General features: G+C 37.1%; 6 protein-coding genes and 2 pseudogenes across 8 annotated transcripts; 4 read left to right on the top strand and 4 right to left on the bottom strand.

Annotated features, from left to right (window-relative positions):
* The first annotated feature begins 11633 nt into the window (after positions 1 to 11633).
* On the top strand, positions 11634 to 19692 carry TRO (histone H3K4 methyltransferase TRAUCO). 3 transcript variants are annotated; one of them, XR_007173630.2, is made up of 5 exons: positions 11636 to 12889; positions 14183 to 14422; positions 15057 to 15169; positions 16156 to 16236; positions 19314 to 19692. XR_007173630.2 is itself a non-coding variant. In XM_048103492.2 (4 exons), exons 1-3 carry the CDS (start codon positions 11788 to 11790, stop codon positions 15149 to 15151), a joined length of 1437 nt encoding a protein of 478 aa, XP_047959449.2. In that variant the 5' UTR covers positions 11637 to 11787; the 3' UTR covers positions 15152 to 15169; positions 16156 to 16386. The 3 variants fall into 3 exon arrangements, 1 of the variants encoding a protein (XP_047959449.2); XR_007173642.2 differs by lacking the exon at positions 19314 to 19692 and having other exon boundaries at positions 11634 to 12889; positions 14183 to 14273; positions 16156 to 16386; XM_048103492.2 differs by lacking the exon at positions 19314 to 19692 and having other exon boundaries at positions 11637 to 12889; positions 16156 to 16386.
* Positions 15902 to 15996, bottom strand: LOC125202945 (U6 spliceosomal RNA; annotated as a pseudogene).
* Positions 17721 to 24517, bottom strand: LOC125204751 (ABC transporter G family member 12-like). Its single transcript, XM_048103480.2, has 9 exons — positions 24050 to 24517; positions 22172 to 22254; positions 20388 to 20849; positions 19873 to 19995; positions 19673 to 19798; positions 19295 to 19579; positions 18625 to 18897; positions 18438 to 18545; positions 17721 to 18372 (listed from the first exon to the last, which is right to left on the bottom strand). Exons 1-9 carry the CDS (start codon positions 24261 to 24263, stop codon positions 18013 to 18015), a joined length of 2034 nt encoding a protein of 677 aa, XP_047959437.1. The 5' UTR covers positions 24264 to 24517; the 3' UTR covers positions 17721 to 18012.
* A 9744-nt stretch (positions 24518 to 34261) lies between these two features.
* Positions 34262 to 37434, top strand: LOC125218032 (uncharacterized). Its single transcript, XM_048119629.2, has 3 exons — positions 34262 to 35068; positions 36159 to 36701; positions 36981 to 37434. The coding sequence occupies exons 1-3, from the start codon at positions 34301 to 34303 to the stop codon at positions 37074 to 37076; spliced, it is 1407 nt and encodes a 468-aa protein (XP_047975586.1). The 5' UTR covers positions 34262 to 34300; the 3' UTR covers positions 37077 to 37434.
* Positions 37435 to 38574: 1140 nt separating this feature from the next.
* On the top strand, positions 38575 to 41437 carry LOC125200917 (ADP/ATP translocase 1, mitochondrial). The gene is made up of 4 exons (XM_048098747.1): positions 38575 to 38702; positions 39772 to 40275; positions 40372 to 40743; positions 40839 to 41437. The coding sequence occupies exons 2-4, from the start codon at positions 39778 to 39780 to the stop codon at positions 41133 to 41135; spliced, it is 1167 nt and encodes a 388-aa protein (XP_047954704.1). The 5' UTR covers positions 38575 to 38702; positions 39772 to 39777; the 3' UTR covers positions 41136 to 41437.
* A 2027-nt stretch (positions 41438 to 43464) lies between these two features.
* LOC125198520 (uncharacterized) lies at positions 43465 to 46218 on the bottom strand. Its single transcript, XM_089063872.1, has one exon. The coding sequence runs from the start codon at positions 46179 to 46181 to the stop codon at positions 43782 to 43784; it is 2400 nt and encodes a 799-aa protein (XP_088919998.1). The 5' UTR covers positions 46182 to 46218; the 3' UTR covers positions 43465 to 43781.
* Positions 46219 to 51800: 5582 nt separating this feature from the next.
* On the bottom strand, positions 51801 to 54113 carry LOC125204840 (uncharacterized). The gene has a single exon (XM_048103588.2). The coding sequence runs from the start codon at positions 54065 to 54067 to the stop codon at positions 52133 to 52135; it is 1935 nt and encodes a 644-aa protein (XP_047959545.2). The 5' UTR covers positions 54068 to 54113; the 3' UTR covers positions 51801 to 52132.
* An 8570-nt stretch (positions 54114 to 62683) lies between these two features.
* Positions 62684 to 65391, top strand: LOC148932773 (uncharacterized; annotated as a pseudogene).
* Positions 65392 to 71885: the final 6494 nt, after the last annotated feature.

Raw genomic sequence — 71885 nt, forward strand, 5'->3', positions numbered from 1 at the left:
AGCTTCTGCACCGGAAATGTGTTATTCGGTCGGGTTGGGAAATAGCAAACGATGTGAAAGTTCGTGGTTTTAAAAACTAATCTCATAGTTCGTGGGAAAAATCGGAATTCGGTGAAAGTTTTTGGTTTTTAAAGCCAAAAACCCTTAAAGAAAAGTGAATTTGTATGGACTTGAAGGGAGCAAAATTTCATGCCTCAGGTTAAAGAAAATGTGAATTTGAATGGACTTGAAGAAGAACAAAATTTCATGCCTCGGGTTAAAGAAAAGTGAATTTGAATGGACTTGAAGAACAAAATTTCATGCATTCAAGTAAAATAGATGAGATTATCCTGACAATAGACAAGGTCGATATTGGGAGATTTGAATCCCACGTTGCATTTAATCAGTTCAAAAATTATTTACAAGTTACTGTATAGTAAATGAAAACAGGAGCTTATTAAATGACCTATTTAATTATTCAACCAATCACCACTTATAGGGAATTTGCTGTTTGGAGTATAGTTTCCATAATACACCAGAAGTGGATCAATCCATCATTCTGTTAAAGGCATTAAATCTACCCCACCATTCTATAAAAAGTAAAAGAAGTCCCCTTAGAGCATCTCTAATAGCAATAGACTAGCCATAGGCCAGCCATAGGCTAGCCACAAACTGCTTCTATCACATCATCAGCACTAAAATTCCACCTGCCACATCATCAGGACAAGCGACTGGACAAGCAATAGGCTAGTCATAGGCTAGCCACAACAAACAAAATTTAAAAAAAAAAAAAACTAAATTGACGGAATTAAACGCAAAATACGGAATTAAACGTACGACACATATACGGGAAAATTCATTAATTTCATTTAAATAAAAAAAAGTACGTTAATTAAAAAAATTACATAATAAAAAAAATCGGGCTTCCACACACGAGCCCCCGCCTCACTCTACTCCTCGCCGCCGCTCCTCGCCGCTACCCGGGACCCCCAAACCTGGCGCATCTGAGCCCCCCGCCTCTGCCGCGGCAGCCGCCAAATCGACCCGTATACTCTCGAGGAGGTCATGAAGAAACCTCTTCTCCACGGGGTCAGTTGCCGCCCTCCATTCACCTATGAGTTTATGCATTCTCGCCTGCTGCAATTGACGTCCGATGAGGGCGATCTCGGCTGGCGACTGGCCACTGGGGGGATGCCGACTGGACCTCCTCGAACCCGCGGGCGCCTCCCCTGGCTGCTTGTTGCGCCCTCCTCTGACCAATCGGGCGAGTGCGGCGAGTGAACGATGCAGGAGTCGGGAACTCTTGAACATCGTCGGGGAGCTCATGGGAGCCACCGCTGCTGCTGTGGTCACCGGCGAGGTTCAGCCGCTGCTTCTTCGGCCAGCCAGCATCGACACCCGCCCGGAACTTCTCGGAATCCATCAGCACCAGATAGCAGTTCCAGTAGGTGAATTCCTTATACAGCCCCAGCACGAGGAATGCTCTCTCCGCTATCCTCCTGTAGTCCTCGTCAGTCTGGCCACTGGTCTTCATGCGGAGGGCGTTGATGTACAAGCCCGCAAATCGGGAGACCGCAACCCTGATTCACTCCCACCCCTTCCGGCACTCCTCCCCGCTGTATGCCTTCCCATGCGGGCAATTCCTCTTGTAGGCTGCTGTAATTTTAGCCCATATGTTGACGATCCTCTGATTGTTCGAAACGAGGGGATCATCATAAACAGACACCCAAGCCTTAGACAGCGCGATGTTCTCATCATCCGTCCACTTCCCGTACACTGTCGTCATCAGCCGGCTGCGAGGACTCGTCTACCATCTTTTTGACCTTGCCCTTCTTCTTCTTCGGTGCGCCCTGACCCCGCCCCCACCCCCGACCGACTTACCCTGAATCCCCGGGAGTGTCTTCGTATCCATCGACTTGTTCCAACAACTACTCTAGGGAGAAAGTGTCATCTCCAGTGAATTGAGTCTCTACTAGGGTCGATGCGTGGGAAGACGCAGTCAAAAAGTCAAGACTGGAGCGATAGACATTGCCCCCCTCCCCCCGGCTGCACCCCCAACATCCAGGGATGTATCCCCGGCCCCCACCCCCGCATCATCGGCCCCTGTCCGCCCGGCATCGCCTGCCCACCCGACATCCCCTGTCCGCCCGGCATCTTCTGCCATGGGTACATATTGTAGTACCCAACCATCGGTCCCCATCCACCTCCCACGGGTACGTGGGAGTTTGAGACCCGCTCGTCACTGGAGTAAACTTGTTGTTTTTATCCATTTCGCGTTATTGCTCTTGTACAGAAATTCAAAGAGAGAGAAAGCTCGTTAAAACAAGCGGTGCAAATGAAAATGACGTTTAAATTGCGTATATATAGTGTTTCGGAAATTAAATAAAAAAGAATTCGTTGGCCGATCGCTCGCCGATAGCCAGCCTACAATGGCGGCGAGCCGATTGGCGAGCGCATCGGCCAGCGCTCACCGATTTTCTAGCCGATTCCCCGCTCGCCGCTTACAATGGTTCGGTGAGCGGACCGGCCAGCCGATCGCTCGCCGACTATTGGAGATGCTCTTATTGTAAGGTTTAGCAAGTTGGTGTGTGTGTGTGTGAGTAGACAATCTATACTATCAAAAGGGCAGTTGGATGAAATCACCATTATACCTTTTTGGAGGGAAAATGAGAAGATTTGTAGATGAAGTGCAGGTGGCACTGTTTTGGCAGAAAACTATCTATTGGGCAAACAAAAAAGCAGATATCATTGGTTAAAAATTGGTCCAATGAAATGCAGAAGAAATAGCTTTTCCAAGAAGTATAAGATACTTATATAGATACGCAATTAATTGAATCTGTATTTTTTCTTGGACTGAATTTCTAATATTTTGAATTTTGAAATTTATTTCAGCATAGCAGGGAGCTTGAAATCCGGCGACAGCTCCGATGAGAGGGCGGCAAGGCTGCTGGAGACGAGGCTGGCAAGGCGGCGGCGGCTGGCTGAGAGAAAATGACGGATCCGGAGCGAAGGAGATGGGGAGGAAAGTTGAGAAGACAAAAAAGAAGAGGAAGGAGAGAGAGAACTACGACGACGGCAGATTCATTCAAAGATCCGATCTTTATCCGCTGGAGAAGAAGAAAAAGGAGAGGGAAAGAGCCGAAGTCGGCGAGAAGCTGGTGTGTTCAGCACAACTGGATGTTGAAGGGGCACAAGCTGGAGGTGCTATGCCTAGCGGCAACGTGGAGATTAGTGTTCAGCGGGTTCCACCGATTGGAGGGGAGAGTGAAGGAAATGAGGAATGGAGGAAGGTGTTGGCTTCGCCGGGGCTGGGAGGCAAGGCGGCGGCGAGGTGAGTGAGTAAAGATGTGGAGGCGCTACTTTAGGGTTAGTGTATTAGGTGTAGAAGAAAATTGTGTCAATTAGAGTGTGAGAGAACATTAATTATTAAGCTGTAAATGTAATTTAGTATTTTTTAATGCGATTGTTATAAAATATTTTTATTTTATTTTATTATAATATTTATAATAATATATGTTGTTTATTGTTATATTATTAAATAATTAGTATAACCGTAACAAATTTATAACTTTTAGTACTTTGTACTTCAAATATATTTAAACTGCTTACATGACTTAGCCATTCCTGTGAGAAACATACCAACTAATTAAATTTATATTTGTTACTTTGCCTCTTATTTGAGTCAAGATTAGAATTATGCTAATTTAGTAGGCTTTTTGAAGTATAATTTTGATTTCAAATAATGGTATTATAGTAACAATTTATAGTAGGAGTACATCTTTATTAATAGAATAGAGTTTTAATTTAAGTGTTGTACTCTATTATTATAATTTATTGAAATTTACATTTTTTGAATTATTTTTTTGAATTAAGTAAATTAAATTTTACTGTTGTGTAGATTGAATTGTTTTTTATTTTGCTCATATTTCTATTCTTTTTACTTCTCAATATTCCGAAATATATTTATATTGAATTCAAATATGGCTAAACCAAATAGTAATTATGAAACACCAATGAATAATGATTAACGGTGAAACTAAATTAATATCATTATCAAACAAAGAATAATATTGCATAACATTAATTGTTGTGGTGTATAATAATATACAATTTTATATATAATATATTAGTTTAATTAAATATGTTGAAATTATTTATAAATATATATTTATATTCAAGATATATAATTTATATATATATATAGGGGTGCGTTAAAATAATAACACTCTTAAAATGACACTGTGACACCACGCTAGACTGCAATATCCAATACACTAGACTGCAATCTATAGATTGCAGTCCAGCGTATTGGATATTGCAGGCAGGAAAAATTGCAGTCTAGCGTATTGGATATTGCAGTCCGCGAAAATTTAGCCTCGAGCAATTTTTATGATTGCCACATGGCAGCTGATTATTCGTCCACATGTATAAATGATTGGCTAGGAATGGTGGTATGGTGTTACTTTAAGAGGTGTTGTTATTTTAACACAAACCTATATATATATATATATTTATAGTTAAATTACTAGAAGTACACATAGTTATAAAATGAGATGCTCATTTAAAAAAGTTCCCAAAAACTGTTCCTTTATATATCAATAGCTTATTACATGTAGATGGTGAAAAACTGGCTTATGGAATAGATTGCGCCAGGGCAGGACGAAAAAAGTGAAGGAGATGATAACTGGTGACGAAGAAGGGCACCCAAGCTAGATGGAGGCGGATACAAGATATTGGGGGAAATGATAAGATGGAGGCGTATTGGAGGACAAAGAGAAGTCGGAGATAGAATGTTTTTTAGTCTGAATGAGTTACTACCTAATAAATTGTTTGATAGTAATACACTTTTTAATTAGTTGACCCAAATATATAGGTGAAGAGTTTACACAATTATTTTTGTATGAGACATACTACCTCTGTCCACCAAAATTTGTCCTATCTTTCCATTTCCGTCCGTCCCCCAAAATTTGTCTCATTTCACTTTTACCATTTTTAGTAATGTGCCTCATATTCCACTAACGCATTCTTACCCACATTTTATTATAAAACTAATATATAAAAGTAGGACACACAATCCACTAACTTTTTCAACTTACTTTCCATTACATTTCTTTAACCCATGACGGGTTAAAGTGGGACAAATTTTGGTGGACGGAGGTAGTATATAATATAACAAATTCTTATGGATTTATGTGATGACTTGGATTAATGTGATGAATTTATTTATTTGGTTTAATAAATTAGATTTTGGAAATTGATGAAATATGAAGGTAGATTATATTTATTTTTTATTTATTGGAGAGTTTAGTATTTTATTTTTCTATGATAAAGGGTTCAATATTTTGAACATTATAAATTGTCTATTAATAATTTCACAGTGATGGTGTTGACATTAATTTCATGCACCACTTATTCATCCATAATAAACATCTCAATTCATACATTAACCCAAAATATGACTTAAGAGTGAAGAATTTTGGGAGTACATAATTATTTAATTTTTAAATAATAGAATTAATACCTTATTTATTAAATTTAAAAAATAAAATATAAAAAATCGGGTAATTCGGGTATACCCGATCGGATATCGGATAACCCGATACCTGATAATCCAAAAATCCTATACCCGAATCCAATCCCGTTACCCGATTTTTCGGGTTTGGATATTGGGTATCCAATTCCCGATATCCATTTTGATACCCCTGCTCCCTCCGTCTAAGCGAGTCACTTTCTTTTTTGGGATGCCCCACTATAAATGAGTTATTTCCCTTTTAAGTAAAAAATCATATCTCTTACTTTATTTTTCCTTTCCTATACTATTATTTCTCTCGTTAGTTACTCAACTTTAAGTCTTTAAATATCAATTTCTTAAATCTCGTGCCAAAAGAAGTGACTCTTATAATGGGAATGATGGAGTACTAAACTAGAAAGTATAATTTTTACTATCTTTTTATTATTTCAACAAATGAAACACTGCCATTACAGTGTGTGTCATCCTTCCCCTTTTTTCTCTGTTTCTTTAATCATCCACTAGTCATGATAAATCGAGCTTACTATCCTGAATAAGGGCGGTCGCCAAATTTTGGGCTCAATTGTGGCTTGCAGCGGGTTATGAATACGATTAGTGGAGACAACATATCGTCATTTGCTATCTCAAAAGTCAAATGTGTAAATTAAAACATACTACAAGCAAATCCTGTAAACGTATAACATGACTGATGTTAAATCACTCTTGAAACAAATTAAAGCTCAAAACCCACTCGAATAAATAGAATGAACCAAGGCAAATGAGCATTTCACTTATAAGGTGCATCGTGATCATAAATGGATGTTATCTAGCAAATTAACAAGAGCGTTCTTGAATTAAAAAAAAAAATATTAAAACAGGTTGGGTTTTTTTGGAGAATGTTTACTCATCGGTTTCCCAAACATAATGTGAAATTTGAATTAAAAATAAATAAACAGAAAATGTCATCCAACTTAACGTTTAATGCAGAATATTTAATACCCATTCTAAGTTTTTTCATTAACCAACCACAATCAACAAAAAGATCAAACATAAGTAGTTCAGTTCAAAAACCGAATACAAACACAAATAGTTCAGTTCAACAAAATATCCAAGTTTTGACTAAAATAAAAAAATAAATACTTCATTCTTGTCGAGTTCTCGCATAAACAAACCACGTATCCCGCACAAGGTTGATGGAGGGTTCGAGGTATCTTGTACAACAGCGTCTCTAAGTCCAAATCAAAGGAAAATAAAAGTAAAATAGTGGCTGCAAAGGCTTGGAAGAAAGTAGGGTGGAAGCCGCCATCAGCTAGCCATTGGAAACTTAACACAGACGGGGCGGTGAAAGGGAATACACGTGTTGCATCTGCTGGTGGTATCATTCGAAATAACATGAGGAACCTGGTTTCGCGGCTATTCAGGAAGCATAGAGGATGTTACAGTATTCAAGCTGAGCTATGGGCTATTTCAGATGGACTGAAGCTTGCTTGGGACCATGGCATTTGAACATTAGACGTCGAAAGTGATAACTCAACTGTGATCCATATGCTTAACTCAGACAGATTAGAGGGTAGCAATTACAGCTTAGTGAGACACACATGGGCATTTAAGGACCGGCAATGGAAGGTGAACGTGAAGCACATTTATAGGGAAGCTAATAATGCAGCTGATTTTCTTGCTAACTGGTTGGGATGCCGCCAGAGCTACACATTTTCTATTCTCCTCCTAGAGATCTTCTCAGCATTCTTCTATTAGACAAGCCGTGAAACCTCGAGGCCTGGTTATGCCCCTATTAGTATATATTATAGTTCATCTCTATTTTCTATGTAACAAAAAAAGGCATCCCGCACTAAACTTTGAGGTGGAGTGTGGAAGTCTAGATCGGGATGTATATATCTTCACTGATGTGACTGACTGAATGACGACCTCAAACTGAATATATAGGTGAAGGTGGAGGTGGATCGTCTTCATCAAAATCATCTCCCAACCGACCATCTCTCCTTGAAGATGAGGACTTTCCATGGCTAGACTTCTTTGCACAACGTTTTTCTTTTTGCCTCAAGGGCATATCAATGCCTAGTACTAATGGTTGGGAAAGATGGATGTCCATCAAATCACTCTCTAAATATAATTCAACCCTGTTTTCAATCATCTTCGGAACAATAGCCAAATCTGAATAATTTGTCATATCTCATCCCATTATGAAGTGATGTACTTCTTGAAGAGTTTCAACCTACAATCATATAAAGTTAATCATGTTTCATCATATATACTTTCAAAAAAATAATCACTAGAATTTGTTTCATAAAAATTAATCGAAGATGATGGCAGGAGAATGGAATTGGAATGCTACCGGAATTGTTTCAAGTGATTTAGACCACATACTTGTATGACAATTCCATTTATAATTGAGGGACATAAGAGTCATTTTGCTACTCCCTCCGTCTCACTTAAGATGACACGTTTTCCTTTTTAGTTTGTCCCAACTAAGATGAAACATTTCTTCTTTTGGTAACTTTCTCTTTTCAATTAATACACTCAACCATTTTTTCTCACTCCTATTAAAATATTCATCTTTCTTTATCTCTCAACTATAATACTTACACCCACGTTCTCTCTCTCAAATTAAATACTTTAACCAATAACTCATAAAATCTCGTGCCGACTAAGCAATGTGTCATCTTAGCCGGGACGAAGGGAATATTATTTTTTATGTGTGTCTTTCCAACCACACCTCAACCAAACAATGGTTTATATTTTTTCATTCCTAAAATGACATCTACCAAACACTCTACACACTCCTCAAAGACTAAAACACATATGAGAAGAACAAATTATCTATACAACCATGAAAAGCCTAGATGTGAACCAAATATTTTCACACAACACAATTCAAACGGTAATAGCTGCATTTTAATAAAGCAGGTGGATTGCATTTTATTTTTCTTATTTATGCATTTAGAGCATGATTGGTAGGGGTTAGAATCCCATAAAAGCCCACCTTCTACAGTCTTCTCCCCCGTTTAGTACAACTCGAAATTGTCAGAGAACCCGGAAGAAAAGAACAAGATCCGGCAGAAATTTAGATTACAATTGGCGATTGAGGCAATTCCTTATCTCCAAAAATTGGTGGTATTAATTTTTCACCCAATCTCCGACAACCTTATTTGCATCTTTATACCTAATTTGCCCTCCCACTATTCCACCTCTACAAGCAGCTACCAATAACAATCCGACCAGAAGGCCCTCATTCGTGGCTCCGAATTCAGCCTTTCGACCACCACAGGTATGCCGGTACATGCGTAGCTTATATGAATCTCTCATTCTTCCATAACCTAATTGATAAGGATTCTTATGGTTGAACCCTTCCATATTCCCATATTCCCAAGATATGCCAAAAATAGTGTTTGATCCTCAATTTTTTATATAGATAAAAAGGATAGGGTGAGCCTAGCCTAAAAAACTAGGCTAAAAAAGGAATTTGGATGAAGAGAAAGAGATTGAAAGAAAGGTGTAAAGGGGGATCAATCCTCTTTGGGACCTAAGACCTCCCACAAGAAAATGAGGGTAACCCTAGGCTACTTTCACCAAAGCAAACACTCCATTGGCTTCACAATTTATGGCTACACCACCATAAATTGCATACATTAATCTAATAGACAAAATCAAGCAACTTACAGGTAGGAATTGGATAAAATCTCACAAAGGAGATTCTCCATAGGAGTCTTTTAACATTCATCAATCAACTTCTTCTAAAAGTCTTACAAATGATATTTATAGCTAGAGTTCGAATCCTAAGAAAAAGGGTCCAAAATAAGTAAAAATCGGCCAAAACAGTGCCAACACCCGATCGGGCGTTTAAGATATGCCAAATCGCCCGGGCGGGCGAACTTTATGTCTAAATTCCAAAAATTGGACAAAAACGCCCGACCGGGTGTTCTCTCAGGAGTGGTGCGCGGCTTTCGTAAATCGAGCATAACTCTCTCCACCGGATTCCGATTGAGCCGTGCAAGATACTCACGCGAACCTATTTCGAAGACGAAGACATTGGTGGTCTTTGATGAGCATTTGGACTTCATTTAAATAGGCCGATTGCTCTTGGAATCCAGCTGCGACTGAAACATTTAACGCACGGCTCCCATGATCTAGGGCTCACTGTTTTTTATCTTATACTCACTACTTACTTATTTCATTCAGGTACATATTGGCATATTTTAAAATGATTCATTAATGATGTACACATGACACATACATATTTCTCCTTTGCAAAATACACAAAAATAAAAATAGTTTTCTATATGTTATGTAAAACGAATGAACATGGTGCGATAATGTTAAAATTCGTAATGTAGTACTCCCTCCGTTATAACGGTAGTAGAGACATTTCTTTTTGACACGTGATTTAAGAAAAAAAATGTATAAAATGAGTTAAGTAAGGAAGAATAAATAGGAAATGGAAAATGCAGAGAAATGAAGATATAATAAATAGGAGAGAGTAAAGTAAGAAAAAAGAAAAAAGTGTTGACTTTTGCTAGAAAGGAAAATGACTTCATTATTGAGCAACGTATCAAAATGACTAATTTTTAATATTAATATATTTTTTTCAAAATTAATTCAATATTTTTGCTTAATAGAAAAAATAAAAATCAATTTTTATATGTTAGGTTAAAAATATAATTTTAAAAAGCATAATGTAAATACAGTCGTTTTATTCCATAATAATGCAAAGTTAAAAGAAGTACTATCTCCGTCCCAATCAAGATGACCATATTCTTGAGTGGCACGGAATTTTAGAAAATATTGTTAGGTGGAATAAAATAGAGACAAAAAAGATATTTGAATAGAGAGGAGAGAAAGAGTTATTTCTAAAATTGGAAAGTATTTCTAAATAAAAAGAGTGAACTTCAAAAATGGTCCCTGGACTATAGGTTTATCTCGAAAATGGTCCCTGGACTTTAAAAATATCACCAGTAGTCCCTGGACTAAGGGTTAATATCAAAAATGGTATTTTGAGACGAAAATGCCCTTTTGAGGGGTTTTGAGGGGTTTGGGCAATTTGGTCTTTTTATACTTTTAACATTTTAAATCTGATATTATTTTAGTTATGTACTGAATCTGATATTATTCAAAATTATCATTTTTCTTCCCTTTTGTCATCCTTCACTTTGTTTCTTTATTTCAATATTAGATTTAATTTTATAAAATTAAATTATAAATTTCAATTTTTAAATATCAATAAATTTTTTTAATTAAAACTATTAATTCATGGAAACTATAAATATTGATTAAAACTATTAATCTTTGTTATTTAATATAATATTAAGCTGAATTGAAGAAGTACAGAAAAATAATATTAATCGTGATGGAAAAATAAGAGCTATTCTATTTAGCCTTCGTTCGGTTGTTATAATTGCTTGTGATTGAATATTATGAAGTCGACTAAAAATTTTGTATATGAGTATTTTGTTGAAATTTTCTAGTCATTTTGATTGATTGTTTTCAAATTAATAAACGAAAATTATATTAGTCTTACATTAGACGCATATTTATTTCAGAATAAACCGTGTTATATTGTCTATTTATGATTAAAGCTATTAAATATTGATTAAAACTAAGACGTTGTTATATCTTATTGATTAAATATTAGACACTATCAAATATTGATTATGACTAATAATTTTTGTTATTTAATAATTTTTATAATTAAAAAAATTTATTGATATTTAAAAACTGAAATTTAAAATTTAATTTTGTAAAATTAAATCTAATATTGAAATAAAGAAACTAAGTGAAAGATGACAAAAGGGAAGAAGAATGATAATTTTGAAATAATATCAGATTTAGTACATAACTAAAATAATATCAGATTTAAAATGTTAAAAGTGTAAAAAGACCAAATTGCCCAAACCCTCAAAACCCCTCAAAAGGGCATTTTCGTCTCAAAATATCGTTTTTGATATTAACCCTTAGTCCAGGGACTACTGATGATATTTTTAAAGTCCAGGGACCATTTTCGAGATAAACCCATAGTCCAGGGACCATTTTTGAAGTTCGCTCAAATAAAAAGGAAAGGTGGTCGTTTGAATGTTTGAATGGAACGGAGTGAAGGAGTACTAGTATTCACAAAATAAAATAAACTCAGTCCTAACAAGATTCAAAACCCGATTGCGCACATCAAACGGCCCCCTTTTAAGAAATTTGCGTAGGACTATAAATTAAGTACACATCAGAGGTTTCGCACGCTCCCTCAAAATTGAGTGCACTGCTCTGATCTTATCTCTGCTTTCACTCCGATTCCAATGGATGCCCTTCAGGCCACCTACAGAGAGGATGACGACGACGCAACCAACGCCTCCCCTTCTCCACCCTCACCCGCTCCCCCCCTCGATGTAGGACCCACCACAACCCCCACCCAATTGCCTGAAAACGGAATCAAGGAGGAGCCTGACGCCGCTGCTGTAGATCCCTCCGAAGACGTTTCGTCCGAAGAAGCTTCCGTCTACGGAACTCCGCCGCAAGCCCTAGACACCGATCTCCCCGATTCGCACAATTCCCCAAATCTCCCCGCCGAATTGGAACTCCAGGGCAACGAATTGGACGAGGACGACCCTGAGCCCTCTCCTAAAAAGCAGAAGCATCTATCCGACCTGCCGGAACCCCCCGCCGCCGCGATTGAACTCGCGCAACCGCCCTCGACGGCCGACGCAGCCGCCCCTCCGGCGCAGGATGGGAAGCCCCTCGCTCCCAAATCGTCCGGCAAAAAATCGAAGAAGAAGAGCAAGGACGTGTGGACCACCACCACTAGGAAAGGTAAGAAGAAGGCAAAGCAAGCCTCCAATGGCAACCACAATTCCAAAAATCCTGTGAACGGGGCCGCCTTGGCTGAAGATAGAGTGTTCATATCTCCAATCCCTAGGTTTCCCGACAAAAACGACGATGTCCCGGAGCTCGACATCTGCCTCTCGAAGGTTTACAAGGCGGAGAAGGTTGAGCTGAGTGAGGATAGAATGAGTGCAAGCAGCACAAAGGGGTACAGGATGGTTAGGGCAACGAGGGGGGTGACGGAAGGCGCGTGGTATTTTGAGATTAGAGTTGTGCATTTGGGAGAGACAGGGCACACGAGGCTGGGGTGGTCGACCGAGAAAGGGGACCTGCAGGCTCCTGTTGGATATGATGCTAATAGCTTTGGTTATAGGGATATTGATGGAAGTAAGGTGCACAAGGCCTTGAGAGATAAGTATGCGGATGAAGGTTATAAGGAAGGTGATGTTATAGGTTTCTATATCAATTTGCCTGATGGAATGTCGTATGCGCCTGACCCTCCGCGTTTGGTTTGGCACAAGGGGCAGCGCTACATTTGTGCCCCCAATGCTAAGGAGGATGCACTAAAAGTTGTGCCTGGTTAGTACTTCATGGTTATGATTGTTGAGATGAGTGGTTTGTGTGCCATTTTACTTTAATGTGCGTAAAATTGATTAGCTTTCTGCCTGGTGTGCTGATGTAGGCTTGTACTCCAATGTGCATCTTTGATTGATTTGGTGAACATACTTAGAGGTTTAGGTGGTAATAGGATGGTGAAATTTATTGTTTACTGAATGGTTCATTCTGCTATTCGTTTAATTTTTTTTTTTTTTTTTGGGGGGGGGGGGGGGGGGTAACGTCTCATATTAGGTGTCCTATAGAATCTGGTGAACTAGGACTAGGAAATTGGTAACGATTAGAGTTTCCTATCATAGTGTTTTGCTAAATGCTGGTTGAATGAAGATATACCATTTCTTCTTTATATATCTGCATCACTCTCGGTGTGAAGTGATCCTTTTATGGAGCATAAAATTAATAATAATGGTGATAGTTGTGTGATATCAACTTCTAGTTTCATTGTTGATTTGTAGATTTCCAGGCTAAATGTATGTTAAGATAGCGATTAGGAAAGTCTAGTTATTGCATTTGATGCCTTGTTTTCAATCTGGTTCAATCACTTTGAACTTCTTCATATAACTAGTTTGTTGGAATCCAGTGTTTAAAATAATAAAATCTTATTTTGAAGCAGAAAAACCTTTAAATTGATAGTTACTTGTGTGTTCTATTTGGAGTGCAATTTAATTAGCAATAAGAAATGGAATGCCTGATGATGTGAGCCATGTCTAGAATGCCTCTCCATGAAAGGCTCAAGATACAGGGTACGGACCCTGCAAATTGGCACACATATATATGCCTCTTTTTTGGAAGTTCATATGTGTAATGAAGGGTTCTTTTGTAGAGAAATCTAGTTTGTTTCATTATGTCCCTCTTCAGAGGTGCTGGGCACATTTACAGCTTTGCTCTTTTAGTGAAAAGCCTAGAATGGTCTTTTTAGCTAGACATCAAGGCTCAAAACCATTAGAAAAAAGTGATACGTCTTGTATTGTAATTTTGTAATGCATGAGAACTATCCACTTCAAATGAATATTTGCAGTGCTGCAGTTGGAATATATGAGGTTGAAGTGCTTAAATTACAACAAAAGCCAAATATGTGTGTACTTCATTTTGTTTAATAAATCAACAATTTTCCTGGACACTTCAACTAATAATACCGTTTGGCTTAAACTGTATGCAGTACCGTGGTGTAGTCGTGGGCTGTGGCTCGAAATTTGTGTTACATTTTTGTTTGCAGTTATTCTGGTATTCATTTAAATAGTTGCATTTTATATGCAGGGAGTGAGATATCGTATTTCAAAAATGGTATATGCCAAGGGGTTGCTTTCACGGATCTCTATGGTGGCCGTTACTATCCCGCTGCTTCCATGTACACCCTCCCTAACCAACCACCTTGTGCTGTTAAGTTCAATTTTGGTCCTGACTTTGAAAAGTTTCCTGAAGACTTTGGTGACCGTCCTGGTCCGAGACCTATGGTTGAAGTTCCATATCAAAGTTTTGATGACAAAGTTGAGAATGGTGTGTCCACTGAGAAAATTATTGGATAAAAATTGGTTCCCATATTTGTCAACTGATTGGGAATGATAAGTTGATTTAGATTTTGTTGTATTTTCTTATTTCTGTTGACAACTTGACTAACAGTTTTAGTTTTGAGCTTAGCTTTCCTTATAGACAAAACTCAAAATCTTTTGCCTTTCCCATTGTGGGTGGATGAAAGGATGAAGTGGCAACCGATGGGAATGATATGCCCTTTCACCATTTTTTCATAAATTCAAAGCTTCAGCTCCTTTATTGACTACTGTGTCATCTTTATCTGTACAAAGGTGGCTTGACATATTTTATTCTTCCTAACATCTCACCTTTCAGAATATCTGCAATTCCAGTTTGATTTCTTTTACTTTGCTAGGTAGCTGCACAATTAAAGCTCATTTTGCTTTGGTGATTACATTGCCTAGATCTTAATTATCTCTTCTTAGAATGAAGGGCCATAGGGATAACAAAGGAAAGGAATAAATCTTGAAAAACAAGAACCAGGAAGATGGTATTTTTCAGTATAATTGATGCAGTTTGGCCCTCTTATTGTGTAAAAAGTAAAGGAGGGGTGGGGATGCTTGGTGAACCCTACATGATAAAAGCTTTTTTGTGATTACAGGTAGTCCACGGAATATTACTCGAATGTCCCCTATGTTCAAAGTGATAAAAGAAGAAAATAGTAATATTGACGAAGCTGCTGAAATGTCTGGTTAAGCTTGAGCATGCTCTCAGGTTGGTGGTGTTTCATTTATGAAACTACTTGGGTCATATATCTTATTGAGTCATTGCCTAACTGCATGAACCACACTCTTGTGAAACCATTATGTAGAGTCCAATTAGGTTTGTAGATATACATATATAGCTTCAAGGGTGGGTCTTGCATGTCCTGCATCCTTGCCTTGGAGCACTGACTTGTTGGTAGGCTGTGATTTATACTTATGTTACTTTCAAGATGATAGTCTTTGAGCCGAATTTTTGGTCCAAAATGATTCAGTTTTGCTTTCAATACACTCCCTCGGTCCCAAAATAAAATTGCCCACTTTTGTCATTTTGGTTCGTCCCCTAGAATTAGCACACTTAGATTTTTGGTAATTTTTCCTTTCTAATGAGGTGTGCTTCAATCTCAACTAACAATACTTAAACCACTTTTTTTTTTCTATCTCTCTCTCCCATTTTACTAATTTCTAAAATCCGCGCCATTCCCAAATTTTCAATTTTAAGGGACATAACGAGTATTATTTATTGTGGATCCTCTTGACCAAAGTTGAAAATTTGCAATTATAATTAAGCTTGTGCATTTATTCCCTATTTCCAAAGTTTGTGTGCAAAATCAAAATATTCCAAAATTTGTGTGATAGTCATCAAGAACCTTTTTTAAATATAAATTGCACAAGTAAAACGATGTCATTCTGATGGATTTGTTCCATGTCAGATTCAATTTAAGAAAAGGTTACAATAATGTGTATTTATTCTAACCATTTCTCGATTTTGGTGTGTCATCTGAGTCATGCTAATCTTCTATGTATCGTTCCAATTGTATCGGATGTTTCCAAAGGGACTGTATTTATTCGTAAGTTTGAAAATGTTCATTTGCATATAGATTAGTAAGATGGCAACTATGATTGAAAAGGGTCAAGACAAAATTGAAAATGAGGATGAGATGAATAAGTGGTGATGAGTTTAATATGCATGACAATTTTGTTACTTGTTCTTTGCAGCTCAGTTTGATTCAACTTGAAGTGAAGAGCTTCAAACACTGATGCACCCGGTGTTTGCTTGGCCTACGCACATACATAGAGGTGCGTGTACTTGTGTATGTGCCATTTTCAAAATGACCTCTTTTTGTTATTTACTTTCTGAGCTCCTAGCTAGATAACGTGGATTAATCATGTATGGAATAGTGTAAGACTTAGTAGTAACTAAATTGGAAGTATTAAAGGATTTTCACATGTGCTGATTAATTCCACATTATGTCCGTGGTTGTTTGTGTTGTGTCGGCCTAATCAGATTTGGCATTAGGTTTTTATATGCTTATAGAAGGCTGAAATTTCGGGTTGTGTGTGCAACCATTTACCCAAGTTTTCACTAAAATTATGATTTTTATTGAGATAATTGCAATTTAAACCCCAATTTTGGATTTTGTAGCAAATTAGACCCAATCTTTAAAGTGCATTAATATTGTCATAATCTTTTGGTTTGTTGAATTTCGTTACTTGTTACTTTTTTTGTCTGAGTTTGGAGTTGAGATCTAAACATCTATTCAAAATCAAAATTTGAGTGAGGGGTTTAGAAGGAGCCTATTGTTTCAGTCGTCCTCGTGTGGTCAATTGAAGTATGATGGTTGGGTAATTTAGGTGGGTTTGGAGTCAATGTTACTGAGTTTGAGGTTTTATATTGTTTGTGTTACGAGTCCAAACTTCCGATGAATAAATTGCAACAAGGGAGGAACCTAAGACAAAGAATGAACTTCAAACTGCATTGAGTTTTGATGTTAGATAAATGTTTAAATTTCTCTAACCGTGCAAGAAAATATTTCATCCATCTACGAGAAGTATATAAAGTTTGAGCACATATTAAGAAAATAGTTGGTGGGTGTTGTTGGATGTATTTTTAGGTGATAACCAATACTACTATGTTATTTGTTTTGCAAAATAGGAAGTGTTTGTAAGATTGAGGTATAAAGTATAGTGGATGTCATGTCATAAATACCAGAAACTTGTGTACTAATTGTGGATGCCAAATAAAGGCATCCACAACCCCGTTCCAAGGCCAAGCTCCAAGTCCCTGCCACGTTATCATTCTTCTAATTTTCTGTGCCATACCACAACACCCACAATCCTGTAGGCCCTATTCAGACAACAAATATTAAATTGCACTATTCGAAACTACAAACTATTTTAATCGTAAAATTGAAAACGTTGAAGCCGTTGGGGGATAAAGATGGTGATTAACCTTAGACTTTCACGTACAAATGTACAGTGTGTCATTTTACGAAAGAAATGTATCAATAAGTTAGGTTGAACCAAAAAGAACGATATAGTAAAATTAATTGTCTAAAATATATGATTTTTGGTAAACCACCTCATACTGTATTAAAGTTAGAGAGAATGATAACTAGCTAAGAAAATGATTAAATCAACTATAATAGCAAATGAGACATTAATAGATAAAAATCAGCCTCAAATAAAGCAACACTACTACTCACATATTACCACCGTCCACTATTTATCATCGGCGCAAAATTAACCATTTCTCTTATCAGAATACAATAATGCCAAACTCAGATTTAAACTGGCCATTTATTTCATTAAGTCTTACATGAACGTATTTCTGATACCTCAATGAAATTATATTTGCAACAAAAATTATTCACATATAGTCCTATACATTTAGCTACTAGGTAGAGAATTAAAACGAGTTCAAATTCGTTGTCACACCACTTTGATATGCACACTAGATATTGGATCTAGATAGAGGTTCGTCAAACTAAGAAAATACTATGCATCGATATAATATTAAATGAGCAATGGGAGTATATTTTAAACGAAACAAAGCAAAGCAAAGCCTGGCTAGGTTTAATGAAGTGGAGAATTGAGGCCCTCTTGAGAAGACAAGGAATGGATTACGTGATGCCTCTTGGAAGAGAAGGGCGCCGGCGCTTTTCGAAAGGAAGGCCGCCGTTTGAGATGGTGAAGAGTCCTCTTCGTATAATAAGTATGAAACACCGGAATAGCTCTCTCCTTCAACTTAAGAATAAAAAAGAATAGGAGTCTGTAGGCCAAGAGAATAGCTGCAACGGCGCCCAAATCCCACCATTTGGAGTGGTTAAGTGGTATCCCGAGCAACGAGGTTAGAACATATTCCCCCTTTAGTTTCGGCTGTCCCGCCACCATACCCTCGAACTCCATCCCGATCATGTCGTTTTTATAGGCCCCCTGTTTTCATAAAATCGTCAATATAGGATATGTCATATGTGAGGATTTAAGGTTATGAATCTTACTTGTAAGCCCCAAGCCATGTAGTTGATGTAAGAGACGGGATATTTCCAGAATATCACGGGAAGATCGGGAAGCAGCCGGAAAAAACCAGCTGTAGCCATCATGATGCCCTAAAACAAGAAGTTCGATTTGTGCGTTTTGGCAAATGGTTCTATGAACGAAGAGGAGAATGATATAGTATATACTTACAATGAAACCTGCACCGACAACAACGCCCATCAAGAAATTGGGGACGAGGGCAGCGACCACCATCATGCAGCTCTCAACGACAGAGATGGAGAGATGAAGGTCAATGAAAGCGTACATGAAGTGGGAGAAGCCAGGGTGGTACTTCACCATCGAGTATGTGATAGACACCGAAGTCAGTGACATCACAGCCAAGAAAGGAAACGAAGAGATGAAGTTAGATAGTATGAACACTCCTACACCATAATGTCCGTTGAGCCTTTCTTTGCAAAATACCTGTTTACATAACAAAATAGGTATGAGTTTGTGATTAGTTTTTCAATCATCCTTTGAAATAAAGGTTAACTCATAACGTGGAGATGTTCGCTACAAAAGGGCGGGATTTACCAACGACTTGATATGCATCATGGTTTACCAACGGAATACTGACAGGTATTATGTTGCCAAATTTTCCTGGCTGATTTACCGACAGACATGGATGTTGAAAAATTAACGACAGAAGCCACCATCGGTAAAGTTTAAATATTAGTGTTGTGTATTACCGATGATGGCCTAGTCTGTCGGTAATGTTCTGACGGGGTAAATTTTTATGCGACAAGGGTATTGATAGACGGTTTGTGTTCCTTGGTAAACCCCGCCTTTATATTTGTGGTTGTTAAAAATGTGAACTCACCTTAATTTCTTCAATGAAGGATGGGAAGCCACCAATGGCCATGAATGTCATAAAACCAGACACAAATCCACCACATGCCCCTCTAGCAAGAATGGCATGATAACCGGATCCAACGTCGTGGAAGACTGAGCCCACGCAAAGAGACACCACTATATATATCACAATCCGCAGCCAGTAATACCCAAAATCTCTACACATGTTTGTGAAGGAACGCTTTATCAATGTTCTAAGTTGCTTACGCCACGTTGCTCGACTCCCTCTACTTTCCTCATAACAAAATCCTTCCTGCAGTCAGTATGTATAAATGTATAATCACTCATATGTGTATATACTTTGCATTATCTCAATGACATATATATCTAGTTTTCGAACACTCACAGTAACACAAAATTCTCTGATCTTAGCTCGCACTCTTTCCGTGAGTTTCGAATTTTGGTATTTGTGTAGAAGCCTCGCTCTGATCTCTGTTGTTGTTAAATTGGGAGAGATCCCATCTTCTATATTCTGCGAGAGAAAGTTGTAAGTTTTAGTGTGTAGAATGGTAAAGCAAAGTAAGAGTAAAGAGGCCCAAAAATTACTCTTATTCTCTGTGATCCCATCAATGCAGTGTTTACGTAATCGAAGTCAGAGTTAATACAACGAAGATAATGATCGGAAGGGCTTCGCGTGTGCGGACATGGGAATCCAGCCTCAGCAAAGAACTGCAGTAGCATCAGTAAATAAAAGTTGATTCAATACTGATAAACAACCATTTTGATAGTAGCCAAAATCTTCAAAACATATTTTAGTACTTCTAGCCACTTTCATGGTGAAGAAGCAATATTTTAGTTGTACTACTAATAGTAGAACTTACAAATGTGATGCCGAGTTGGTGTTGTGGTTGAACAGTAGTACAGAGGTGTATTAATATGACGATATGGACAACTAAACGATAATGTTCTAACCCTATGAAACTAAATTGCGAATATATATGTGCAATAAATTTGTTTATGGAGTAAGTCATATAACAATTTTGAAAAGTTTTACCCTAGATATGTGAGAACTTTTTTTTGATATCAATATCTGTGGAGATGGATGTTGAGTGATTTTGTACCTCAACCGCGGGTTCCGCCTCTCCGAAGTAGATGGTTTCGCCGGAGGAGAGCAGCAAGAGATCATCAAAGATAGAGAAAACCTCACTGCTAGGCTGGTGGATGGAGGTGATGATGGTTCTGCCTCGGTGTGCTATGCTCCTGAGAGCCTGAACGACGAAGAAAGCCGAGGCACTGTCAAGACCAGTGGTTGGCTCATCAAGGAACAGAAGACGTGGCTGCGTTATGATCTCGAGGGCGATGCTGAGCCTCTTCTTCTCGCCGCCGCTGATCCCTCTAAGATGCCAGTTACCAACGAGGTGATCCGCGCAGTCTCCCAATCCCATTTCGGCTATGGTGTTTTGTACGATATCGTCCATCTCTTGCTTTGTAAGACTGCTTGGAAGCCTGAGGGATGCCGAGTATGCGATGCTTTCTTTCACCGTTAGAGTCCCCATTAGCACATCTTCTTGCGTTACATAAGCCTGCGTGAAGTTTGGTCAAATTTACGAGATTCACCCCTCGACTTTAAAAATCAACTGAAAGAAAGTATGAAGTTAGAAAGTATCTAATGTGGCACTATTGATGTTTTTCAATCATTCGACGTCGTTTTCTTTATGAATAGTCCGCGTCCTTGCTCATCGACAGTGCCACATTAGATACAATTTCACTATAATTTTGTTGTGAGACTATTGCGAACCGATTCAAACTTCGTGGTTTTTCCTTATATAAATCAGTATAATTAAATTTATATGTTTTAGTTTTGGAGGGTAAATTTTATCTTTACTTGAAGAATTACTATTTACACTATATGGGGCCCTACGAAAATTGAAATTAGGCATTTGTTCACAAGCTGGATGGTTAGTCACTCCAGTCAAATAAAAAGCCATATCAACAGTTATTGAAAGATAAATTCATGAGCATTCATTGCGAATAGAGTATGAATTGAAATCAAATTAATTTATCTCCTTATAAGTTCTATTTTGAAATGAAATTAACTTATTTAGATAATTTTTTAGAAACTTATAAACGGACATAAGTCAATTTTAGAACTCAGCAGAAAACAAATTTTTATTTTACACTCAATTCTTTAGTACTAGATCGTTTGTTTAGACTTTAAGAGTATTTGAGATGACCTTTTCTCACCCATGGTTTTGGCGATTAACATCTTAAATGCTACTGGAATTACTTCCTTTTCTTTAATCTTTTATACTCTATTGAATTTTTAATTGTGTATGATGCAGTCTTTTTATTACCTTAGCTTACCCAAGCAACTTTTTTTTCATAGAAAAATTACCACAAAGCAAAAATAAATATGGAGGCACAATTATGCTAACAGTTAGACATATGTTGATCAATGGATTTAAATATTTGTTGAATCATCAACCTAGTGAAAGAGACCCAGCAATTTAGTATTACTGCACAACATTTAAGATGCCACAACTTGCAACCGATTTCTGAGAATTCAACTACCCATACTAAGAATTAATTGGTTCTGTCTACTCAAATAACAAAACTTAGTAGCTTCAACATCCCAAAGAATTCCCTTATGAGGAATCATTCTATCCAATTTATTATATATACCCAACAACAAATTCAATACACTGTGCACCACATGACTCTGGTCTCTCTCTCCCTCTCTTGTATGCCTCTTGAATTATACATTATTTAATTATGTTAAATGATCATATATATTTAATAATAAAATCAGCATAAATCACTAAAAATAAGCTATTAGCATGAATGGCTCATTCAATTTTTTGTTTATTGGCTTGTGCAACTTTTAACAAGTAATATTATTACTTACAACATTGCCGTAGTGAAGACTCTTTTTAATTTTTCCATTGAGAAGAACTTTCCCAGACATGACCACATTTCCAGAAAGCCTGCCTGCAATAATCAAATGCACGATAAATTATGTTAGATACATATTTAATGCAAAGCTTCATATATAATTCAAAATCAACTACCACAATTAAACAACTCCAAAAGGTGTCAAGAAGTTTGAACAATTGTTGCAGCAGCAGCAGAAGGCCATATGACAAGTGTGAATGTCTTTCTCGACTCAGAAAAAATGGTCAAGCAAAACTGTCTCAAAGTTCAATCGTATTAATGAATGCCCTTCCCATATAATATTATTTTGTTCACTTTTTATTATGTTACTTTTGAACCAATAGTAAGTATTTTAACATGAATTAAAAGAATTACAAATACAAAATGTCCTTAATTTCTTGACAGAAAAATCACTATAGAATCAAACTTGGAATTTTCTTTAAAACTAATTCTATATATTTTGCTTTTCTCTATTGTTAATAATGGTTAAAATTGAAACTAATAGTATGACAATATCAAATACGATGTGACAACAAAACAACATCATTATATTTTGACTTTTAATTAAAAGACACCGATTTATCCAAAAGGACGTTGTTTTGTTGCCATATATGTCTACTTTGATTTTGTCACATTAATTTTGATTTTGATCATCTTGGAACAATTATGAAAAATGAAAATTTACAATTCATATTCTAATTTAAAAATATGTGGGATTGAACAAAAATCAATAAAAAGCTGTGGATTAAATGATAATGATGCCATAATATAATAAAGAGGGTTCAAATATAATAAAGTAAATGGACTATTTGAGAATTTGACATAATTAATTTGGCAGGACTCCATCTTTAATAAAAAGAGAGCCAAAATTCAACATAATACACATGCAAAAGTTAGCTACTCCATTAAAATCGACTACTGATTACCACGTTTATATACCATGTTGAATTAATAAACGTTGATAAAACAGAGTACTATAAAATATAAATTACAAAAAATGAGTGCATATCATGTGACTGTCAACCGTTAATAGAAAGCATATTAAATGCTTCTTTAAAGCGTCGGACAAATAAATAAATAGAATAGCGTTGAATAGTTAATATGTTCAGTATGCTAGATATTTTACCTGCTCATGCCTATTAGCACATGCCTTGCTTTTCCAGAATTTGTTATGAAAAATTACTTGATTTTATGTCCTACTATTAGATAATAGTAGCATATATTTTTACTTACCAGTAGTACTATATTAGTGTCAATTATCAATAAATAATAGTAATACAAATGATATAGCATAATAGACTTTATATTTAATTCATACTATGCATTATGTCAAAGTTAAAATTAAATACAATTATGAGTGTTAGGATATATGGAGTATATAATACAACCTCCGAAATAAGTCATTTGGGGATGACACGAATTTCAATGCATAATTAGAAAAGTAAGAGAGAATTAGAAAAAAATAGTTGAAATAATGTAGTGGATAGTGAGCCCATAAATGATAAAGTAAAAGAAAAGAAGAAAAAGTTTCCATAAATAAAAGAATATAGACTGACAAAAAAAAATTCAGCCTATTTTGATTGGACGGAGCAGAATGCTTAATGCATGGTTTCAATTGAACTTAAAATTTTTGAGGTGATAATGTTCATGTTTTCTGATAGATATAAGTTGAAATATTTTGTTAGATTTTTCAATAAAAACAACATTAGTATGTTGCTCACAAATAGGACATAAAGCAAAATATGCAAGACGACAAACACAATCAAGTTGCTAACACATTCAACTACTTAGGTCGAGGATTCGAGTCATTACAAGAACGTGCAATCTATACAAGAAATGTAGAGAGAGATACCTGCTAGAGCATCTAGAAAAGTGGACTTGCCGGAGGCGGAAGGGCCCATCACAGCCATGATTCGGCCGGGAAGGGCATAACCGGTTAAGGCATTGATGAGCCTTCTGGTGGGGCCGTTGCCAGAGTTTGGGAGCAGTGCCGTCAAGTCCTCCCAAGCTAGGAACGCAGCCGCCCCACCGCGAAGCTCAGGAGCAGCTGATATTTCTATCTCCATATATATTCAATTTTACTCTCAACAATGAAAAATGTATGGGTGTTTGTGTTCCTATTAATAAACCAAACACAATGAGCTTTGGATGTTGTGATTTGGATGGGTGAATGAAGGGATACACATATACTTGAGTGCTGCCATCAATGGCGTTGCAGAGAGATAGTGAGGGAAAGCCACCTAATTTTACTACCCCAATTTATGGGCCAAATCTTATCTTAATATTCTGAGTTCGATGAGTATTAATTCCCCTAGCTAGTAGCTACACATTTCAACAAATCAAATGAAACAAGTAATTCATAAAAATATTCCTCAATGGGTCATACTTGGACGCAAACAATTCCACTAACACGTTTGAGATAAGACCTTAGAGATTTGATAGCCGAAGGAATTGCAACACAGAGAGATAAATTATTTTGCAATATAACTATAAAATTAATTTATTTGCGGCCATAAATTTTGCTTCCGTTTATAGAGTACAATAACAATAAAACACTCAAATGATTAGTCAAAATATAGTAATGACCTCATGAGGACACAAAATCAATAAGCAAACACTTATCCGTAGTACTCCCTCCGTCCGTCATTAGGAGTCCCATTTATTGGCGGAACAGATTTTAATAAATGTTTAGAAGAATAGGTGGAAAAAAATTAGTGAAATATGAGTCTCACTTAGATTTAAATGAAATGTGCGTAAAATGAGTTAGTGGAATGTGAGAGACCCTATTACCATTTATGATAAAAGTGAATAGGGAATTTTATTCGCAGACGGACTAAAATGGAAAAAAAGAACTCTTATTTGCGGACGGAGTAATATCAAATGTACATTGCTACATCGATAAGTAATTTTTATTATTAAATTAATATTTTGATTGTTAAAAAAAAGTTATGAAATATTTTATTCTTGAAAATGATACGTTTGGTATCTAATAGTTATTTCTTAAACGAAGAGGTATTTTTGAATCAACGTCTTGAATAACGGGATAAAATCATCATATACTCCTTCCGTCCCACAACATGAATCACTCTTATTGTGGACACGAACTTTAAGAAATGTAAAAAATAATGGATTGAAAAAGTTAGTGGAATATGACACCCACTTTTTTATATTGGTTTTATAATAAAATGTGAGTGAAGTGAGTTAGTGAAATTTGAGACCTATTTACTATTTATGGTAAAAATGAAGTGTGGCTCTTATTGTGGAACGAACTAAAATAGCAAAATGAACTCTTATTGTGGGACGGAGGAAGTAGTTTTCTCTCTGTCTTGGTCACAAAAATCGGATGTAAAATAGACACATTTCACGTTATCAACAATATATTAGGCTTATTCGTTACTTGGGATTTTCATGTCTTGCCCAAGGCAAACTAATGTGAACAACTTTATTTGCCAGTTCTTTTTTCTGGTGTTAGGGAACTTTCTTTGTCATTTCAATGTTTCAGTTTTCCGAACTACGCATTTATGGGCTTATTTTTAGAGAAAAATGGAATATATAATGTTAATTCATATAGTATTGGGTTCATTCCATTAGTATTTGAAAAATTATTGACACATGCGAAGAATGTTGACCTATTAAAAATATATGGTTGAAGGAAAAATATAATAAAATATTAATTATCAAAAGTATGGTTGGCAATTTTTAACACGACACGATAACCCGATACGAACACGCACGAAATTAATGGGTTTGGGTCAAGCTTTATTAGGTTTGGGTCATTATCGGGTCGACTCAATAAGAACCCGATGATTTCGGACTGGGTTAGGGTTGGATACGGGTTATTTTAAGAAATAAAAGTACGATTATTTTTTGATTATTTTTTTAATTAAAAATATTATAATACTTTAAAATTTGAAATCTTATTTGTCAATTTTGAAGTCCATGCAAAAAATAAATTTTTTTGAAAGTTACGTGATGTGAGTACCAAAATTTTAATATCACGAATTCATTGTTTCGATATGAAAAGGGATTTGAAAAAGAAATTAATTGAGCTTCTAACTTAACGATGTTAATTGTTAGTACTAATATTAAATTATCCTTTTGATTTGGTCACCGAACAATTAGTTAGTGATTAAGCACTCCTTCAAGCAAAGCAGCCACCACCTCTTCTTTAGGCACCAACCATTAGAGTCATGAATATGTCCTTCGCTGCCTTATTTGGTGATCACCAAAAGTATTAATTAAATTTCTAATTTAACAAATGGTTTCGTGTTCTTATTTCGCTAGTTGGGCTCAACAATAGGGTTCTAGTATTAGCTAACAAAACCAGCCCATGCTATCGTTGGGTTGGGCTGAAATAATCATATAATTAAGCACAATATACATTCTAAATTAGTCCAATGCAATGAAGGAATCTAATTGAGGCGATACAAAGAGACCTAACTTAACATTACTTGATATTTAGACAATGCTAATTCCAAGAACATCCGCGCGATCACGTCACCTAGGAAGGGACCATTGCAGAAAACGTAGTGCTCTTTAGCAAACGAAGAGGGGCGGACATCACGCTACGTGCCCTCCCCCTCGTGGCCATTCAATGACATGTGTGATGTACTGATGCATTCACGGGCGGACACAGTAAGAGAGAGGGGAGGGCTTAAGCCCTTCCCCAAAAAAATTTTTTATCTATTTTTCCATTCCAATTTTTTTTTAAACTGTTAAAACTAAGCTTCAGCCCTCACCAAAATAGTACTATTGAAGACTAAATCAACAAAAAAAATGATGATTAAAAGGGCTGAACTGGATCTACAAATCAAAGTTTACAGAAGAAAAAATGGCCGCTTCGTCTGGAACAATGTTTTAAAAATCGGACCGGCCGGCGAACCGGCGTCGTTACTGGTTCACTGGTTCAACCGGTTCACTGGTCGAACCATTGGTTGAACCGGAATATATAATAAACACATATATTATATAATAAACACATATATTATATATTATTAAGAAATTTAATATTTTTATGTATTAAAATAGATGATGTTTATTAATTTAAGAAAATTTATTTCGTAAAATAATATTATAATTAAATACAAATTAGGTATTAAGTTTAGATAAAAATATTCATTGATGTTAATAAACATCATCTATTTTAATACATAAAAATATTAAAATATAGATGGTAAGTAGAGCATCATTAAAATATAGAGGATGATAATTATTTATATTATAATTAACAATTATATTAAAGAATATAAAATTAAAATGAATTATTAGTTTTTGTAGATAAAAATTTAATGGTTAATGTATAAAAATATTTGATGTTCAAATTTTTCAATGAGCTCATGTGGTGGAGTGGTAGAGGTCTTCTTATGTAGAAGAGAGGTCATGAGTTCAACCCCTACCAACAACAAATTTTAAAAATTTTTACACAACACAATATTAAACCGGTTTCCGGTTCACTGTCCAACCGGTCCGGCCGACCGGTTCTGCTGGTTCACGGCGGTTCAATGCATTGGTGGTTTAAAGGAGTGAACCGGATCGGACTACCTACCGGTTCGCGGTCCGACCGGTCGAACCGGCCGGTCCGGTCCGGTTTTTAAAACATTGGTCTGGAAGAAGAAGATGACAATTATAATATTATAAAATATTGTTTAAAAAGTGATGTATAATTGCTTTTTTGAAACTTGTGCTTACTGTGTCAATTGACATTACCCGGTTTCTAAGTAAAATACCCGGTTTCTATTCACTAAAACAGGATTAAATTGGAAGTCCTTTAAAGTTAGAGTAAATCATATTAATTGAGGTCGACAAAAAATTACTCGTAGGATATGTTAGTAGCTTCCAACTTACTCCCACATATATAATCCATGAAAATTTATTATGGAGTAAGTTCAATTCTTCTAAATTTTCCTTTTCAATTCAAATAAAGTTTTGTGATGTATTGACAAAATGATTAACTTACGATTGATTTACTCGATTTTAAAATGTTAGAGTTAAAATTTTTATGCTAGGTTAGAGTTTAAGTTCAAGAAATTTGGAAGTTTACATTTTTATAGTGAGGTTTTATTTTAGACATGAGATTTTAGTAGTGTAAGAGTTCAGTAAATTAGAAAAAATTAAAGATGATAGTGTTTATATTTAAAAAAAAACATGTCAATTTAGATGGGGCGTTCAAAAAGGAAAACAAGTCATTAAGGAGAGTAGTATTATTATTTTTTTCTATATACTCACTTCGTCCACTAAAAACTTTTGAAATCACATGACTTTTAATGCAAAATTGGTAAAGTAAAATATATATAGAAAGAAAAAGTGTTTTAGTATAAAATGGGTCCCACCTTATTAGAGATTAATTTTTTAATTTTTGGATGACAGGCCAAAAAGGAAAGGTTCCATTTTTAGGGACTGAAAAAAGTATTATGTAGTGAAGCCCCTACTACAAAAAATTCCTGCGTCCGCCACTGGATGCATATATACTGGGCGCGTATCCACGCAAATATGAATATCTCAGAATTTTGTTATTTAAAAAAATGAAACTAAATCGTGCTGCATAACAATGGTCGCGTTTCATTTATTTTTTCAAAAAAATTTTAGACATGTCTCCTATAACTATCCCCGTCCACCCCTTCTATTTTTCTCAACTACCATATCCTTCATTAATTTTTTTAATCATTTTGCTCTGTTTTCTCTTACAATTATCAATCTCAAATATTATGTCAACGCAACGAGGAGAGTTTGGATGATTAGGATATTAATCACCTTATTTAACTCTTTTCGTCTCATAAAAATAGTCTTCCCTTTTCATTTCTGGATGTCCTACAAAATTAGTTCACTTCTATTTTTGGCAAGTTTTTCTCTTTTATAAGTTGAACCTCATTCGCCACTAATAATACCCAATCCTTCTTTTTTTTTTCTCTCTCTCTTAGCTTACCAATTTTGCATTTAAAATACATATTTCCAAAATCCCTATTTTTATGGGAGTGAGTATTCAACTTAGTACATTATTTCACCGACAAGTCGCGATGCTGGGAAGATGTATTTCATCGTCAATTTCTTATATGCGAAAATTAATTCTTGTGCCTAGCAAATACCATTGCAGCATGAGAAGAATAATTCCACCAACGACCGGACGAGCTTAGCCTTCAAGGCCTTTCAATTCTATAAAAGTGTACATCGGCAAACCGACAGGTCGCGACCGACATAAATTCTGATATGTCCGACAAAGTATTTTCACATTGCGAGACCATTGTGCCATTGTGTGAGAATGATAAAATTATTTTTGCTAGGGGCATTTGCGATGCAATCTGCGTAGAATACATGAAAACATCTCCACAAAGCACACCACAGTCCCTGACATGCTTGACAACATTGATTACATACTTTGTTATTGGAAAATTTTTCCAATGACATAGAGGAGACATATACCGTTCATAAAGGCTCCCATCCAATTATTGTACTAGAAGCAGTCTCTGACTACTGTCTCGCGATTTGCATACATTTTTTGTGAACCCAGTTCCAACAATGACACTAATGTCACTCAAACATCTCAAGTGACATTTGAACACTAGAGCTCTAGTGATGCAATTCGCGCTCCCTAAATATGAGGCACTATCTCGTCGGTGACATTTATCCGTGGTGGCCGACATTCGTGAAATCATTTTTGTGCCTAAACGAGCCAAATATAGATCTATTTCCATTGAAGCTAGGTTGCGCATATAGAGGTAGAACATGCATTCGACCAGGGGCGGAGCCAAGAATTTGCAGGGACGGGGGCAAATTTATCTATAAAGAAAATTTAAGAATTTGAGGAGCGGCATTTATTGAGAAATTAATAGAATTTTTTTTTACAATCAGTAAAATATACATGGAGTAGAAAATATGAGGTGGGGCAAATGCCCCTTCAAAGCCTTTACTAGATACGCCCATGCATTCGACATCCAACATACTATTTTACAATCATCAAAGATTCGATGCATATTTATTCAAGAAAGTACTTACTGATATTATGTATGCATGTATTATATTACACAACATGATTATTGAGGATGAAATATCGATTGCCCCAAATTGGGTTTCAGTTCCTCGAGCTCCTCCACTGCATCCGACACCAGTGGCAGAGCCAGGAATTTTGCAGTGGGAGGCCCATGAAGAAGAAAATTTTAGCTCTACCATCGTTAATAGTTGCATATATCTCTCAATGTTTTTGTCATCAAAATTAGTCGTAGGAAAACGTTTTTTTTTTTTGTCTTGAAGATCTTAAAAATAACGAGATACTTTTATATGTGTACTACTACTCCCTTCGTCCCGGCTAAGATGACACATTTCTTAGCTGGCACGAGATTTTAGGAGTTATTGATTATAGTGTTTAATTGGAGAGAGAAATGTGAGTGTAAGTATTAAAGTAGAGAGATAAAGAAAATTGAATATTTTAATAGGAGTGAGAAAAAGTGGTTGAGTGTATTAATTAGAAAAAGAAAGTTTCCAAAAAGGAAATGTGTCATCTTAAGCGGAACGGAGGGAGTAGTACTCAAGTAGAGATGTCAAGTGGGCCAGGCTGGCCAGCCAGCCCCATGCCCATGTCTGAGGCGGGCTGGGCTGCGCCGGGCTTTTTTAAATTTTGCTTAGCCCGGCCCAGGCCCACTTGCCATGTGGGCCCGGGCTGAGCTGGGCTGGGCTGGACTTTATATAATTTTGTGTTTATGTATTTTTAAAATATCGTAAATGTATTATATGCAAAAATAAAACATATAACTTGTATTTATATCTCATTAACTAAATCTAAATTTAAATAATGTGTTTAAGTTCATTTTATTGACTTTGTATTAACAATATTTTTCATATTCTTTATTCTATTTAAAAGAAAGTGACTAAAGGAATAACCAATATTGTTAGTTTTGTTAGTAGATAATGACACATGAGTTGATGGTGCATTTTATAATACTTGAACCTAACAAATTAAAAAAATTTTATAATTATATATCAAATATCAAGGTTTGAATACGTAATATTCTTAAAGTTAAAGTTCAAAACCATCTTTTTTACCTCTTAGATAAAAAAAAATATAAGAAAAAAATTAGATATAGTCAAAATTGAATGTCGCAATCATGATTTAGTAGGAAACTTTTGTTAATATTAAACTATTAGTGTTTGAATCCATTCGGAGACACTAAAAAAAATGGAATAATAGACAATCTCGTGCACAAGATGACATGCATAAATAGGGAAATATAATATTATTAGTAATTAATCACCTAATTACATTAAAAAACACTAATTATAGAAGGTGGGCCTCTGATGGGTCCGAGCCTGGGCTGGGCTTCACCCAATTGGAGCCCATCTCAACTAATGAGCCCAGCCCAGGCTCGCTTCGTTTCACTGGTGGGCCGGGCCAGCCTGACCCAGTTGACAACTCTGTACTCAAGAATTAAATGCATATCAAGCAAATTTAATCTAATCAAGAATAATTGAAATAAACACTTTGGGATGACTAAAAAAGTACTTCTACCTACTAATAAAATTAAGTTTTTCATAAATAAAGCAAAATTGTTGAATTATACATACAATAAAATCTACATAAATCTATTAATTACTCATTTACTCTATATACAATACCAATAAAAAAGTAGTTTAAAATATAATATTATATTAATATATATTACAAGATTTGTGTAAAATGTTAATACCTCTTAAAGTGACACCATACCACCACGTATCCAGCAATATTATAAACGCTAAACAGCAATAGTATAACGCTGTGTTGGATATTGCTGGCCGAAAAAAAATTGTTGTATACAGTGTTGTATATTGCTGGCCGAGAATTTTACCCTTGAGCATTTTTTATGATTGCCACATGACAACTGATTATTCGTCCGCGTGTACAAATGATTGATTATGAATGGTGGTATGATATTATTTTAAGAGCTGTTGTCATTTTAATGCACTCCTATATTATAATATATAAGTTTTACTATCTTAATACAATATTTACAGGTCATTGAACAAATAACATCCTTTCAAACTATATCAAACTATAACCTTTAAAATCATTGGTTAAATATAACACTATCGCTTAAAAGTGATTTGACAGTAAAAATTATTGAGTAAATATAGCACAATCTCTGAAATATAATTTGACAAAGGGTCCTATTCTAATGCTTTTAGCACCCTAATCCAAAATCAAGACTAAATCTCCACCATTGGATTTTAAAATGAGTGGATGAGATTAAAGCTCACAAAATCTCAATAAATAGTAGACAAAATATCAACAAAAGGGTAATATCGTCATTATGTTATCATATGATTTTCGTGAGTGTTTTTTTATATCAACATTGTGTATTACAAATACAATATGACATTGGAATATCAACACATTTTTATTGAGATTGGACATGCATAATATTGAGATTTTGCCTACAATATATTGAGATTTTTTGTTACATTTGTTGAAAATAGCTGCTTATCAACATGTACGAAAATTGAAATATAATTTATCAAATTTCATCACCCGAACATCGTCGGAACATATGCAATTGAGATCTCGTTGGAATCCTTATTAAATTATCTTTAATTTGATATATTTTTTGCGAAAAAATAATTTAAATTGAGAGAGTTACGTAAATTTAAAGATTTAAGATGATTTTGAGGAGAGAGAAAGTAGTTAGTTATAATTACTACATATAGGATTTGACATTAATACCCTTTTAATTTAATTAATAATTATTTAAATTTAAAATATATTACACTTGGCATCATATTAACCACAAGATCTTCTAATCTAATAGTTGAAAATTGGTCTCAATTTGGGATTAGTAATTAGTTAGCAATTCATTACATCCCATTTGACAAATATTGCAACGATGATTTGACAAGAAATAAGGAGTTATTACTTACTACTAGCAGTGGGTAAATATTGAAAAAATGATGACCCAAAATATAAAATAAAAACAGGTTTATCTATAACTCGATCCTTTTCCTAACTCAAAATTTCATTGATATATACATACCCCCGTATATTACGCATATACACATGATTCCACGTTAAACATGTTCCAACGTGTTTATTCGATCGATTGATCGTGTCTTTACTGTGTTTCTGGTCAAAACAAATATTTTAACAGAATTTGCTATTTATAATAAAATGCGTATATTTCTCAAATATTATTGGGGTGTCGTGAGTCGTGTAATATTTTAATGAAACAGAGATTTTAGATGAAGAATCTTTTCCTTCTTATTCATTTTTAAATATGCGTATCCGAACAACTGAATTTTCTCTTACTTCTCTATTTATTTTCAACATAACACTACAACAGATTTGGCAGATTGAGTCCAGGAATGATGAATTCTCTCTTTGATGTAAAATAGAGGAGAATATGCATTTTGCACCCTCTTCTCTTCCTCTTTTTTTCTTCGAAAGTGAGAGAGTCAATGCGATTACTTGTCCATTTTAGGCCTATACATCGGATTAAAAACGACATGTACGTCGATTTAAAGCATGGACAAAAAGAATTGTCATGGGAAATTTGCACAATTTGAAAGGTTAGTAATTTAAGACCAATGTTAACAATGAATCAAGAGAAATAGAATCAAGAAGATTATATAAAGATATGAATAATTGAGTTTGAATTTTGGTGTTATTTAATTTGATTACCATTAATTAGTATTTTATGACAAAATTATACATGAAATCATTTTCAATCACACTTCCAAATTGACACCCTCATTATTGAATTATAATTGTATAGACTTACAACCAAAGAGAAGACCCTAAATTATTCTAATAATACTAGCAACCAATGAGAAGAGAAGACCCTATTATACCGTTCGATTTAACATATTCAAGTTGCACAATATTTGAGTCAATTTCTGCCAAAGCGATTATAAACTAATACACGTTTCCTTATTATACCTTTTCTTCTATGGCTGGCACTTAATTTTTTTTCCTGGATCAACATTGCCAGAAAAGTATTAGTCAGAGCCATGTGATTGTGATATACGCATTAATCAAAAGAAATCCCCATAGAGTTGACAAATCAATGTGCTCCAAAACGAAATACTTAATCACTACTGACTCTTCATAAAAGTAAAACTAATAACTCCAACACAAATCAAAATAATGGCGTCTCAACATTTAAAAAATTTCTTAACAAGCTGCACCTTATGGAAAACCCTTGTAGTCATAGGCCTATTTCTCAATTTGATCGTCACCACCCAAAAGCCCCACCAATTACTCGTGTCGGTCCCGGCCCCACCGCGGCCACAGGCGGCCAACGACCATCGGACCAACCTGAGCCACATAGCCTTCGGCATGATGGGGTCCGTCCCAACGTGGCCCCACCGGAGGGGCTACCTGGAGGCGTGGTGGCGGCCCAACAAGACCCGCGGGTACGTGATCCTGGACCGGGCCCCGCCTCCAGAGCTCCTCCCCTGGCCCAGGACCGCCCCTCCGTACAAAATAGTGGACAATATCTCGGAGCTGTTCCGGGAGACGAAGCCACGGTTCGAGCTGATGCCGAGGATGGTGCACGGGCTGGTGGAGCTGCTGAGGGAGGAGCGGGAGGGGGTGAGGTGGGTGGTGATGGGGGACGACGACACGGTGGTGTTCGTGGAGAACGTGGTGGACGTGCTGGCGGAGCTGGATCATAGGAAGTACTATTATCTTGGGTGGCACTCGGAGAGCGTGATATCCAACTTCTGGTACTCGTTCGACCAGGCGTTTGGGGGCGGGGGGATCGTGATGAGCTACCCGCTGGCGGCAGCGCTGGTGAGGGACATGGATAGGTGCTTGATTAGGTACGCGGGTGGCTGGTCTGCGGATTGGATTAGTATGGCGTGCATTGCTGATGTTGGAGTCAGCCTCACTCCTCATAAAGGGATTCACCAGGTTAGTTTGATTTGTTTTTGTTTTGTTTAACGGTTTTGAGTTATATATGGATAAGAGATCAACTGAATCTGGAATAGGACAATCTCATGTTGGAAGATTCAATCATGTCAAATATGATTTGGATTTATTACACATTGGAAATGGAATCATTAAATTGAAATCAATTTAATAGTAATTTCATTGTGTCGGAATAATGATGATTTTTTTGATAAAAACCGGTTGTTTAGCAATTTTAGAGTCATTCACAAAAATTATGAAGTTTAAAATTGTTTAGGATTATTACGTGACAAATAAATTTGGTCGTCAATGTATAATATATTGTTGATATTTTTCAACGTTGTTTTCTTCATGAATAGACGCATTGATGGAAGCGAAAAAAAAAACGATTAGGTTGTGTTTTTCATATTTTGTATTTGAAATGTTGAAATTTCTATGATTTGTTTTGATGATAGATGTTTTTGCAAAAAAAAGTTATACGTACAACATATCAAATACGTACAACATATCAAATATATTTATCATTATTATAGTACTATAATAATTTCAGACCTTTATACTTCAATTCACAATTGAATAGACGATATCGTTAACTTGTCGGCCATGGTGTCCACATATGATTTTCGATGACCTTATAATTAAGTTACAATTTCATTCAGCAATAAATGGTAATGCATCTTGAAATAATTAAAGATACAACAGATCGAGCATTAATTTGCTGATATATTATACTTCCTCCGTCCCAGAGTCCTATTTGATTTGGGCACGAGTTTTAAGAAATATAAATAAAAGTGAGTTGAATAAGTCAGTAAAATGTGGGTCTCACTTATATATAGTAGTTTTATAATAATATATGAGTGGAATAAGTTAGTGGAATGTAGAGTCTATATACCATTTATGGTAAAGTAAAATAAGACTTTTATTGTGGGACAGACAGAAATGACAAAATATGACTCTTATTATGGGATGGAGGAATACTACGTACACACAATAATTATAAAATGAACAAATGATGAATTATAACTACTACGACTATTTTTAAGTAATGCAAGTCTACAATTTTATTTAATCAACCGGTGACTAAATTTTGCAGGTTGATTTACACGGAGACTTCTCAGGTTATCTATCAGCCCATCCCCAAACTCCTCTGATGACCTTCCATCACTTCGACGCAATGGATCCCATATTCCCTTCCATGGATCGCATGCAATCCACGCGCCACCTCATGAAGGCGGCCGACGCTGACCAGTCCCGGCTACTTCAGCAAACCATCTGCTACCACAAGAAAACCAACTGGTCTATCTCCGTGTCGTGGGGTTACTCTGCACAAATATACGAGAGAATAATGCCACGGAGCTACCTGCAATTACCCATCGAAACGTTCACTCCGTGGGCGAGTGGCAAGGAACACCCTTTCTACATGTTCAACACGCGCCCGCAGTCCAACGACTCTTGTGAAAAGCCTCATTTCTTCTTCCTTCAATCCGTCTCCAAGACCGCTTCACCTCATCACATTGTGACAACGTATAAACGCGCCCGCCCCCGAGGCTTGCCTCCTTGTTCCTCCGCCGGCAACCACCCCGCTGATACTATAACTAAGATTAAAGTGATTTCACCAACAAAAAAACGCCTCCAGGTATATATATAACACACACACACATGCTAACAGTACAGTGGTGGACGCAGAAAAAATCATTCGTGCATACCAGTTTTAAAATCCTACAAGTGAACATAATTTTAAAAATAAGTTATGGTATATGTTATTTTTTGTGACATCAGAAAATTATACAAAAATCAAATTGAGTCCTAGTTGAATATGTTTTCATTTGGTATGATTGTTCAGTATAGCTCTTTATACAAGCTTGTGTGTACTGAAATGGTGATCTTATGTTAGTTTGTTTGATTCTTATTGCAGATTGATAGATGTGAATGTTGTGATATTGTTCGGGTGAATGGTGGGAAAATGGAAGTTGGACTTAGGGAATGCAAGATAGATGAGATCATAGCTTAATTTTGCACCAAAATGTGGGAGGATTTCAACTGTATGTAGATGAGTTTTTTAAATGTACCCTTTTGAATAGAATTAGAGTTATGGTGTGAATTGATGTGAGAAGGTATTTGTTAATTTTTTTTGTTTCAATCTAGTTTCAAGCCTTTTCCATTTGATGAGAGAAGGGGTTTATAAATGTTTATTCAAAATTATTTGATGAGAGAAGGTGTTTGATATTGTTGGCTTCAGTTAGCTGGCTTTGAATGCTCGATCAAGTTATCTGGAGAGTTCCCCCTAGTTGAATATTTGTAAATCGAAGAACAAGTTTCTTAATTCAGACCAAGTGATATTGTACAACTATACAATCGGTGATTTTTCATCTACAAGACTACAAACATCTTGGTTACGAGTCTATATATAAATATAATCACTTTATTAGAATATATAAATTCACAACATGCACCGCTAGGTATATCAGTTCAAAAACCTTTCTAAACGTTTTTGGACCATTATATTTATTTTTTAGAATTAGCCTAAATTTGTGTTGGATTGGTGCAATGCAAGTGTGGAGGTCATGGAGGAGATCCGACGTGTGTACTCATATATGGGTGTGTTAAAATGACAACACCTTTTAAAGTGACACTATGACACCACGCTAGACTGTAATATTATAAACGCTAGATTGCAATGGTATAAACGCTAGACTGCAATCTATAGATTGCAGTCTAGCGTATTAGATATTGCAGACGGGAAAAATTGCAGTCTAGCGTATTGGATATTGCAGTCCTCGAAAATTTACTCTTGAACATTTTTTATGATTACGACATGGCAACTGATTATTCATCCACATGTACAAATAATTGACTAGGAATGGTGGTATGATGTTACTTTAGATATTGTTATTTTAACACGAACATACTCATATATACGTAATGATTTAAAAGACATTAAGCTGTGACTCCTTAAGTTATATTCTATTACTACTATTTATAAAAATAAAAATAAATCCATAAATTTAAAATAGGAGTACTATTCTAAATATCGGTAGTAACGAAAAAACACCAATTAAAACTCTTAAGTTACCATTTTTGCTTGATTCATTATGATTTTATTTCAATGATCTAATTACTCCCTCCGTGTTTCAAATTTTGTCCCACAAAATGTAAAGAAAAGTTGGTTAAAAAAGTTAGTGGAATGTGAGACTCACTTTTTTTATATTAATTTTATAATAAAATGTGAGTGAAATAAGTTAGTGGAATGTGAGACCTACTTATTATTTATGGTAAAACTGAAGTGTGACAATTATTAAAGGACAGATCGAAATGAAGAAGAGTGACAATTAATAGGGACGGAGAGAGTAATAAAATGTGAGTGAGAATAAGTTAGTGGAATGTAGGGTCTATTACTAAAAATAGCAAAAAGTGAAATGTGATGAATTTTGTGGGACGGATAGAAATGAAAAAAAAGTAATAAAATTTTAGGGACGAGAGTACTTATTTTCGAAAAAAGAAATGAAAAATGAAAAATAAAAAAGAAAGGGAAAGTAGCCACTATTTAAAAGTGCACTTGCCTCAAGCCCCTTTTTTTCGCGTGACAAATTGTTAGGTCAAGGCGGAGTTCTCTCTGTCTCTCATCGTCTTCGCGAAGGTACCACAATTTTCACATCCTTCGATTCTCTAAATTCATCGGAATAAATTCTGCAGCTGGATTGGTTTCGGAACTTCACTTTAATATACAGCGATCTGCTTGTTCCTTTAACTTTGTGTAGTGTATTGTGTGCTTGAAGAATCCTTTTGTAATTTGCCTTGATTGTTGCTTTCATTTCGTATATTTGTTCACTCAAATAGTAGATCTGATGGATGTAAATGCAAATCGTGCTGTTTTTTTTCATGAATCAGTATCTTCAACTGATTTCATGAACTTCTTATCATTATTGAATTTATTCGATTAATTCCGATGTTTTAGTTTCAATTTCAGTTTCAGTTTCAGTTATATACTTCTGTGAAAACTAAATAACGGTTACTGTATTATTCTCGCAAATGGATGTGAGTTTGACTGGCTATGTTTTTATGGGATGGGAATGCCACTTTCTTGCACAATTATGAGGGATTTCTATTTTTTGCCATTTTATCTTGTGATTCTTCTGATATTTTGTACATACTGTGTTTCAGAGATATTACCTTTTGGATTAATTAGTGAAGTCATTATGAAATTTCTATTTCCGTTTATTGGATGATTCTCATTTACAACAAGATGTAGATTTTATTTTAATTAAGTTATTAAGCTGTCGTGAATTTGCATTTTCGGGCATGATTGAAAATCTTTATAATCCATCTTTTCTTTTTGGATAGTTACGAGGTATTATAAATAAATGGCACTTTTTCCTGCATAATCTTTGAGCTCATTTTTGTAAACATGTAATGACCTTGTGGAAGTTGATCTATGGGTGTGTGTTTGTGTGTACGCGGTGAAGAATTATTGTACTGTTCTGGAACCAATGTTCGTCATGATAATTTATCTGTATGTTTTTAATAGTATTGTTATCTTTCTGTGATATTCTATGAACTGATGTGTCTCCGTTATTATTTTTTCACTATTTAACAAATAATGTCTCCATACTTTTGGCAGGCACTACTCTGTTGCTCTCCTTTTCATTCTGGCTGTTCCATAGCTATTTAATTTTTTGGTCTGATGGCTGGATTTTTTATTTTCACAGAAAGAAATGACTATGGATCAGCCACACTATCCCACCATTGCTCAGAAGGTGACTGGGAAGCTCTACAGAACAACCCCCACTCAACGTTTTGGAGCATTTGAAGGAAGCCTGCCCCGACCATCTCTCTATCAATCACAGTTCAAATATGGGAACTACACCAACACTGCATTGACTTATCCCTGTCAAATGACGTGTGACCTTTCTATGGTCAAGTCTACTGCCTCCCCAGTTTTTGCACAAGCCCCTGCAGAGAAAGGATTTGCTGGCTTTGCCATTGATTTTCTCATGGGTGGAGTCTCTGCTGCGGTGTCCAAAACAGCTGCAGCTCCTATTGAGCGTGTGAAACTGCTGATACAAAACCAGGATGAAATGCTTAAGACTGGTAGATTATCTAAACCATACGGAGGCATCGGTGAATGTTTCTCGCGAACAATTAAAGAAGAAGGATTTGGTTCTTTGTGGAGAGGAAACACTGCTAATGTGATTCGTTACTTCCCAACCCAGGCAAGTTATATGATTTTTGTTTTCTGGAAACTGGTAATACTTTACCCCCCTAGTGTATATAGTAGTACTAAATAAAATCTTTTGAATCGTTTGTAGGCCTTGAATTTTGCATTCAAGGATTACTTCAAGAGGCTTTTCAACTTTAAGAAAGACAGGGATGGTTACTGGAAATGGTTTGCTGGGAACTTGGCTTCAGGTGGTGCAGCTGGTGCTTCTTCTCTCCTCTTTGTTTACTCTCTGGACTATGCACGTACTAGATTGGCTAATGATGCCAAGGCTGCAAAGAAGGGAGGAGAGAGGCAGTTCAATGGCCTGATTGATGTCTACCGGAAGACTTTGGCATCCGATGGCATTGCTGGACTGTATCGCGGATTCAACATATCATGTGTAGGAATCATTGTTTACCGTGGTCTCTACTTTGGAATGTACGATTCATTGAAGCCAGTTCTTCTCACTGGCTCACTACAGGTATCTATAACTCTAAATATATGAATCTTCATCTGCATTTGAACATTTTTGATTGTACTGACCCCTACCTCTTTGAAATAATTTGTTGGTCGCAGGATAGTTTCTTTGCTAGCTTTGCTCTGGGTTGGCTGATCACAAACGGTGCTGGTCTTGCATCGTACCCAATTGACACCGTTCGCAGACGTATGATGATGACGTCTGGTGAAGCAGTAAAATACAAAAGCTCATTGGATGCGTTCTCTCAGATCTTGAAGAATGAAGGTGCCAAATCTCTATTCAAGGGAGCCGGAGCAAACATTCTGAGGGCCATTGCCGGTGCTGGTGTACTTGCTGGCTACGATAAGCTGCAGTTACTCGTCCTCGGAAAGAAATACGGTTCTGGTGGCGCTTAAGTATGCTCATGATGATAACGGCAACGACGTGGGCTTGGGTTTTCATCGAAGACAACCGGTTTGATTAAATTTTGAATAATAATTTGTTTATGGGGGTTGTATGTCTATCCCCCAAACTCTGTTGCTTAATTCAACTTTGGATGGTAGTAAACATTGCATAAGTAGGCTGACATAATTGTCAGTGCAGCTGGGTGCTTGATTTCGGACAGGTGAGTTTGAGGCGTGTAGTTTTCTTGCTCGGGACAGTTGCATTTTTGCCTTGTTGCAGAAGGTTCTGCTAAATAAAACTTGACATTTTCTCAGTTTCTTTCTGTCTCAGTTTCAAGTTATTACAATCATGGAATCATTATTGATTCTATTCTTTTCAAAAGAAAAAATAATATATGCATAATATTTGGGAACATTATATTTTACCCTAATTTTATAATTATAATTTAATCAGTTAATGAATATATATTGTGTAGATAACTTCTTTAACTAGTGTTCAGTGAGGCACTAAAAAGAGAATAGTGTTTTAGAGATCTTACAAAATGGTGTATTAAGATAATTAAAAAGATTATTAGAACATTAATTAGATTTAAATGATGACGGAGTTTACTGGAGTACAATTTATTTAAGAATAGAATGCACGTCGCAATTGTCATTAAGTTAATTTTTAAGAAAAATATAGAAGGAAAAATGATTGAATCTCTTTTTATTCTAATTTTTAAAATTGTCAATTTTTTTTCTATTTTTAGTAATTGTACCAATTCTGTTCCAACTTTTTTATATTGTCAATTTTTTAACAATTGTTTTTTTAATTTAGCAACGAAATTTCACTTTAACAATTAAGTTTCGGCATAATGTGTTGGAAGATGATTTAAGTATTATTTTTCTCTAAATATAAGTAGCACATAATGATTTTAATATTTCATTTTAGTTTTTATTATTTGAACAACAATTATTAACCTGTTTAAATTATCAATTTTACCCCAATCTTTTCAAAATTGTACTATCAATTTATCAATGCAAATTCACTCTAACAGTGAAATCTTGACATGATGTGTTGTTTTCCTCTGAAAATAAATTGTGAACGATGATATTATATAAAAATAACAATCTAAAAGTTGATTGATATAAATTAAAAGATTGGGATATAGCTAATGGGTAGTGATAAAATTCAAACTTATATATCGTACAAACTCAAAACTCCTTAATACAGCTTTAACACAGTTTCAATACAATATCAACACAGTGTAAAATTTTAAGATTTTAATGTCAACACAATATCAACACATCATCAATCATTGACTACCGTTGAAATTCTGTTGACATTTTCCTGTTGATGTTTTTTTTTGATCTGTTCACATTTTTTAATGGTCCAGATCATAGTTTTGAGTTTGTACAATATTTAGAGTTTTCGTTTGATCACATCCCTATAACTAATATTGTTAAAGATTGAGATAAAATTGACAAATTACATAATAAAAGCAATAAATTCACTAAATGTCATAGATCGTAATTGATAGTACATCGTTAACTTCTTTTTCTTCAGTCAATAAAAAGAATGTGACGCATATCAGGTTTTCTCAATCAAGACCGAAAAGCATTAATCGGGGAGGGTATCTTTGTTTTTTTTTTCCAAATTTGTAGATGTTAAGATTAATCCTTTTAAATTGTTTTAAAAGTTCGTAGTTGATTTTTTATAATTCATCTCTAATGATTTGAAGCACTAGAGACTAGACTCATATCAGGTAACTATAGAAAAATAATACTCCATCCGTTCTCATTAATTGTTTACTTTTGTCATTTTCATCTATCCGCCGTTAATTTTTCACTTTTACTTTTTTTTATCATAAATAATAAATAGATTCCACATTTCACAAACTCATTATACATATTTTATTATTCCATAAAAGTACAATAAAGTGAGATTCATATTCCACTAATTTTTTTAGCCTATTTTATTTTGCATTTCTTAGAATCCTGAAACAAAGTGACAATTAGAAGAAGGATGGAGTATAAAATCTTGAAAATGAAAAAAAAAGAAACCGATCCCTGCTCACCAATGATAGATGAGATAGACATGGAGGCTTGTTCCCCCCACTCGAGAAGATGTAAAACAATTTATAGAATCACGCCCCCCTTAATTATTAGTTACAAACAATTTTCATCAAATTTTACTCTTGTTACTTGAAAAGGCCCTTGCAGATATGTGGTAAAAATGTGATTAGTGTATAATGATAATTATAATTAAATCAGCTTGGCAACCCTTGATAAGGATCTGACTAGTTGGTTTGTAGATCACGAGTCTTAGTTTTTCAAACTCCAATATGTTGAGGGAAGACGCTGGTGTAAAAATATCCATTAATACATAAAGTACATGAAAAACATAAGTTACAATTAAGATCGAAGTGAAAGATTGACAAGCATCGATCATCCGACTCTTTTTTGTCCGTAACTCCTTGATAGGATGCTGAGCATTGTGGATACTAGAAGAGAGGTGAGACCTTTATCTTAACAATATTAATGATGAAGCAAATAGAAAAGAACCAAGATTTGTTTGAATGGAATAATGATGGTGGTTTTGGTAAATAAATGATATGAAGGAGGTGAAGAGATATGATAACAAATTGGATGAGGAGATGTATGATGGGAGTGGGGTGATTAGTACTTGTATGGTGGAGGTGGTGGAGATTTGTAAAGGTAAGATGGGGGTGGAGGTGATTTGTAAAGGTAGGGTGGTGGTGGTGGGGATTTGTAAACATATGGAGGAGGTGGTGGTGATTTGTATATGTAGGGTGGTGGTGGGGGTGATTCATATTTGTATGGCGGTGGTGGTGGAGATTCGTACTTGTAAGGTGGCGGTGGTGGAGATTTGTATTTGTAAGGGGGAGGTGGTGGAGACTCATATTTGTACGGTGGGGGTGGAGATGATTCGTATTTGTACGTTGGTGGTGGTGGAGATTTGTAAACATAAGGAGGAGGTGGTGGTGATTCGTATTTGTAGGGTGGTGGTGGAGGTGACTCGTACTTGTAAGGTGGTGGTGGAGGAGACTTGTAAAGATAAGGAGGAGGTGGTGGTGACTCGTATTTGTAAGGTGGAGGTGGAGGCGATTCATATTTGTAAGGGGGTGGTGGTGGAGATTTGTATAGATATGGAGGAGGTGGTGGTGACTCATACTTGTAAGGTGGTGGTGGTGGAGACTTGTATAAGTAAGGTGGAGGTGGCGGTGACTCATACTTGTAAGGTGGTGGTGGTGGTGATTCATACTTGTAAGGTGGTGGTGGTGGAGACTTGTAAACATATGGTGGTGGTGGTGGAGATTCGTATTTGTACGGTGGTGGTGGAGGTGACTCGTACTTGTAGGGTGGAGGTGGAGGCGATTCATATTTGTAGGGCGGTGGTGGTGGAGACTTGTAAACATATGGAGGTGGTGGTGGAGACTCGTACTTGTATGGTGGGGGTGGAGGTGACTCGTACTTGTATGGTGGTGGTGGAGACTCGTACTTGTACGGTGGAGGTGGAGGCGATTCATATTTGTAGGGCGGTGGTGGTGGAGACTTGTAAACATATGGAGGTGGTGGTGGAGATTCGTACTTGTATGGTGGTGGTGGAGGTGACTCGTACTTGTATGGTGGTGGTGGTGGAGACTCGTACTTGTAGGGTGGAGGTGGAGGCGATTCATATTTGTAGGGCGGTGGTGGTGGAGACTTGTAAACATATGGAGGTGGTGGTGGAGACTCGTACTTGTATGGTGGTGGTGGAGGCGATTCATATTTGTAGGGCGGTGGTGGTGGGGACTTGTAAACATATGGAGGTGGTGGTGGAGACTCGTACTTGTATGGTGGTGGTGGTGGAGACTTGTAAACATACGGAGGCGGAGGTGGAGATTCGTACTTGTATGGTGGTGGTGGTGGGGATTCATACTTATACGGCGGTGGTGGTGGAGACTTGTAAACATATGGAGGTGGTGGTGGAGATTCGTATTTGTAAGGCGGTGGTGGAGGTGACTCGTACTTGTCAGGAGGTGGTGGTGGTGATTTGTATTTGTAGGGTGGTGGCGGAGGTGATTCGTACTTATAAGGCGGTGGTGGGGGAGATTTGTACACATAAGGAGGAGGTGGTGGTGACTTATATTTGTATGGTGGTGGTGGAGGTGATTCGTACTTGTATGGTGGTGGTGGTGGAGATTCATATTTGTATGGTGGTGGTGGAGGTGACTTGTACTTGTAAGGTGGTGGTGGTGGAGACTCATATTTGTACGGCGGAGGTGGAGGTGATTCATACTTATAAGGTGGCGGCGGTGGTGATTTATATTTGTAGGGTGGTGGTGGAGGTGATTCGTACTTGTAAGGTGGAGGCGGGGGAGATTTGTAAACATAGGGAGGAGGTGGTGGTGACTTATATTTATATGATGGTGGTGGAGGTGATTCATACTTATAAGGTGGTGGTGGTGGAGATTCATATTTGTATGGCGGTGGAGGAGGTGACTTGTACTTGTATGGTGGTGGTGGTGGAGACTCATACTTGTAAGGAGGTGGTGGTGGTGATTTGTATTTGTAGGGTGGCGGTGGAGGCGACTCGTATTTGTAATGTGGCGGCGGTGGTGATTTGTATTTGTAAGGCGGCGGAGGAGGGGATTCATACTTGTAAGGTGGTGGCGGTGGAGATTCATATTTGTATGGTGGCGGCGGCGATGACTTGTACTTGTAAGGCGGCGGTGGTGGAGACTCGTACTTGTAAGGTGGAGGTGGTGGCGACTTATACTTATAAGGCGGTGGTGGAGGCGACGCATATTTGTAAGGTGGTGGTGGTGGCGACTTATACTTATAAGGCGGTGGTGGAGGCGACTCGTATTTGTAAGGTGGCGGCGGTGGTGATTTGTACTTGTAAGGCGGTGGAGGAGGGGATTCATACTTGTAAGGTGGTGGAGGTGGGGAGCTATAAACATAGGGAAGATGAGGTGAATTGGACTCCCACGTGGAGTCGGCATTGGCCATGGCAGCGAAGGTGATGATGAGAGCCACCAGAACCCACAGTCGGGGTTCCATGAAGCTCTTCATGGTTGCTAATGAAAGACTCTAGTTGTGGAGATGGATCTTTTTTTGTTTTCTGATTTTTCTTAGTGCAACTTATAGCATTATATAGCCATTCTCGCCTACAATTTATTGAACGAGTCTACAATTTGTTTTCTAATTGAAATTATTTTATTAAAAGGTTGGTAGATGTCTATGGTATTGCCAGTAAGAACTAGTCATTTAATAAAAAACAACTTATATACCTCATCTTATTCAACGCTAGAAATAGTATTGAATTGGCTATATATAATTTGTTTTTGTTGATGTCAATGGACATATTATTCTCTGATTGATTTTTATGATCTTGATGTTAAAACAAATCGAAAATGACATTGAAAGAGCACAAAATTTGTATACATCGTGGGGGAAGTTGATATTTAGTGGCTCGCATGATAACTAAACTACATTTTATTTGTATGTGATGAAAAAGTCTTGCATTCATACAAATGAATTTTGAATCATTTGCAGGCCTTGAATTTTGCATTCAAGGAGGGCAGGAGGGTATTAGGGGTTAGGGATGAAGATGTGATCTTTTTGTATTTTTTTATTACTCCCTCCGTCCCGCTTAAGATGACACGTTTTCCCTTTTAGTTTGTCCCAACTAAGATGACACATTTCCTTTTTTAAAACTCTCTCTTCAATTAACATACCCAACCACTTTTTTCACACCTATTAAAATATTTATTTTTCTTTTCTTTCTATTTTAATTCTTACATCCACATTTTCTCTCTCCAACTAAACACTTTAACCAATAACTGCTAAAATCCCGTGTCGACCAAGAAATGTGTCATCTAAGCCGGGACGGAAGGGAGTATAATATGAGACCATTAGTGTGGGTTGATTTTGAAATGCAATTCACTAGATTATTTGAAATAAGACCCTTACATGAAGTACTCCATTTTATATAAACATTACGATGTAGTAGTACATTTCTCATATATCTAATCATGAATTGTCTGTAGTTGTATAGCTTAGTTATGAAATAACAATGACTAATTATTAATTAGTATTAATTATTAATTAAAACTTTGAATTAAATAAGTACTGTGTATACATTCTAATAAATAATTTGAAAATTAAATCTGCAAATACTCAATTAAGTAGCTCATTTTCCGTAGCTGGTGAAGTTTATTATGGAAATTTAAGCGCGAGGAAATCAGTTAAATGATGACGGAGTTTACTAATTAATTTATTAAAGAAAAGAATATACGTCGCCATTGTCAATAAGTTGTTTTTTAAGAAAAAAAGTTGAAGGATTAATGATTGAATCCCTTTTTATTCTAATTAGTTGTTTTTTAAGAAAAAAGTTGAGTCTATTAGAGGCGTATCCAGCAATACTCAGCACGCTACACTGCAATCCACGTAGTACTATCGTGTAATCTGTAGAAATCCATCTAAAACGCTTACTATGATATTGCTGGATATGCCATAATATTGCTAGATAACGTGTGAGGTTAGTGGTACATTGTCACTCTAACTAACTATGGTGGCTCCCTAATGCTCCCCTATAAATTAATATTGTTAAAGAATGAGATAAAATTGACAAAATTTCAAAATAAAAGCAATAAATTCAAAAGGCTTTGTTTGGTACACGAAATTTGGAATTCAAATTCTATGAAATTGAATTGGAAAGAATTGAATTCTAATTCAAAATTCTAATTCAATTCAAAATTTGAATTGAATTGAATTGAATTCTAATTCAATTCAAAATTCTATGTTTGGTAAAATGAAGTACTCCCTCAGTCCCATAAAAGTTGAGACAAAATTTTTGGGCACGGAGATTAAGAATTTATATTAAATAAATAGGAGAGATGAAAAAAGTAGGAAAGATAAGAGAGAGTAAAGTAAATAATGGAATAAAGTAAGAGTGATTAGATGTTTCATTTTTTGTTAAAAAAGGAAATGACTCAACTTTATTGGGACGAACTAAAAAGGAATACGACTCAACTTTTATGGGACGGAGGGAGTAATTTATATGAAATTGAATTTGAAAAATTTGTGCACACACTATACACAAAATATACACTCACACACACTTTACACAAAATACACATAGACACACAAAATATTCACTTCACACAATCCACGCTCTACACACGCTATACACACTATACACACACACAAAATACACACAATACACATATTACAAACACACTATACACAAAGTACACACTACACACACTATACACAAAATACACACATTACACACACACTGCACACAAAATACACACTACGTACACTATACACAAAATACACATACTACACACACAACACACACTATACACACTAGACACAAAATACACACATTGCACACTCACTATTGACAAATTGAAATTTCAAATTTGGTTCAATTTTTCAGTTTGGTTCAGTTTAAACTTTTTAAAAATTTAAATTTTTTGACACGGGTCAGTTCAAATAAAAAAAAAATTCTAAAAACTATTTTTTTTTCCCAAAAATCGGATGCTTGAAATGTGTGAAATGTGCGTGTAGTGTATGAATTATGTGAAGTGTGTGTGAAACATGTGTAGTGTGTGGATTGTGTGAAGTGTGTGTAGTACGTGAAGTGTGTGAAACACGTGTAGTGTGTAGTATGTAAAGTGTGTGCATCGTTTAAGTGTGTGAAATGCGTGTAGTGTGTGTGAAGTGTGTGTGAAATTTGTGTAGTGTGTGAAATTTGTGTAGTATGTGAAGTGTGTAATGTGTGAAGTGCGTGTAGTGTGTGTAGTATGTGAAGTGTGTGAAATGCGTGTAGTGTGTGTAGTATGTGAAGTGTGTGTTGTGTATGTGAAATGTGTGTAGTGTGTGAAATATTTGAAATGCATATAGTGTGTGTAGTGTGTGTGTGAAGTGTGTGAAGTGTGGATATATAGTGAAAACATGCAAGTTTATAACTATTTGGAATTCCAATTTTCTACTTTTGATATGGAATTCAATTGTGGAATTGAAAGATTTGGAATTGCAATTCAATTTCAAATCCAAATATTTTTGTGGAACCAAACATTGGATTTGGAATTGAAGGCTCCAATTCCAATTCCACACCTCCAATTTCATGTTCCATACATAGCCTAAATTAGGGCTTGGGAAAAATACCGAAATATCGAAATACCATCCTTATAGTACCGAAAAAATACCGAAAATATCGAATTTTAGGTATACCGTGATTTTCAGTAAGGTATAATACCTTACCTAATTTTTTCGGTAAGGTAATGGTATATGAATTTTCATATACAACGGTATACCGCAGGCTCGCAGCATACCGAAATTCGGTATATACCGTAAATTAAGGTATATACCGTGACATATAAATATAATTATATATATAATATATTTTATATATTTTGAAATTATAAATTAAATGGTGAAATATAAATAAATTATGAATAAAATACATTTAATATATTTTTTTAATTATAAAATATAAACAATATTATGAAAACTCAAATATTATATTGTTCGGATTGTCGACTGCAACAGACTTTTGATATTGTCCGCTTTGGGTCAAGCCCGCACGGATTTGTTTTTGGGTCACTCCCCAAAAATGTCTCAAACTAATTGGGGTTGAACAAGAATTATATACACCTTCCAACTTCCTTCAGACTCGTGATATGGGATGAGTTTGTACTCAACAATTTATTATTGTTGAAATTCAGGAATACCACAAAAGTACGGTATACCGAATTTCGATATGGTATACCGAAAATGAGGAACAGTATCGGTATGAAAATTTTCCATACCGAAAATAGTTCGGTATACTAAAAATTTTGGTAAGGTAAAGATATGATTTTTTCGCACACGGAAGTTATGGTAAGGTATACGATATGATGGTTTCGGTAAGATATATAACCTATACACCTCTAGCATAAATGTTGTAAATCGTAATTGATTTAACGTTAACTTCTTTTTTATCTGTCCATAAAAAAAATGTGACACATATCAGATTTTCTCAATCAAAACTGAAAAGCATTAATAAGGGGAAGGCATCTTCGTTTTTTTCATAATTTGTAGATATTAAGATTAATCCTTTTAAATTGTTTTACAAGTTCGTAGTTGACTTTTTGAAATTCATCTCAAATGATTTTATGCACCATCTCATACATCCACAAGACTGATTACAGGCAGTGGCGGAGCCAGAAATTTCATCATGGGGGGTCCAAAATTAAACTTAAAAAAAGTTACATAAATTAAATTATAAGGTTCAAAATGTAAAGTTAAATGCAATCACATTATACATTTGTCTTCTATTCTTCATCTTCTGAAATTGCTGCATAATAGTTTCATTTGTAACTTTAACAAACACATCCTTTTCCATATAAGGAACTAAGCAATCATTCAACTGATGAAGAATCAACGGAAGAAAGTTTCTTGAAATAACGATCCATATACCTACAAAGTCAACACTGATTAAGTTTGCAAAATATAAATCATACACAAAAAAGGATAAAGTTCATCTTATGCTTTACAACTAAAAGAAGAAAGAGTAAACAAAATATATAATATGCTCAAATCTAAAATGTTGTTGTCACAAATCAAATAGTGTAAAACTATTAATACATACACATCAAATTAAAAATAGGGGCTAAAGAATTCCAACACAGAACCGCCGTAGCCATTGAATTACATACGTTGTCTTCTTTCTTCCCATTTGAATTTTATGTATACCAATTTAGAGCTTGAATATGATTATTTAGGTCTCAATTTATATAACTGTTGCAGCCAAACAAAAAACAACACATGTAGAAAAATCAATTGAATTATATTTGAGTTTTAAAATATACCTAATTTTATATAACTAGATTGCAGATTACACTGAAAAAGGAGTATAATGGCGGCAGAAGGAGAAAACTAATTAAGAGGAAACGATTTATAGAGTACTCCATCCGCCCGCCATTAGGAGTCCCATTTATGGGCGGTACGGGTTTTAAGAGATGTTAAGAAAAGTGGGTGGAAAAAATTAGTGGAATAAGAGTCTCACTTATATATATTAGTTTTAAATGAAACGTGAGAGGAATGAGTTAGTGGAAGGTGAGACCTATTACCAGGTAAAAGTGAACCGGGACTCCTATTCGCGGACGGACTAAAATAGAAAAACGAGACTCCTATTCTTGGACGGAAAGAGTATAATTTTGCTGAAATCTATCTTTAATATTATATATATATATTATAAATTATAATTAATGTGAAATTACTAAAATACCCTTTAAAAATTAGTGGGGGGACCATAGGCCCCCCTTGCCCCACCCTCCCTCCTACAGGTAACTGTAGAATAATAAATAAAATCATGAAAATCAACAAAACAAAAAAAAAAAACAGATACTTGCCCGTACCAATGATAAATGAGATAGACTCGGAGACTTGTTTACCTCACAAAGATGTAAAACAACCTTGTGTTAATCACGTCGTCTTAATGATTAGTTACAAACAATTTTCATCAAATTTGACTCTTGTTACTTGAAAAAAGCTCTTCTAGATATGTGATAAAATTGTGATTAGTGTATAATGATAATTATAATAAAATCAGTTTGGAACCCTTAATAGGGATCCGACTAATTGGTTTGTAGATCATGAGTCTTAGTTTGTTAAAATCCAATATGTTCAGGGAAGACGTTGATATAAAAAAATCCATTAAATATATAAAGTACATGAACAAACATAAGTTACAATGAAAGAGAAAGATTGCAAGCATCGATCATCCACTCTTTTTTAATCAGCAACTCCTTCTTGGTAGGATGCTGAGCAGTATGGATACTAGAAGAGAGGTGAGACCTTTATTTTTACAATATTAATGAAGCAACCAAAAAAAGAACCACGGTTTGTTTGAATGGGATAATGATGGTGGTTTTGGTAAATAAATAATCTGAAGGAGGTGAAGGGATATAATAACAAAGTGGATGATAGTGGATGGGGAGATGGGGAGATGTATGATGGGTGTGGGGTGATTAGTACTTGTGTGCTGGAGGTGGTGGAGATTTGTACTGATATGATGGTGGTGGACAGTCATCCTTGTGAGGTGGTGTTGGTGAAGATTTATAGTTGTAGGGATGGGGCGGTGGAGACTCATATTTGTATGCTGGCGGTGGTGGAGATTTGTAAACATAAGGAGGAGGTGGAGGAGGTGACTTGTATTTGTAGGGTGGTGGTAGAGGTGACTCGTACTTGTAAGGTGGTGGTGGTGGTGATTCATACTTGTAAGGTGGTGGTGGAGGAGACTTGTAAAGATATGGAGGAGGTGGTGGTGACTCGTACTTGTAAGGTGGGGGTGGAGGTGATTCATATTTATAAGGGGGTGGTGGTGGGGATTTGTATAGATATGGAGGAGGTGGGGGTGACTCATACTTGTAAGGTGGTGGTGGTGGAGACTTGTAGACGTACGGTGGTGGTGGTGGTGACTTGTACTTGTAGGGTGGTGGCGGCGGTGACTCGTATTTGTAAGGTGGTGGAGGGGGAGACTTGTATACATAAGGAGGAGGTGGTGGTGACTCATATTTGTAAGGTGGTGGTGGAGGTGATTCATACTTGTAAGGGGGTGGTGGTGGAGATTTGTAAACATATGGAGGTGGTGGTGGAGATTTGTATTTGTATGGCGGTGGTGGAGGTGACTCGTACTTATATGGAGGTGGTGGTGGAGACTCGTACTTGTATGGTGGTGGTGGAGGAGATTCATACTTATAGGGTGGTGGTGGTGGAGACTTGTAAACATATGGAGGTGGTGGTGGAGACTCGTACTTGTAAGGTGGAGGTGGAGGCGATTCATACTTGTACGGTGGTGGTGGAGGCGACTCGTACTTGTAAGGAGGTGGTGGTGGTGACTTATATTTGTAGGGTGGTGGCGGAGGTGATTCGTACTTGTAAGGAGGTGGTGGTGGTGACTTGTATTTGTATGGTGGTGGCGGAGGTGATTCGTACTTGTATGGTGGTGGCGGAGGTGATTCATACTTGTAAGGCGGTGGTGGGGGAGATTTGTACACGTAAGGAGGTGGGGGTGGTGAATTATATTTGTATGGTGGTGGTGGAGGTGATTCATACTTGTAAGGAGGTGGTGGTGGTGATTCATATTTGTATGGCGGTGGTGGAGGTGACTTGTACTTGTAAGGTGGAGGCGGTGGAGATTCATATTTGTATGGCGGAGGTGGAGGCGATTCGTACTTGTAAGGCGGCGGTGGTGGTGATTTATATTTGTAGGGTGGTGGTGGAGGTGATTCGTACTTGTAAGGCGGTGGCGGGGGAGACTTGTACACATACGGGGGAGGTGGTGGTGACTTATAATTGTAGGGTGGTGGTGGGGGTGATTCATACTTATAAGGTGGTGGTGGGGGAGATTCATATTTGTATGGCGGTGGAGGAGGTGACTTGTACTTGTAAGGTGGTGGTGGTGGAGACTCATACTTGTACGGAGGTGGTGGTGGTGACTTGTATTTGTAGGGTGGTGGCGGAGGTGATTCATACTTGTAAGGAGGTGGTGGTGGTGACTTGTATTTGTATGGTGGTGGCGGAGGTGATTCGTACTTGTATGGTGGTGGTGGTGGAGATTCATATTTGTATGGTGGTGGTGGCGGTGACTTGTACCTGTAAGGTGGTGGTGGTGGAGACTCGTACTTGTAAGGTGGAGGTGGTGGTGACTTATACTTATAAGGCGGTGGTGGAGGTGACTCGTATTTGTAAGGCGGTGGCGGTGGTGATTTGTACTTGTATGGCGGTGGAGGAGGAGATTCATATTTGTAAGGTGGTGGAGGTGGGGAGCTGTAAACATAGGGAAGATGTGGTGATAAGTTATCCAATTTGGAGTTCCACCCGGAGTCGGCATTTGCCGTGGCAGCGAAGGTGGTGACGAGAGCCACCAGAACCCATAGTCGGGGTTCCATGAAGCTCTTCATGGTTGCTAATGAAAGACTATGTAGTTGTGGAGATGGATTTTTTTTGTTTTCTGATTTTATTACTGCAACTTATAGCATTATATAGCCATTCTTCTCTACATTTTATTGAATGAGTCTACTATTTGCAATCAAATTGCAATTAATTTATTAAGAGTTGGTAGATACCTATGGATTGCCTGTGGTAAGAACTAGTCATTTAATTAGAAACAACTAATATACCTCATCTCATTCAACGCTAGAAATAGTTTTAAAATAGCTATATATAATTTGTTTTTGTTCATGTCAATGGACATATTATTCTCTGATTGATTGCTTTGATTTTGATGTTAAAACAAATTGAAAATGACATTTAAACAGTACAAAATTTGAATACATCGTGGGGAAAGTTGATATTTAGTGGCTGGCATGATAATTAAACTACGTTTTATTAGTATGTGATGAAAAAGTCTAGTATTCATACAAATGGTCTTTAATCGTTTGCAAGCCTTGAATTTTCATTACAATGTAGTAGTACATTTCTCATATATTTAATTATTAATTGTCTATAGTTTTATAAATTAGTTATGAAATAACAATGACTAATTATAAAATTAATAATTAAAACTTTGAATTAATTAAGTACTGTGTATATAATTGTCAAGGCAGCTTGGTGCTTGATTTCGGACAGGTGAGTTTGAGGCGTGTAGTTTTCTTAAATAAAACTTGACAGTTTCTCAGTTTTTTTTCTGGTTCAAGTTATTACGATCTTGGAATCATTATTGATTTATTCTTTTTAAAAGATAAAAATAATACTATATGCATAATATTTGGTAACATTATATTTTACCTAATTTTAAAGAGCATATATTGTGAAAAAGATAACTTGTTTAAGTAGTGGAGGCCAAAAAGAGAGTAATATTTGCGATCTTATATAATGGTGTATTAAGATAATTAAAATGGTTATTTATATCTTGAATAGCTATTTTGTCAATTTTGGATTGTCCACTATTTATAAAACCACTTACTCCATCTATCCGCGAATAGAAGTACTGTTTTTTCATTTTGGTCCGTTCGCGAATATGAGTCCTAGCTCATAATTACTATAAATGGTAAAGAGGTTCCACATTCCAATAACTCATTTCACTCACGTATCTTTTTGAACTAATACTATATACAAGTGAGACCTCAATTCCACTAACACTCTTCTACTCAATTTTCTTAACATTTCTTAATATTCGTGCCGGAAAGAAATGAGACTTCTATTCGCCGACAGAGGGAGTACGTTTATTCCACTTTTAGTATACGGACCTCACATTTCACTAACTTTTTACTCTCACAATCTATTATTCCCTTCGTCCCTTATAATTTGTCACCATTTGACCCGACACGAATTTTAAGAAATATAATCGAAAGCGAGTTGAAATAGTTAGTGTTATGCGGGTCGTATTTTTATACATTAGTTTTATAATAAAATGTGAGTGAGAATGAGTTAATGGAATGTGAGGTCCATTAGCAAAAATGGTAAAATGAAAGGTGACAAATTTTTAGGAACGGAGGAAGTATTATCAAACTAATACTACTAAAAATGAATCACACATTCAAATCACTTTCTTTCTTTATTTTTCTTCAAAAAAGTCAAACAACGTTTAAAACTCGTTTTAAGTCAAAATAGCTTTTAAATGATGAAGGGGAAGTATTAATTAGTATTAGATTATGACCGAGTTTAGTAATTAAATTATGTAAGAAATTAAAAGAATGTAATCCCTTCGTCCCATAATATATGTCATACTTTCCTTTTTAGCTTGTCCTACAAAAGATGTCACACTTTCTTTTTTTGAAAAAGTCTCTGTTACATTAATATAAATATAATATTTTCTCTCTCCATTTAACATACAAAATAACATCTCCTATATCTCGTGCCATTACCAAAGTATGTCATTTGTTATGGGACTGAGGGAGTACGTCGCAATTGTCAATTAGTAGTTGTTTTTTAAGAAAAAGTATTGAAGGATTAATATGATTGAATATCTTTTTAATCTATTTTTTAAAATTTGTAAAATTTATTCTAGTTTTAGTAATTATACCAAATCTATCCAACTTTTTTACATTATCAATTTAGAACAATTTTTTTCAATTTATAAGCAAAATTTTACTGTAACATTTAAGTTGCGACATAATGTGTTGGAAGATGATTTATTATTTTTCTTTGAAAAGAAAGTTGTATATAATGATACTTATTTATATTTTGTTTTAGTTTTATTTTTTATAAACAATGATTGACCTGTTTAAATTATCAATTTCAAGCCAATATTTTCGAAACTGTACTATCAGTTTATCAATTAAAGCATGATGTGTTAGATGATGACTTATTATTTTCCTCTGAAAAATAAATTGTGCACGATGATATTGTATATTTCACTTCAGTTTTTATTTTTATAAAAATAACAATCTAAAAGTTGATTGGGATATAACTAATATTGTTAAAGATTGAGATAAAATTGACAAATTACAAAATAAAAGCAATAAATTCACTAAATATCGTAAATCATAATTTATTCATCATTAACTTTTTTTTTCATTTACTTTTATAAAGAATGTGACATATAAGATTTTCTGAATCAAAACTGAAACGCATTAATCAGAGTGTTGGGAAGAAATCAATCAAGAAGGACAAGATTGGGGGAGATCACGAAATCAAGGAATAACCATAATTCACAATTTTATGCCTAGGTAAATCTTGTTATGTATATGTTATTCTTAGCCTATTTAAAGGGCATGTACAGTGTGATTAAAATCAAGATGAATGAACGACAAAGTAAATCTTTCAACGTGATACCAGAGCAAAGGCTTAGAAAAAAAAATCATAGCCTAAATACCTTTCCCGGCCAAGAAGGCGAGTTCCAACCTACTCGGAAATATGTCAGACGATGAGGAAGAAAAAATAAATACTGAAGATGCACGATTAAAGATGAGTAAGAATGTTATTCTAGCTGTTAAACTCAACGAGACGAATTACCCCCTGCGAAACAACTAATGAGGGTAGCAATTGTAGGGAGGAGGGCAAACCGATATATCACTGGTACCTCGCCACCACCAGAACCTAGAATGCGAGGCTACTCAGATTGGGAGGAAGCCGACATGATCGTATTCTCATGGATAATTGACAATGTCGAAACTGAAATCGTCGTTGATTTTGCACACCATCAAACCGCGCAAAGGGAGAGCCTACAAACCACCTTTGAAAGCACCACTGATCCATATTTACTATACGATATGGAGGAGAAAGCAAGCAAAATTTTACAAGGAGAACAGAGGCTCGAAACGTACCGGTGGCACCTTCACGACATCTGGGTCGAGATCAATTGATGCCAATACTGGCCGGTAGACTGCTGCGATAAGGGAATTAGCCAACTCCGGATATATGTAGGAACCCGGCGGCTGTTCAAATTCCTCACCGGACTAAACTCAAGGTATGACGGAATCTAGAGGGAAATTCTCAAGGAAGTCCCGTTGCCCTCAGCCGAGACCGCATACATTCTAGTGAAAAGAGAAGCTACATGGCTCCAAATTATGCCGACAGTAGACTCCGATCACCAAACCGGCGCAACCAGCGACGACTCATCATCGGGCCAAGTAGGGCTTGGGTTCACAGTCAGAAATCACAACAACAACGCCGGAATCAACCGCCAACATGGACAGCCGCTCAACCGTAGAGGAGGTTTTCATACCCCAAAATAGAGAAATTCGACATAGGATCCCAAAATTATCTGAACAATCCTTTTTGAGCTCTAATCGTTTTGCACCTCTAGAACATAATTTAATATTAAATTATGATATTGAATCTTACAATTGTGATTCTCCAAAGAATCGAAGTGGCTTGCTACTTCTCCACATGTAGATCTTGAAGTTTTATTGCAAAATCAAAGATCTTGACCTATGACCTAACTCTAGATCTAACTTCCTTGTGGGAGGAACCTATTAAAAATTATAAGGATCTTGAAGGAGAAGATAAGAACACCAAGAACACACAAAGAGGAATTATCGAATTCCTCTATTAGAGAGAGAGGGCCGAAAATTCAAGTGTGGAGGCTAGGGTTTTCACTTCTTGTGTTGTGTGTATTTGTCACACCTCCTTCATCCCTATTTATAGAGTTTGTGATGGGCTAGGTTATGGATCTATGGGGTTTGGATTAAGCCTCCTCATTTGGACTTTCTATACTAATTAAATTATAGCCCATAATTTAATATAAGTCCAATGGAATATTTCTTGTGCCACTATAGAATAAATACTGACCGTCCATCCAATCCGTGATTACAAGCAATCCGTGTTAACCTTTTTAATATATTATTTCCCTTGTTTAAGACTTTCTATATCCATGAATTAATTTATAGTCTTCTATGGACTTTAAAATTAATTAATATTTTATTTCCAAAAGTTTTTCTAGTACGAGATGTACATTAAGATAATATACTTTACTTTACTATTCCCTCCATCCCATGCTACTCGCACTTTCATTTTGACAGTGTAAATTTACACATGAGTAATTAGTGTAATTAAATTAGAATTTTTAATGTAATAAGACAACACTTAATAAGGTACACACTAACTAACTTTAATATCTTAATTAAATAGCATAATTTTATATTTAAAATAGAAATAGTGCAAATAGTTTGGAACAGTCCGAAAATGAAATGTGCAAGTAGCATGGGACAGTCTGAAAATGAAATGTGCAAGTAGCATGGGACAGAGGGAGCATTATTCTTGGATAAAATCCAAACCGGCCGGGTTTCCAAATAATAGAACTTTTCTTGAACACCTCTTGGGGATATAATCAAATCGCGAAAGCACACAATTCAATGTAATTATAAAACTGACACCGTACGAGTTATTAATTACTACTACCCAAGATATCAGGAATATTGGGTTGCGAAAAACCCGCACCTACTGATAAGTCAAAGCAGCGTATGATTAATAACGTATGTCCTATATTATTACTATGATTAAGAAATTTTACATCTCCAAGACGTCGTCTTTCAGTAAAGAGCAATAAATGCGTGTCTGATAAACTCATGTTTTAGTCGGTTTAATTGGTCTGTTGAGGTGCTTAATGTTGAGTTTTGATGCAAGAATTGTCTATTTCTAGCCAATTATCCTATATTTTGGAGTTTCAAGTGTTTGTTGAGTGTTCTAGGATAAATAGATGAAAAAGAGGCAAAAATCCGGCCGTTTGTGCAAAGGAGGCAGCGGAGCCTTCAAAGAATACACCCGGCCGGGTGAATTTATAGTTGAAAAATCCTACCTGGTCGGGTAAGATGGAATCAGCGTATATGGGTCAGAGAGGGGTCAAAAAACGACACCGAGCCGGGTGGATTTCCAGTGCAAATATCCTACCGGCCAGGTAAGTCAGTTTGACAGGTTTGACTTCTGAAAACGCGATTTTTGACGGAAAAATCAGGAGAAAAAGGCTAGGGTTGCATTCGACGAGAATCATTCTACACTTACCGCCTCCAAGACTCACACACACCTCCATGAACACTTTGAGAGAGAGAATTGAAGATTGAAGGCTCTAGATCGGAAGATTGAAGACTTCATTCCTAGATTCATTCCACAAGAGTTCTTAGTATCCATCTCTTATGTCTTTCATTGAATTCTTTGTTTCAAACATGGTTTTTGTGAAGAACATGAGTAGCTAAACATTTCTTGTAGAATTCTTGGTGATGATGCACTAATTTCATAGTTTTTATCCAATTAATTTTGCTCTTACCTTGCTCTTGTAGTTATTTGATTATTCTTGGGTTTATTCATTTCAATTGCTTGATCACTATTTGATTGTGTATGATTAATTAAATTAATCGGGATATGAAATAATTAATCTGGAAATAAGAATAATTCACACCTTAATGCAATAAAACTCGAGAGAGTTGAGGTTTTGAGTGAGGTCTTTGACCTAATCGAGCTTTTGGGAGTTAGGAGTTTTAGGATTAGAAGGGGACTTCAATCCTAGCACCTAATCTACAGGTTTCTCACCTCGGGAGGAAGTTTAATCTATAATTGTGGTCGACTTAGTAACTCTAGAGACACCAAAAGGTAAGGCAATTTGATTGGATAAGAGCTTGGTATTGTGCATCCGATCCTTGAGTTCTACAATTTTCTCCATATTATCTTCTCACTCCGTGTTACATGCTTTCACTTGTTTACTTGCTTATTATATGCTTTTGTTAGTGTTAGAAAAAACCAAACTTTTCCCGATTGTCTAGATAGTAGTTGACATTTGTTCGTGGTAGTTAAGTTGATACAAATTTGTCTCTGTGAGATACGATACTCTTGCTTGCTAATTGCTACACTAGCCCCGTACACTTGCGGGTATTACTTGTGTTAAAATAAGTCGAGTCAAGTTTTTGGCACCGTTGCCGGGGACAATTTTTTGTCAATATAGCTTAATATCGTGATAGTCATAGAGATTACTAATCTAGATTTTATTTGCTTTATTTTTATTTTTAATTTTGAGTTCTCTAATCTTTGTGTTTCCTTGGGCAGGTTGTATGCAAACGCGTTCTAAAGGTCCACCTTTAGAGCCAATCGATCTTGAGATCGAAGCATCCAACAGGAAGAGGAACGCACAGATAAGGTTAAACCAAAGGATTCGGGTATCTTCACCCGGTCATTGGCGTCTACCTTCTCCTATCTAGAGAACTCCGTCACCTAGTCCATCTCCACTTCCATCTCCCATACAGTACGTGCCGCGGTCTCCAACCCTAATGGCGGACGAGGAGAACAACAATTTTGAAAACAACAATGAGAACAACGAGAAGAATAACAATGTGGAGCATCCCGATCCCGTTGTCCATCAACTTCTTCAGCAAATGGCCAATGTGCAAAAGCGTTTGGATGCTCAGAATGTGAGACCAACACCCGTGCAGAATTTGTTTGCATACAGACGAGTGGCTAATCCACCGGTCAACAATGGGGGAATTGCCGCCAACAGCTTTGAATTGAAGCCGGGGTTGATAAACAGGGCAGAAGCACATGCATTCGGTGGAACAGGTTCAGAAGATGCCAACAGGTAGAGCTGCCCAAGGTTTACCGAACCGGCGGTTAAAACCGAAACCGTAACCGGCGGTTACGGTTCTGAACCAAAACCGCGAAAAATATGCCGAACCGAAACCGTGAATTTAGAACTGTGGTTCGGTTCAGGTTCCAAATTTTTCGAATCGAAACCGCGACCGAACCGCTGGTTCCGGACGGTTCCGAACCGGCGGTTTCACGGTTCCGAACCGCCAACGCAATAATAAATTTAAACATAGTTAATCCTTATATTAAAACTATACTCTATTAAATAAAACATTGCTGAATGATCCGGTTTATGAGTTTTATACTCTTATATAAATAAATTTCATTTTTAGATTTGGTAATATCCGTAGAAACAATAATGTGGGACAAAATTTTGTAGCAAAAATAACTTTATAATACTATTTGGTAAAATTGGATGGTAAAAACATAAGATAAAAGATAATAAAATAAAAATAACTAAATTACAAGATGGAGTCTATGATGTATGGTTTATGGTAATAACTTTATAATACTATGTCTGATTTTTTTAATTAACACATTTTTTTACGTATGGAATCTATGGAGTATGGATAATTATTAATAAATATTTATCCAACATTTTAAAATAAACTTAGAAGAATTGATTACTTTAAATAAAGTATAATAAATTAACATTGGTTAATGTTGTAGTCTTCAAAATTGATTAGTTGAGTCTTCAAAATTGATTGGTTGACGGTGGGCGATGGCTGCACTATTCAAAATTGATTGCATAAAACACCATTTCTTTTATTTTTATTTATTTATTTATTTATTCTTAAATGTTGATTTTAAATTCAAATTGGATCTCATTTCTCTCTATTTTTATCTATATTAAATACTCCTCTCTATCCTTACTTACACTCACCTCATTTTAGTGTTAACAACTCATTTTAAACTATCCATTTCCTTGTTCCAATTTATTTTATAATTTCAAACTATATGGCAAAAAAAAATTAACGAAAAAACCGTGAAACCGAACCTAAACCGCTACGAACCGTCCAAAAACCGGCGGTTCCGAACCGAAACCGAAACCGCCGGTTTTCGAACCGAAACCAAAACCGTGAAACAGCCTCACGGTTCGGTTCCGGTTCCATATTTCCTAAAACCGGAACCGGCGGTTCCGAACCGAAACCGCCGGTTCATGAACCGTGGGCAGGTCTACCAACAGGCACTTAACCAAGTTCATACAGATCAGCAACACGATGAAGGCTAACGGGGTCTCAGATGATCAGATTCGCCTCAGACTGTTCCCATTCTCTTTGAAAGATGATGCTAGGGATTGGTATGATAGCATGGATCCCAACTCGGTCGCAACTTGGGATGCAATGGTTGAGCTCTTCTTGGATAAATACTACCCACCGAGCGAGGCACTCAAGCGCCAAGCTGAAGTCATCTCGTATGCAATGCAGCCTCAGGAAAATATTCACGAGGCATGGAAGAGATTCAAATACATGATGAAGAGATACCCCAACCATGGGTTAAGCCCGAGGCAACAGATCGTAACTTTCCACAGGGGAGCCACCCCAGAGGCAATATGCTAGTTGAATATGAACGCAGGGGGGTCACTCCTTAAGTTGGGAGAAGACGATGCATTAGAGGTGATTGAGAGGGTGGCCTCCAACGATGATGGGTGGAAGAATGAGAGAAGCAAAACTTTCAGGGTGGTGTCCGCATCGGATGTTGACAAGATGGACATGATGTCCAAACAGCTAGATTTCTTGACTAGTAAGCTTGGCTATATGGAAACAGAGCCAACCGGGCTCGAAAGTGAAGAGGTGAATTACGTGCATCAAGGCAACAATAATAGGAATTTCAACAACAACTACCGCCACAATCAAGGGGGTGGTAACTTCAACAACTTTGGGAATCGGGCACATCCCAACTTGTCTTATGGGAATCCTAACAATGCCCTGCAACCACCTCCGAGGTTTTAAGTGTCGAATGGACAAGTCGTTGAGCCGAAGAAGAATGAGCTTGGAGATGTCTTGATGACGTTTATGAAGCAGACAAGGGAAATTATGGCCAGTTCCGATAAGGGACTGAAGCAGGTAGAGACAGATGTGCAGAGCTTGAGCATTCACATGAAGAGCATCGATACTCAGATGAGCCAGATTTCACAGGCTGTGGGTATTCAACATCAACCGGGCCAGTTTCCCTCACATACCATTGTCAATCCCAAGAACTGCAAGGACTGCAAAGCCATCAATCTGAGGAATGGAAAAAGCTATGAAGGTCCAACCATGCCTGCAGAGAAAGAGAAGATCTCGCAAGAAGAGGTAGTTGTAGAAGATGTAGTGGAAGAAGAGGAAGAGCCAGTGGAGGAAGTACTGCCTCCCAAGGCAAACACTGTGATACCTGCACCCCCAGTTGAAGTTAAAATTCCATTCCCACAGCGTGTGCAGAAGAAGAAGCTAGATGATCAGTTCTTTAGATTTCTTGACATTTTCAGAAAGGTACACATCAACATTCCGTTGGTAGAGGTGTTGCAGCAAATGCCTAGCTACGCCAAATTTCTGAAAGATGCTATTTCCAAGAAGAGGAGATGGGTGGAGCACGAGACCGTCAACTTGACGGAGAGCTGTAGTGCCATTATCCAGAAGAAATTGCCCCCTAAGATGAAAGATCCTGGAAGCTTCACTATATCGTGCATAGTGGGGGATAGCCAAGTGGGCAAGGCACTATGTGACTTGGGAGCGAGAATTAATCTTATGTCATTCTCGTTCTTTCAAAAGCTGAAGATTGGGACACTAAGGCCCACTACCATCACACTCCAGATGGTCGATCGATCTGTGTCGTATCCTAGGGGGATTGTTGAAGATATACTCGTCAAAGTCAATGACTTCATATTCCCTGTGGACTTTGTGGTGCTTGATATGGAGGAAGACTGGAATGTTCCTCTTATACTGGGAAGACCTTTCCTAGCTACAGGGAAGGCAATGATCGATGTGCAGAAGGGAGAGCTCACACTCCGACTTAATGATGAGAGCGTCACATTCTCCATCTATAATGTAATGCAGAGGCACGATGATGAAGATGCATGGAGAGTGGAGCACTGCAACATGGTTGAAGTGGTCGATGACTGTGTGAAGGAGGTGGCCCAAGGCATCTCGCCACAAGATCAATTGGAGCGATGCTTATCGCAATCTATCTTTTCTCCTTACTATAATGATATTAATGAGCCTAATACCGATTTGTTAAATTTTGTAGGTGCTCTTACTATTGAGGGATCCCAATGAAGAAGAGAAGAATGAGGAAAAGAAAGAGGAATTGAAGCCGTTGTCGTCACGTATTAAGTATGCATTTCTCGGGGAGAATGGTACTTATCCAGTAATCGTATCATCCTCACTCACTACTAATGAACTTGATAAATTGCTTAGAGTGCTTAGGAAGCATAGGGGTGCAATTGGGTGGTCCATCTTGGACCTTAAGGGGATAAGTCCTACGGTTTGCATGCATAAAATCCTTCTAGAAGAGAGGTCTAAACCCAAAGCTCAAAACCAAAGGAGACTTAACCCGATAATGCAAGATGTGGTGAAGAAGGAGGTGGTTAAGTGGTTAGATGCCGGGATTGTCTATGCTATCTCGGATAGTGATTGGGTAAGTCCCACCCAAGTGGTAGCTAAGAAGGGTGGGATGACGGTAGTAAAAGGGGGAGATGATGAGATGATAGCCACTAGGTTGGTAACCGGGTGGAGAGTATGCATAGATTATAGAGCCCTTAATGCTGCAAATAGGAAGGACCATTTTCCCCTCCCATTCATTGACTAGATGCTAGATAGGTTGGCAGGGTATGAGTAATATTGCTTTCTAGATGGCTACTCCGGATATAATCAGATCTTAAATGCCCCAGAGGATCAATATAAATCTGCTTATATTTGTCCTTATGGTGTGTATGCTTTCAGGAGGATGTCATTTGGCCTTTGCAATGCCCCAGCCACCTTTCAGAAGTGTATGATGTCCATCTTTCACGACATGGTGGAAGATATAATGGAAGTCTTCATGGATGATTTCTCAATCTTTGGTAGCTCCTTTGATAATTGTTTACGGAATCTAACTCGTGTTTTACAGAGATATGAAGAGATACACTTGGTGCTAAACTGGGAGAAGTGCCATTTTATGGTAAAAGATGGCATTGTGCTTGGGCACAAGATATCTGTAGGAGGATTTGAGGTGGACAGGGCCAAGATAGTGGCGATTGAGCAGTTGCGACCACCATCCAATGAAAAGGCTGTGAGGAGTTTCATTTGATTTCTCTCTTGAATGTTTGCAGGCCTTCGAGACATTGAAGAAGGCGCTTGTGAGTGCACCCGTGCTCATCTCACCGGATTGGTCACAGTCGTTCGAGATCATGTGTGATGCTAATGATGTAGCCGTGGGATCTGCTTTGGGCCAGAAAAGAAACAAGATTTTCAGGGTGATCTACTATGCAAGCCAGACCTTAGATGCAGCGCATGAAAATTATACTACTACCGAGAAAGAGATGTTGGCGGTGGTGTATTCGTTTGACAAGTTCCGTCCCTATCTCATTTGGGCGAGGACTATTGTGTTCACAGACCATGCCACCATCCGCCATCTTTTCGCCAAGGTGGATGCCAAGCCGAGACTGATACGGTGGGTCCTGCTTCTACAAGAATTTGATCTAGAGATTCGAGACAGGAAGGGATGTGATAACGTGGTAGCTGACCACTTGTCGAGATTAGAGCACTGTTTTGAAGGGGAGAATTTGAAGATTCCAATCAATGAAGAGTTCCCCGACGAGCATCTCTTCTATGCTCAAGGCTCATCTCTATATTGTGAACTTTTTGGTGGCGAAGATCATCCTTGAGGACTACAAGTCATATAAGAAGAGGAAGTTCTTCCACGACGTCAAGTTCTATTTTTGGAACGAGCCATTCTTGTTTAGGCGATGTGCCGACATGGTGATATAAAGATGCGTCCCCGATGATGAATGGGAACATTTGATGAGGAAGTGCCACTCTAGTCCTAGTGGAGGGCATTTTGGAGCTAACCGAACGACGATGAAGGTACTCCAATGCGGTCTCTATTGGCCGAGTATCTATGGAGATTGCCAAACCTTTGTACTCCATTGTAATGAGTGTCAATGGACCGGGGGAGTTTCGAAAAAGAAAGAGATGCCCATGACTACTATTGTGGAAGTGGAGCTTTTTGATGTATGGGGGATCGATTTCATGGGTCCCTTTCCACCTTCATCCGGGCATCAATACATACTTTTTGCCATCGACTACGTTTCGAGGTGGGTAGAGGCTATCCCCACCCACGCCAATTCTTCCAAGGTCATGATTAACTTCGTTCAGAAAAATATCTTCACAAGGTTTGGGGCTCCAAGAGCGTTGATTAGTGATGGGGGGTTCCATTTCAAGAATAGGTGGCTCGAGCTCGTGTAGCAAAAATTTGGTGTCAAGCACCGAATCAACACCCCCTATCATCCTCAAGCAAATGGCCAAACGGAGTTGGCTAATAGAGAAATTAAAGGGGTACTTGAGAAGACGGTGAATGGTAATAGGAAGGATTGGTCGATGAAGCTTGATGATGCTCTTTGGGCATATAGGACGGCGTACAAGACGCCGATTGGCATGTCACCATATCAATTGGTGTTTGGTAAATCTTGCCATCTTCCGGTGGAGTTAGAGCACAAATCCTATTGGGCGGTGAAGCAATTCAATGCGGACTACTACAAGGCGGGAAAGGAGAGACAACTTCATCTCAACCTTCTCGATTAATTCAAAAATGAAGCCCTTGAGAACTCCTCCATCTACAAGGAGCGTCTCAAGACTTATCATGATAAGATGATAGAGAAGAGGGAGTTTACCCCAGGAGATTCTGTGCTACTCTTTAATGCACGAATGAAGCTTTTCCCCGGAAAGCTAAAGTCTAAGTGGTACGGGCCGTTCAAGGTGAAGACGGTGATGGAGAATGGAGCCATAGAGCTCCAAGGAGATGATGGAAGAATTTTCACGGCCAATGGCCAAAACGTGAAGAAATTCCATAGCTATGGGCAGAAGGAGGAGGTGTTCGTGCTCACATTGGAACGCGCCCAATGAGTTTGTCGCAAAACGTTGAGCATACGACGATAAAAAGTTGCGCTATATGGGGGCAACCCATAGTAGGTAACTTTATTTGCTTTTATGTGTAGTTTTTATTTTTGTTTTTGGCTTGTTTTCTTCTTCCTTGGTGCTTGTGTGCATTTCTTAGTGTGTTTCTCCTTAGTTTTTACTTTTATTAAGAATGGTTCCCTCTTTGAGTGGTATTATGCTGGGTATGGTGTTGGTTTTTGTGTAGGAATTCGAATTCTATAAGGAAGAGGCATTGAGGAGAACAGAAATCAGGCAGAAACCACCCAGAAAGAGCCACCCGGCCGGGTAGATTTACAAAGCAAAAATAAGACCCGATCGGGTAGGTCAAAATGTCATCCGAAGTACAGGAAGGGTCGAAATATGACACCCGGCCAGGTGAATTAATAACACAAAAATTCGACCCGGCCGGGTCGTGTGGAAGCTACAGTCGTAGTCCAGAAGGGGGTCTAAAATGACCACCCGGCCGGGTGGATTTACTGCACTGAAATTCTACCCGGCCGGGTCGAACGTCGTGAGCCCTAGATCTATAAAGGTACGAAAGTTTCTAATTTTTACATTTTTTTTCTCCACCCGGCGCCGCCTACCCGTTTTGTCCTCCCCATTTTCGATTTTTTTACCCTCAATCACACACAATCCACATCACCCACTTCAAATCCCCTCCAACCATCACTTTTGCTTGAGTTTTAGAAGAGTTATACGGTTTGACTTGTGGGATTTGCTCAAGAATTCAAGGAAACCCATTAATTTCGAAATTCCATCCATCTAAACACCTATGAGTGGAATTGATGATAGTTTGGTACTTGAGTTGTTGTTACATGGTGATAATTGATAAGTGTTGCCAGAGTATGTAAGCTTTGACTATAAATTGATGAATTTTGGTGTACATTGTTCTTGAAATTAAGTTGATGCTTGATGTTGGATGTGAAATTCATGTTTTTGTGTGAAATTGAATTGCTTGTGGTATTGTTGATTGAGTATTTGTTACATAATGGGGAGAATGTGATGATTTGTGAGCTTTAGGGATTGAGTCTATATCCCTAATTTGATTGAATTGTGACATAGGTTTTAGAAATTGAGTCTATCTTCCTAAAATCCTACTTGCTTGCTTGCCCTATAAGCCATGCTTGGTGTTAGTGCTTATGATTTTAAGAATTGAGTCTATCTTCCTAATTTCACCTTATCTTGCCTACAATTATAAATCTTTGATTATGGACTAAAGTTTGGGGGAGTTGCTGTTTGTTGTGGTCTATTTCAGGTACATCTAATATGGTCAACTTTGCTAACCCCCGGAATGTGACAAGATGGGCAGCTCTTGCACCGTTGGATAGTATGCCGTCCCGGTACCCGGTCATCGACTTGATCACAGATATGTGCATTCAAACATCTTGGGAAGCCCTCTTGGAAGCGGGCCACCTCAACTTCCTATTTGCACATCGTTATGGATCATACAATGTCTTAACTTTGGAGTTCATGTCCACTCTCCAATTGAACTATATCACTAAAGCCTTGGCCTCTATCACCTTCCGCTTGGACAATGTCGAGCACACACTCACGTTGGCGGAATTCAACTCCATCTTCCATTTGCTCGACGAGAATGAGGAAGGGTACATTGAAGAGCCCCAAGACTATGACATGAATGATTTATGGGGCTGCATTACACTGGATGAGGCCACGTCCAGCCAGTGCCCTATTTTTGCTCCCTCCCGCGCTAAGTTGAACTCCATCCGGAACCCGGTACCGAGGTACATGGCCAAGGCCCTAGTATGCTTCCCGTTCGCTCACAAGGAACTGGACAACATTTCTTCTGATGTACTATTCATTCTATGGGGCATCTTGGTCCACCGGAGGATCAATACCGGCTATTACATGATTAAGCATCTGGAGAGACAAGCAAAGAAGAAGAGTGAGAAACTATGTTGTGGGGGTGTGGTCACCCGTCTGGCCCTCCAATTTCAGGTTGATGTGGAGGAGCGGGCTCCAGATTCGGGGCCAATGTCCATTGATTGGGATTTTATGAAGAAGTCAGGTATGACCACGGTGGACAGTAGGGGTGCCGGGTACTTTATCCTAGGCCCGAAGACAGTTTTCTAATTCCCCGACCCTCTACTTACTGTTGTCGGGGGGTGGACTTATCAGGATAATTGGAAGATGAACTCCGATGACCATTTGGCAAAAATGGAGAGTGACCCTCCCTAGGGCGACGATCAGCGACCTATGCGTGTGGGCACCCATGCCCAGAGATCCCGGATGAACCCTTGCCTACCCGAGCTGAACAAGAAATGGAAGAAGATGAAGAAGAGGAGGCTACATACAGAGCATGAGCCAGAGGGGAGCAACCAACCAAAGAGAAGCTGGACAGTAGGCCGCCCTTCTAGGGACAGCCGAATGGCAGACATAGCCTCAGGGATCCAGCGAGTGCAGCTAGGTCAAGACAACCAATGAGAATTTATGCGAAAATGGCGAGAGGAGAACCAACTATGGATGCCAGATGGGAATTTATGCGAAAATGACAAGAATCCCGTCTTGAGGCTTGTGAGACGCGGATAGAGCACCTTCAGGCTCAGGGGGGATGCCATATGGACTGAGGCGCAAGCCTTCTATCAAGCTTATTATGTGACAACCGCCATCTGAGTAGAGGTGACCCACACCATTCACTTCTCTTCAAACTTATTCCTTCCTTTGCATTGAATAAGTTTAGGTGGGGGGGAGGGGGGGGGGGGGGGGGGGGATCTGACGTGGATTGGTGATGCTCTCCTTCCCTACTATCTCGGTGATGATGAACTTTTGGATTGGTCGATGATTCATGAACTATTTTGATCTTTATTTTATTTGTATTTGATTTGTGTATGTCCCTCCAGTGGGACTTGAATATGGGGATGTAATGATCGTATACTTATCCATACTGTGAGGTGTTTATTTTTGGGCGCTTATGATGATTTCTTTTGTTTTCTGAAAAATGCTTTATGAAAATGGCAGGAATATGCTTAATTGGTTATGATTTGATTTTGAGTGAATTGCTTGTTTACTTGTTCAATGCCAATTCCCAGTGAGATTTATTCGTTTGTGTGTGATTTTATCAAGTACTTGTTGTTTCTAGAACTTGCTTCTAATCATTTTTAAGTCTACATAGTGAATTTGAATTTAGGAGATGACGTTAGGCATTCTTTGATTTTTCGTTCACAAGTGTAGATATTTTGTCTTAATCCTTAGACAGCCCGCCTAGCCTAAAAAGTGTCGATTCTTGATTAATTGTGATAAGCCTACAAACATAGAAGCACATATGGGGCGCTGTACGAAAATAAGGGAGGTATAAGCTAGACGAAGTCTAGAAAAAAAAATTCAAATAATTTGTGGAGGCATAAGCTAGACGAAGTCTAGAGGAGTTTTTGGTTGAGTTTTTAAATAACTGGGATTTGGATGGGAGGAAGAAGTTCGACAAAGTCGTACTTACCTGAGATTTGTATGGGAAATGGTGTTTGTTTGGGAATCATAATATGTGAGTACTTTTGCTTCGTATTCTTTTCAGCCACTTAGCTTAAATTTTCCAAAGAGCCACATTACAACCTTAATAAAGTCCTTTCTGATTTTAGATTCACTTTCACATTCTTGTAGAGGAGATGTTCGATTTTGAGCAAGCCTATGGTAAACACTACTTGTATTTTGATTTAAGTGATTTTTATTGAGCCACTATACACTTGAGAGTGAGAGAAGCATTAAAAAAAATAATAGAAAATCTTTTTTTACACTTCATGAACTTGTGAGGGCATTGAAACCAAGTGATACACGAGACAGTAACTCAAGGTAATGCTTGATTGATCTTTGCATAATTCCATGCTTCTGTCTTTTTGTATTCATATCTGAAGTAGAGCCCAATTTCACATCTTGTATGAGTTTATTGTTGTGATCTTCTTCTTTTTATTTAGGACAGATAAGGTTTCAAGTTTGGGGGAGTTGATAAACTCATGTTTTAGTCGGTTTAATTGGTCTGTTGAGGTGCTTAATGTTGAATTTTGATGCTTGAATTGTCTATTTCCAGCCAATTATCCTATATTTTGGAGTTTCATGTGTTTGTTGAGTGTTCTAGGATAAATAGATGAAAAAAAGGCAAAAATCCGGCCGTTTGTGCAAAGGAGGCAGCGGAGCCTTCAAAGAATACACCCGGCCGGGTGAATTTATAGTTGAAAAATCCTACCCGGCCGGGTAAGATGGAATCAGCGTATATGGGTCAGAGAGGGGTCAAAAAACGACACTCGGCCGGGTGGATTTCCAGTGCAAATATCCTACCCGGCCAGGTAAGTCAGTTTGACAGGTTTGACTTCTGAAAACGCGATTTTTGACGGAAAAATCAGGAGAAAAAGGCTAGGGTTGCATTCGACGAGAATCATTCTACACTTACCGCCTCCAAGACTCACACACACCTCCATGAACACTTTGAGAGAGAGAATTGAAGATTGAAGGCTCTAGATCGGAAGATTGAAGACTTCATTCCTAGATTCATTCCACAAGAGTTCTTAGTATCCATCTCTTATGTCTTTCATTGAATTCTTTGTTTCAAACATGGTTTTTGTGAAGAACATGAGTAGCTAAACATTTCTTGTAGAATTCTTGGTGATGATGCACTAATTTCATAGTTATTATCCAATTAATTTTGCTC

This window comes from Salvia hispanica, chromosome 2, assembly GCF_029641045.1.
Source record: "Salvia hispanica isolate PSC_SH4W2 chromosome 2, Shi_PSC_v1, whole genome shotgun sequence".
Lineage (NCBI taxonomy): Eukaryota > Viridiplantae > Streptophyta > Magnoliopsida > Lamiales > Lamiaceae > Salvia > Salvia hispanica.

Excerpts from the sequence above, each read along its gene's own strand:
- LOC125218032 (XM_048119629.2), top strand. The coding sequence starts at position 34,301 with ATGGCGTCTCAACATTTAAAAAATTTCTTAACAAGCTGCACCTTATGG. Across the intron at positions 35,069-36,158 it reads CTCATAAAGGGATTCACCAG|GTTGATTTACACGGAGACTT; the intron begins GTTAGTTTGATT and ends TAAATTTTGCAG. Across the intron at positions 36,702-36,980 it reads CAACAAAAAAACGCCTCCAG|ATTGATAGATGTGAATGTTG; the intron begins GTATATATATAA and ends TTCTTATTGCAG.
- LOC125200917 (XM_048098747.1), top strand. The coding sequence starts at position 39,778 with ATGACTATGGATCAGCCACACTATCCCACCATTGCTCAGAAGGTGACT. Across the intron at positions 40,276-40,371 it reads TTCGTTACTTCCCAACCCAG|GCCTTGAATTTTGCATTCAA; the intron begins GCAAGTTATATG and ends AATCGTTTGTAG. Across the intron at positions 40,744-40,838 it reads TTCTCACTGGCTCACTACAG|GATAGTTTCTTTGCTAGCTT; the intron begins GTATCTATAACT and ends TGTTGGTCGCAG.
- LOC125198520 (XM_089063872.1), bottom strand. The coding sequence starts at position 46,181 with ATGAAGAGCTTCATGGAACCCCGACTGTGGGTTCTGGTGGCTCTCATC.
- TRO (XM_048103492.2), top strand. The coding sequence starts at position 11,788 with ATGGATGCCCTTCAGGCCACCTACAGAGAGGATGACGACGACGCAACC. Across the intron at positions 12,890-14,182 it reads TGCACTAAAAGTTGTGCCTG|GGAGTGAGATATCGTATTTC; the intron begins GTTAGTACTTCA and ends TTTTATATGCAG. Across the intron at positions 14,423-15,056 it reads TGATGACAAAGTTGAGAATG|GTAGTCCACGGAATATTACT; the intron begins GTGTGTCCACTG and ends TTGTGATTACAG.
- LOC125204840 (XM_048103588.2), bottom strand. The coding sequence starts at position 54,067 with ATGAAGAGCTTCATGGAACCCCGACTATGGGTTCTGGTGGCTCTCGTC.
- LOC125204751 (XM_048103480.2), bottom strand. The coding sequence starts at position 24,263 with ATGGAGATAGAAATATCAGCTGCTCCTGAGCTTCGCGGTGGGGCGGCT. Across the intron at positions 19,580-19,672 it reads TCAGAGAATTTTGTGTTACT|GAAGGATTTTGTTATGAGGA; the intron begins GTGAGTGTTCGA and ends TACTGACTGCAG. Across the intron at positions 18,898-19,294 it reads CCTTCATTGAAGAAATTAAG|GTATTTTGCAAAGAAAGGCT; the intron begins GTGAGTTCACAT and ends TTATGTAAACAG.